The sequence below is a fragment of the Nelumbo nucifera genome, chromosome 7 (genome assembly GCF_055504915.1).
Source record: "Nelumbo nucifera cultivar China Antique chromosome 7, China Antique-T2T, whole genome shotgun sequence".
NCBI classification, from domain to species: Eukaryota; Viridiplantae; Streptophyta; class Magnoliopsida; order Proteales; family Nelumbonaceae; genus Nelumbo; species Nelumbo nucifera.
Genome location: NC_142655.1, coordinates 28,378,315 through 28,450,403, shown reverse-complemented (window position 1 = coordinate 28,450,403; position 72,089 = coordinate 28,378,315). Strand labels below are relative to the sequence as shown.

General features: G+C 36.4%; 4 protein-coding genes, 1 long non-coding RNA gene and 1 pseudogene across 9 annotated transcripts; 2 read left to right on the top strand and 4 right to left on the bottom strand.

Annotated features, from left to right (window-relative positions):
• Nucleotides 1-11,453: 11,453 nt before the first annotated feature.
• On the bottom strand, nt 11,454-12,275 carry LOC104593663 (transcription factor Pur-alpha 1 pseudogene; annotated as a pseudogene).
• Nucleotides 12,276-13,669: 1,394 nt separating this feature from the next.
• LOC104593361 (8-hydroxygeraniol dehydrogenase-like) lies at nt 13,670-15,678 on the top strand. Its single transcript, XM_010253127.3, has 5 exons — nt 13,670-13,917; nt 14,000-14,113; nt 14,236-14,746; nt 14,985-15,138; nt 15,339-15,678. The coding sequence occupies exons 1-5, from the start codon at nt 13,730-13,732 to the stop codon at nt 15,536-15,538; spliced, it is 1,167 nt and encodes a 388-aa protein (XP_010251429.2). The 5' UTR covers nt 13,670-13,729; the 3' UTR covers nt 15,539-15,678.
• Nucleotides 15,679-16,010: 332 nt separating this feature from the next.
• LOC104593362 (anthocyanidin reductase ((2S)-flavan-3-ol-forming)-like) lies at nt 16,011-18,150 on the bottom strand. 2 transcript variants are annotated; one of them, XM_088892078.1, is made up of 6 exons: nt 17,892-18,150; nt 17,593-17,762; nt 17,281-17,478; nt 16,917-17,076; nt 16,580-16,830; nt 16,011-16,496 (listed from the first exon to the last, which is right to left on the bottom strand). In XM_088892078.1, exons 1-6 carry the CDS (start codon nt 18,016-18,018, stop codon nt 16,479-16,481), a joined length of 924 nt encoding a protein of 307 aa, XP_088748204.1. In that variant the 5' UTR covers nt 18,019-18,150; the 3' UTR covers nt 16,011-16,478. The 2 variants fall into 2 exon arrangements, with proteins under 2 accessions (XP_088748204.1, XP_010251431.1); XM_010253129.3 differs by having other exon boundaries at nt 16,617-16,830.
• Nucleotides 18,151-20,037: 1,887 nt separating this feature from the next.
• LOC104593665 (uncharacterized) lies at nt 20,038-20,370 on the bottom strand. Its single transcript, XM_010253631.1, has one exon. It carries the CDS (start codon nt 20,368-20,370, stop codon nt 20,038-20,040), a length of 333 nt encoding a protein of 110 aa, XP_010251933.1.
• Nucleotides 20,371-34,737: 14,367 nt separating this feature from the next.
• LOC104593363 (uncharacterized) lies at nt 34,738-39,043 on the bottom strand. Of its 2 annotated transcripts, none has more exons than XR_734561.2 (7): nt 38,774-39,043; nt 38,248-38,391; nt 37,569-37,676; nt 37,355-37,495; nt 36,890-36,986; nt 36,467-36,601; nt 34,738-36,338 (listed from the first exon to the last, which is right to left on the bottom strand). It is a non-coding gene; the product is annotated as an uncharacterized LOC104593363 (long non-coding RNA). The 2 variants fall into 2 exon arrangements; XR_016078790.1 differs by having other exon boundaries at nt 38,873-39,043.
• A 3,074-nt stretch (nt 39,044-42,117) lies between these two features.
• LOC104593364 (uncharacterized) lies at nt 42,118-71,050 on the top strand. 3 transcript variants are annotated; one of them, XM_019197099.2, is made up of 9 exons: nt 42,120-42,311; nt 42,996-43,077; nt 57,190-57,269; nt 66,616-66,718; nt 66,849-67,005; nt 67,495-67,623; nt 68,509-68,595; nt 69,729-69,773; nt 70,395-71,050. In XM_019197099.2, the coding sequence occupies exons 1-9, from the start codon at nt 42,227-42,229 to the stop codon at nt 70,533-70,535; spliced, it is 909 nt and encodes a 302-aa protein (XP_019052644.2). In that variant the 5' UTR covers nt 42,120-42,226; the 3' UTR covers nt 70,536-71,050. The 3 variants fall into 3 exon arrangements, with proteins under 3 accessions (XP_088748582.1, XP_019052644.2, XP_088748581.1); XM_088892455.1 differs by having other exon boundaries at nt 42,121-42,311; nt 42,987-43,077; XM_088892456.1 differs by lacking the exons at nt 69,729-69,773; nt 70,395-71,050 and adding an exon at nt 68,967-69,720 and having other exon boundaries at nt 42,118-42,311; nt 42,987-43,077.
• Nucleotides 71,051-72,089: the final 1,039 nt, after the last annotated feature.

Below are 72,089 nucleotides of genomic sequence, written 5' to 3'. Positions count from 1 at the left end.
ACCCATGAATATCCAACATCCTTTTGACCTAAATTCATCTTTTGCACCAATCCCTACCTTAGCTAGTAGCGCAAGCCAAACCAAGCCACGCTTGACTTACCTTCAAGTCGCTAGCCAAGGACTTAACCTAGGACTTGGCCGTAGGTTTCCCCTTCACATGAAGCACCCTTCACCAAAACACTTGCCTAGGCCTTGGAAGAGAAGAAGCTCGTGGATCAGTAGAGGAACCCTCCTTCACCACTAGTGGACTCAAGCAACACACCAGAGCTAGTCTTTGAGGATGAAAACCAAATTGAGTGGGGGAGACTGTCACAAGTGACCACTTTTTCACGCCATCAAGTGCCTTTGTCGTGCCATCAGAGTATCATCAAGTGTGTCTTGGGTGGGGTTACACATGTATTTTGTATGGAGGAGATGCCCATGGCATTATTGCAATTATGTAGTATGATTCTTTAATATTTTGATGTAATCTTTTGTCAGAGCACCAAAAGCTTAAGCTACTCTTTGAGGGGAGGTAGGTAGTTGAGTGGTGCCAAGACCGTGTAAAGGTTAAGGATGAGGTCCCCTCAACACAAACTTGTGTGCTTGTGCTTGCCATCTATTATAATACAGAAGTGCCTTACTAATTCGTGTGTCATCTTGTTGCCTTTTTGTGTGTTGTTGCTTTGCTACTTAGGCTTACTTAACACATTCGGGTGTCGCACAAGGCCCCAACAACTAGCCCCGTGACAATGTTGTTCATGGGTGGTTATTTGTTCATTTGTAAATAAATATGGGTAATTGCTGAAACCTCCCCTGAAGTTTTTGACAGTTGTTGAAACCTCTCCTAAAGTTTGATAATTGCAATCACCTTCCTTGAACTTTATGACATAGTTTCAAGTAGACCCCCTTTATTAGAAGCCTCCAATAAAAGGCACAAAATGTCCAAAATACCCAAGCAGTTATTATGGAGGCTGATTTCTACAGGAAAAAAAAAACAATATAAACTTTATGAACAACAAAAAAAAAGAGTTTGAAATTGTAGTTTTACTTTTGAGTGATTGATAAGAACAAAAAATTTGAAAAAAAAAATCAATTTCCGAAAAGAAATTGGAGAGGCTTGGGGTAGTGATTTATATGAAGAAAAATTTTGGAAAATAAACATTTTGATCAAAAGTAACCATAAGGTATTTTAGACATTTTCATACCTCTTGTTAGAGGGTTCTAACAAAGGGGGTCTACTTGCAATGTGTCAGAAATGGTCAAGCAACTCAAGCCCTATGTCAAACTATTAATTAAATCTATCATTTAGTCTTGAAAACCATGGTAGTGTTTGGAACCAATACCGTTTTCCAACAAGCATTTTATTCGAAAAAGGTATTGCATAAGCATGTTGTTTTCTCAAGTTTTCTATTTGGTACCATTGTTGTTGCTTCTATATAGGCATTTTCAATGCCATGTTAGCATATTGTTGGCAGCAATAATGGGAAAATGGGAAAACATAAAAAAGGGCATTTTCTCATAGCACATCTTTCCTGATTTCCAAGGCATGATATGAGAAAACAATTTAAAAAAAAATGACTAACCAAACTACATACATTTTCCAAAAAAAATAGATTTCTGATGTGGAGTCGTTTTCTAAGGAAAAAATATTGATGCCGAACACATACCAAGTAATGGCTTGTGAGAGATGGTGTTTAGGTAGGGCTGCAAATTAGTCGGATCTGATCATTTGATCTGATTTGAATCCAAATTTGATATGGTAAGAGTTGGATTTGGATATCCCCTTAATCTTCACAAATTGAATCGAATCAGAAAAGTTGACCTATTTAATTCACATATTGAGTTTGAATATACCCCTAATTTGATTTACTAAGATATGATCCATCCATTAAAAAAATTACCAGGTTTGTAATTTTATATTTTTATGTCTAAAAATATAAATTGGCTTAATGTTTTAATTATAAGCCTAATCCCTATTCCCTAATCGTTTTGGACCTTTTCCATTTCTTTCTTTTCCCTATTCTTCTTTCATTCAAGACACTGACTTCCAAGTTCTATCCCAAAAACCCTAGCTTTGCTTGTGCCATCGTTGAGAGTGGAGATTGGAGACAGAGCTCCTTCATTCTTCAATTGTTTAACCTCTTGCCTCTTGGTTTTGCATGTAGCCATCATAGTTCCTCCTCGTGTCATTGGCAGCTAGCCACCAATCCACCATTGCTTATTAAGCTTTTCAATTGACTACCAATTCCAACTTGTAAGTAAGTGTTCTCTCTCTTTCTCATGCGCAATAAACCATGAATCGAACTTTTCATGAGCTATTTGAGTTCAGCTTGTGAAAAACTTGATTCGGCTTAGTCTAAATTGAGCTTCGATCCAAGCTTGAGCCCAATATATAGACTTGTTTGCTAATCGAGTCAAGCTGGAGTTCAATAAAGTTCGGCTCATAAGGCTTGCGAGCCTAATCAAGCTTTTACATATATACATATATAATAAAAAATAAAAAAATGCTATATATAATATTTTTATTTTTATACATAGTAATAATAACTAACTTTTATACTTCTTAATTTTTTATGTCAAATAAAAAACTGTATATGTATAATTTTTTTATAAAACATTTGGCTAACAATCGAGCTTGAGTTTATGAGCTTTTGACTCGAGCCAAACTCGAGCTCAAGTCTCTAGCTCGAGCCTCATAGTTTATTGGGGAGCCAAGCTTGAATAACTAGATATTCAGCTCGAGTTGGCTCGAATCCACCCATAACCATAGCCAATAACTTTTATCTCTTTCACTCTCCCCTAACTTATGAAATGTAAATTATCATAGATTCAAATCAGATAAATGTTAAGATGGAATGGATAAAATTTGAATCACATGTTGCAAAATCTGATAGGTTCTTATATATCAAATTCAAATGCCCCTAAATATTTATTATATCGAATCAGGTAGACCCCTTACCGAATTCCATTCCATACCATGATGAATTTATATTTAATTTGAATAAATTCTTATTTTATTTTCCCAACAAGAAACAAGTTATCTGTCTACTAAGGCCCTGTTCATTTTTGGAATTTTGAATGGCGTGGAGACGTGGGGCGGGGGGGTGGAGTTGGTCACTTAGACCTGGAAATTGGATTGAGTGGGTTGGGTTCGGGTTGGGTCAACACACTTTGGGTTGATTTTGGGTTGGGTTATCAAATGCTAGATCCTAACCCTAAATGTTCAGGTTAGGGTTGACCCATGGGTCAATTCAGGTCATCCCAAAAAATAACTGAAATTAAAAAAAAAATAAAGAAAAACTACATGAAAAATTCCAAAATTAAAAGAATTAACTTTTAAAATTCCAAATATAAATAAAAAAACTTGAACATTTAACAATTTAAAGAATAAACAATAAAGAGTAAAGACTAAATAGAAAAACTTACAGAGTGGAAACTTCTAACAATGCATAAATAGTCCCAATTAGAGTTGACAATCGGGTCAGCGGGCTGACCCATGACCCAAACCCAACCCAGTTTTTTTTTTGGGTTGGTTCGGGTCGGGTCAGGGGCAGAGCCAGGGGGACCCAGGGGAGCCATGGCCCCCCCTATGGCCAAAAAATCCTCACTATTTCATGTAAATTCCTCCCTCCCCCATTTCCCACTCCAATGGGTTGGCCCCCCCTTATGATCATCCATATTTGTCCCCCCCTCCCCCCAATCCACCTTAGGTTTTGGTCCCCCTCATGAAAATTTCCTAGCTCTACCCCTGGGTCGGGTCATTCTCACGTTCAGGTAGCTAATATGAGACCCTAAGCCAGTTTTTCGGGTTGGGTTGGGTTCGCGAGTTGGGTCAACTTTTTGCTAGGTCTAGGATTGTGGTTCCTATAGACCAACTTACCCATGTTCTTATTTTAGAAACATGTAGGACCCATGGAAATTTTGATTTTTCCAAGTATCATTTACCCAGGTAAGTGATACCCTTTTCATACTTGGGTAAGTTGAGTTTCCCAAAAAGTGGGTAAATGAAAAAATAAAATTAAATCGTAAAAAATGCCTCTAAAAGATATATTTACCGGGGTAAATTAAACAAAAAAGAACATGGGTAAGTACACTTACCTAGAAAAGTAGGTTCCGAAAGAATAGAGCCTAAAAAGAAGATCATTATAGGAAGTTTATTTTCAAATGGACAAGAAAGAAAATATCCCTTCAAATGCTAAAGTATTTTTATAAAACACTTTTCAAAGAAAAGAAAAAGAAAAAAAAAACTACTTTTAGGAAAATTGAATCCTCTTAGCATTTGAGCATCAGTCGAAACATTACTTTCTTGCAAAGCAAAATAACAAAATTAAAAATATAATCCAAACAAACCTTAATGCCTCTCTCTCTCTCTCTCTCTCTGCACTATGCACCATTGATGCAGGAGAACATTCGGTAGCTTCGAAAACGCACCAATTGCTTTGACAAACGAGGCTCCTTGACGGTTGGCTGGGAGGAAAAGAACCCTCCGGACAATTCTTTGACCGTTTGGCTTCTTAGGTGACCAGTATATTCTTCATTGAGTCCAGCAAACTTCTCCGGCGGTGGCCCCAAATATATGTGACGGTCGGCCTGAAAATCAGCGGCATGGTTATAGCCTTGAGCAGCTCCGGACGAGAGACACTTGTATTTCCGACGAGTGTTGCTTCTCTTGATGGTCTTGTAAACCAGAGGGATGAGACCCTCCATGAAAGCTCTTGCAATTGCAGAAGAACTTGGATGTTGGATGCTTTGAAAATTGAAGAACTTACTGATCTAGTAATCTTCACACATGGTTTTATGGCAGCCTAGACGTTAGTTTGACTCAATCAAAATTGAATGCTACAAGGAACAACCTACGAAGGCTTTTTATTTAGAAAAGGAGAAGAAGTTTGTCTATTACATCTACAAGCGTTTGGTGCAAGTGCTATACTGCCATTCACGTCAACTCTTGGGGCTGCGTTTGGAATCAGTGTAAATCATCATTGGTGTGAAAATACATTGGTAGTATCTTACACTTAATCGTGAAAGTGACCGTTGATTTTTTGAAAAACGTGATGGGTGGAAGAGTGTAAAGTTAAGACTTTATGTTTGATGAGGTTTTACATCAATTATCGACATAAAACTCTACTCCATCCAAACACACACAAAACTGAACCGGTGTGGAATTTTATGTCAATCATAATTACACACTCCTTCCAAACACCCTACAAAACTGACCCGATGTAAATTTTACATCGGTTCTTGGTTTACATCGCTTCCAAATGCAGCCTAAATTAGATTTCAATGTTTTTTCATCATGGGCTTCATGAACTGGCCCATTTAGCTCATGGGTTCAAAGATTTTTCAAAGCCCATTATGAGATAGCCATGGAAAGGAAAGGATTGATTAAAACCAAATGGCTGGGAATCGTTTGTCCAGGCTGAATTTTGGAATATCGGTTGATTAAAACCCACCTCAAACCCCGATCAATGGTAAAAAAACCTGCCTCAGTTGAAGCAGGGCCCCACGGGGATGGGTCAAATAACCATTTCTAAGAAAGACAGAGAGACTTGAGGCCACAGGACCGGAATGGGCCCCATAACTCGCTACTGTTGTTTCATCAGCTCACCAGGGCCTACAGCATTGGATGGATTGCACCAAAAACACTCAAAACAGGGCCTAGACAGCAAAGCTGTTCATCTTTCCATTATTGTTTTTGGTTGGACTACAATATTCCTTGTACACTATCACTTTGATCTAAATCATCCTTGCCATCACAGTAAGCTTTATAAAGCAAAAGACCAAAAGTAGACACAAGAGAAGCTACCTTCGTCTTTTTTGTTCCTTCCCATACTTGTGGCAGTGGTTTCCTTGGAAGAGGGAAGACTTACTTCAAGCACAAGGAATTTGGGTCTAATTAGAACTTGCATTTCCACACTATTCTTCATAACTGACTCAACAGAGTCCTTAAGTGGTGTAACTGGTTCATGAACCTCATAAAGCTGGCTCCATACCATGTATTCCTTTTGATCGTTACCTCAGTTAGCGGTGTAAGTCCGGTTGGGTTAGGTCGCGTTTGAGGTCAACCCTAAGGCTCGGTTTGGAAGGAGTATAAATGCAAATATGTAGAGTGTAAAACCTTATATTTTGCATTATTTTGTATGTATTTGCACAGTATATATTTGTATTTTGACTCTTTCCAGACTCAGCTTAAACAAATCCAAATGATTTATGTTTGGTTGGATTCAGATTGGCTGAATTTTTTAATTTCTCTCTCTTACAAATGTTCTTATCTCAGACTTAAGATTAGCAAATTAAGGTTAACTGATTTTGACATCATTACATGTACAAGGACAAAGCTATAGTGCTTCAAGAATATTTTTAAACTATAAAGTTTTTTGTCTTTAAACTTAAAATTATTGATAGGTATATAGATAAATACATATATATTTATCTAACATTTATTGGGTTTGGGTTGCCCAAATCTTCTATCCTAACCCAATCCAAAGTCAAGTTGGATTCATATTTTTCAACACTGATGACCCTAACCTCACTTTTTGGGTTGGGTTCAGGCTAACCTGGCCCAAATTGCACTCCTCCATCTCAGTGTCCACATCCCATTCCCAATGGGAATGGTCTTTACAATGTCTCACCGTTAACATAACTTTAAAATCAATCATTTAAGCTTGCAAGCTTATATTGAATTTATAGAAATGGTAGATCTTGTGTTTGAGAAAAGAAAAAAAATTGGCACCCTAAAAGTATTAATTTAGGGATTGTTTGGCAAGTCTTTCTAGGTAGATCTTTTAACAGCTTAGTTGATGAGAAGATGTACTGAGCTTTTGGGGATCAAGATTGGTTGATTCACATCGTGGCCTATCGGGCTGTTAAAAACAGCTGGGAAGGTTATTTTCAGTGTGGAAAGACCAAAAGTTTCATTTAAAGCTTTCTAATTTTCAGCTTTTTTTGGTTTTTCCACATGCTTATCTTCAGGTCTTTTGGTCTACGTGACACCAAACAGGAAAAGACCAATCTTCTAGTCTTTTGAACTTCCTGCAGACCCAAAAACACATCAAAAAGATGCACCAAACACCACCTTATAGTTTCTTTTTCTTTTTTTATTTAAGTAGGCAATCCTTAATTGAAATGCATTTTGATTTACTAACAGTAATGTTTTCTGTTTTCATTTAAATCAAAACACGATACATGAACGATACTCCAGGTTTCATGAAGTTTGCTTGTCCATGTTGAGAATTGGGCTTCGAAGTGAAGCAACATCAATATTCAGAGATTTCTTCACCCCTAAAATCACAGCAAATCCCATGATAACTGCACCAGAAATAGAGCTGAACTGAAACCAATTTGGTTGGGACTTGGTCTGTCCCAAAGTCCTCAACTGTAATTTGCCTGGACTGAGCAATCAAATTGCCCGGGGTTGCACTCTGAGCATTCAGTTTTGAATGAAATCTTTTTGGGTTCAGATATTATCTTCATTTAAACATTAAACTATATCTGAGAATAACATGGGATATTATTAATTAATAAAATATACTAGAAATGATTTTATTTTTTATATTATCCCCTAAGGCCCGTTTGGTTCGCAAGAATATAATAGGAGTTTGGAATCAAACGGAATGGGCTATTCCAATTCCAATTGTATAGTTGGGTGCTAAGATATTGAAATGATAATATTAAGGGCCTGCTCATTTTTTGGATTTTGAGAGGGGAAAGTTGGTCAATGGGAAAAGCAAGATACCCATGTTCTTTTTTTCAGATTTAAGTGATACTTATCTTCCACGTGGATAAGTAACTTTCTCATTTGGGGGAATGTTGCCAAAATTTGGATGAGAGAAAATTGTCCATTTTAATAATGAAATTTTATGATTAAAATGGTCATCGTCTTATTTACCTGAGAAATAAAAGAACATTGATAAATGCACCCACCCGGATAAGTATTTTCTAAGAAACACTTATCTGGGTAAGTGCATTTACCTCCAAAAAAAACAAAAGGGGCCTAAGAGGATATTTCTTACGTGGCCAGCTGGTCCAATAGTATGAATTTGACAAGCTAAAGGGTCATTTGGTAATAGCTTATGCGGACATAAATATCACAGCATTTAGGATATTAAGATGTCAGCCTTTCAGGTCAACAAAGATATACTTGATTCAATTAATTCAATTTTCAGGTCAAAATAATTTTGGTTAATGGATTCAGGCACTACTGCACGTATTCTTATAATGATAGACTAAAATAGAAAGAATGATCCTAATGGTCTAGAACATTACAAGTATCCATTTCTCACTTGGTAATAATAAGTAAACCAAGATACTTCTAAAGAAATTAAGCATAAATAGATTCTTCCACTCTTGAGTATAATCATAGCAGAGTATTCTTTAAATTGCATATATATTCTTGCTTTCTTTCTTTTTCTTTTAGGTTATGTTTGGTTTGAAGAAAGATGTAGGGAAAGGAAGAGAAATGCAAGGAAACCTATACAAGGTTTGTAATGATTTCCCTGCCTTTCCCTTCCTTTCTCTACTTTTCCCTTCAAACCAAACACAGCCTTAAGGAATTTTAAGGGAACACTTGGGATTGATATTACCAACCATTTGGTAAGTAGCTTTCCAAAGTAACTTGGTTGATCATGGGTAGGCTTATTAGTTCGTGTTTTGAGAATCTTTCTAGAGGTTTGGGTTAATGAACCATTCATGCTGATACTTGTGGCATGTGAAACCATGACTTGATGCAAAAAGATGATGGTTCTGGTACTTTGAACTGACTTGCAGAAAATCATTTTTGCTTTTGCCACATTATCAAATATATAATGAGTACTAGGGTTGTCAATGGACCGGTTTTGGGTTGGACGGTCCAACTTGGACCCCATCCAAATTAAAATCAATTTGGATGATTAGATGGACCAATAGGACATATCAAATTGGACCAGTCTAGATTTAATGGTCCAAATTATTTATTGGATTGAATTGGGATTCGTCCATCTATAATGAATTTATATTCAATTGGGTTGGACTGAACCAATATCCAGTCCATTGATAGAGGATAAGAATACAGGTGTCAATGGACTAGGCTTGGGTTAAAACCAGACTTGTTCATGGGTCGGGCCAGGCTGGGCTTGGGCTAGGCTTTGCCTCTTTATCAACAGAAAATGTGCAAGCCTAAGCTTGAGCCCGGCCCAACCATCAGGCCTAGATCTTGAGCCCGAGCCCAGCCCTTATATAAAGCCTAAAGCCTAAGCCCGAGCCCAAAGCCCGATCTGTACACAAAATGTCTTATTTTCAATATACTTTTATAAACTAATATTATATTAATTTAGTAATAATTTAATAAATTAATAAACTAATTTTTATTTTCTAGTAGTAAATTAATATTTACTAATAATTTAAGAAACAAATATATATTATATATAACACATGTACTTTTTATTATATGTAATAGTGTCGGGCCGGGCTAGGGCCTGGACAGGGCTTATTTGAGAAAGCCCGAGCCCGAACCCACAGGCTTGAAATTTTGTCCAAGCCCAAAAATAACGGACCATGCTGGGTTGGGCCATTGGGTTACCTAGCTCATGAACAAGTCTAATTAAAACCAATCCAGAGTATATTAGATTAGATTGGACATAGTCCATCTTTAATGGGCTCATATTGAACCAGATCGGACTGAACCAAATCCACACGCACCCCTGCAAAAGTAGCCATTGGTGCTGATAGGAACTCTCCTGGGAAGAGATTAATAATATGTCTTTCTAATCGGTGACCCTCTTTGAGGGTAGATAGTCCAAGAAAACACAGATCAAATGATCTCATACACCCAAACATAGATGCTTAATGGGGACGGATTGGATCACATAATCTTGTCCAGTTTCAAGCTATCTCACATCTAACACAATTTTAAGAGGGAAGAGAGAACCAAATTAATGAATTCCTAAAACTTATTCAAACATAGTTATGGAAGTATAGAAATCTTAGAAAATTAACTAATGCATTCTTATAATTAGGCCCTTTTTTTAGCTATTAGCATTTCTTTCTTCTCCTTTTTGTGTGTGTTTTAGGGCTTGTTTGTTTCCTCTTAATTCTTACCTCTTAAGAGAAATCTTGCAACTTTAAGAGGAACATGGCTCTTTGTTTCCTCTTATTTCTTATCTCATGAAGTGGAATCTTATATTTTTTTGTTTTCCAATTATACCCCTATAACCCAAAATACTTCTCCCTCTTATAGCTCAAGGGCCTCATATGCAATAATAATAATTAATAATTAATAATAATAATAATAATAATAATTATAAGTTAATTAATAATTAATAATTTATTAATACTTATTATTATAATAATTAGTCATTAATCATTAGTTACTATTATTATTATTATTATTATTATTATTATTATTATTATTACTTACTTACTAAATAATAATTATTAATAATTATAAATTTTTTATTTTTAACTAATTATTATAATAATTAGTATTAATAGTAAATTAATTATTAATTAATAAAAATTATTATAACTGATTGTTAACAATTAATAATTAATAATTCACAATTATTAGTTATTAATTATTATAATAATTAGTATTAGTTATAACTTAAATTTTAATTAAATATTAAATATTAGTTGTTAATAATTATTAACTATTATATTAATTAGTATTATTTAATAATTAACAATTATGAAGTAATAAATGTTATTAATTAACACTAATTAATTAGTATAATCTTTATTATTAAATATTAATTAATTATTAATCCTTATAACATTTTTAATATTATTTCTTTATTGAATTACAAAAAATTAATAATTAATTCATAATAATAATAATAATAATTTCTTAATTATAAATTACTATTAATTATGAATTAATAAGAATTAATATAATTAATTAGTAATTATAATAATTAGTATTAGTAATAAATAAACTATTAATTAAATATCAAATATTATTATTGTTATAGTAATTCTTATTAATTTATAATACAATTAATAATGAATATTTAATTAATTATTAGTTGTTAGTTAATTATTAACTATTATATTAATTACTAAATAATAATGGTTATAATTAATTATTAATTAACATAAATTATTTATTAATTAATTATTAATCATTATAATAACTTTTAATATTAGTTTTTATTAAATTACGTAGACAAACAAAAAATCATAAACGTGGTAACCAATCAGGCGTTGTTTATCAAAATTCATAGGTGGATTTTGATTGGTCAAAACTCTTCCCATATCATATCTTTCCAGAATCATAGATTTTCCCTTTCAAAATATATCCTGAAATTTTTACCTCTCTACTTCATGCATCCTCTCCTCTTCCTTTGATCTAACCCAGATTTCTGATTTGTCTTCTCATGGTAAGTGTTTCTACGTGTAATGCCTCACCACGTCTCCATAGATGCAAGAATTACAGAATTTCAGATATGTTCTCCGTTATTCCTTTGTTGGAAGTTTGACAAACTTCAATTTCTTCACTTGCGGCAAGAAAAGGGGAGGGGGGAGAGAAGAACAAGAAAGCACAATCGCAGCCCTGATCAAACAGACAATAATAGATCATCCAATAAAAATGAAAGATTCACAACTTTCACCAAAGCCTTAGCTCGATCTTCAGGTTCATATCTGTGGGGGCTCAACTGTTCGGACATTTGCACCTCTCATACTTCCAATACGATCTCTGTTAATCTCCCAAAATGACCAACCATTTCATGAAACTGCTTTAGCCCAGATAAGATGGAAGAGCGATCAGCCCCCGCCACCTCAGATATCCTCAAGAAGTGTCCCCCATTGTTGCTCCCAAGATCAAATAAGAACCTCTTTTGATCAGCTGAAACTCCCAAGTTACCAATTTCATCTGACGTTGGCACAGATTGACTACTATGGCCAGAAATGAAGCCAGCACCTACATCGAACTAGCGGAGAGACCCACGAGGCGTTCTGAAGGTTCAGAATTTTTGCTGATTGGGTAAGATAAAAAGCCTTGAAGCTTCATTGATCTCTACTAAGATGTTCCTGAATGAAACCCACCCTTCATCACGGGCACTTCCAGTAGAAACAATAATTTTGCTACGATTCCTGCTAATTGAAGCTTCTGAAACCTTCAAAAAGTTATCCCATTTATTCTCCTTACCAATGTCAAATTTAAACACCTTGGTGTCAAGCTGCAGTTCCTTGCTAAAAACGCCCTGTTCGTCGGAATTAACGTAGTAATTGAAGAGATTTAAGAACCAGGAAATGCCACCAACAAGAACAGTAATGGTTGATCTTTTAGCCGAAGTCTTCTCGGAAATCTTCAGTTTTTAGTCAAAACTGAACTGGGTCGATGAATTGGACTTTAGATACCAGGTTGAGCAATGGAGTTTCTTAGTTTTCAATCAAAACTCAAAGCCATCCTCATCCCCACTTCTATCCCCAAATCTGATATGTTAAAAATTAAAAATCTCGTTTTGGTTTAAGACATGATCGAAAGGTTATTTAATGCAAGCACAGAGTTATCTTTCTAGTTCAGATAAGAATTCCAATACCCATCCTCTATATCCTCCTCCAACCTTCTAAGCATGATTCAAGTCTCTCCTCCTACACATGGCCGGAGGTCTGATCCCTTACGTCTACAGCGCAATCAAGAGGCCCAGAACTCGCCTGAAGTATGAGTTTATAACGTTGGGAAGGGTCCAGACTTTACCAGCTTACAACTATGGCGAGTTCCCTACCAGCGGGCACTATTATCTGGGGCCACCGCCGGAGAAGATGGCTGGATACCATGAACACCATGGTCATCGACCATACAGGTCTATGGAAGGTTTTTCCGGTGCCCGTTCTACCCAAAATTAACCATCGTAATTTCTGCTAAGTGCGAATAGAAAACAGAGCCAGAGGAAATAATAGTTGCCTGTAGATTCTGTTCTTGCTCTCTGCCTTCTGAGTTTGACCCATGTGGTTCATTTGATCAGAAAGAGAACATCCAGAGAAAGAGAAGATGTTAGAAGCAGAAGTGGGTCAGTATGTGTTGTTCAAGGATGATACATACCCATGTCGAATTTCTACCGAAAGTAATGAAAAAGAAGACAGGCTAAGGGTAAAATTGGGTGCAATCACATGAGGACGGAATGGGACAATTAGTCAATTTCCATTGCCAAAAACCTAGAAATACTATAAGAGATTTTTCAAATGGGGTGTGTAAGTCCATTTCCTAAAATTTAGGGGTAATTTAAGAGATTTTCCCAAAAAAAAAATAAAAAGAAGGAAGTTCAATATTGATGTGCTATAGTCTTTTTTTAATTAGAACACCAGAGAGTAGAGACAAACAATTTGCTTTCCAACCATTCAATTTCTTTTAGAACCTTTTCATTGTAAAATGAAGAGATTTAGCAAAACATGGAAGTGATTGGGAGCACATCGCATCTTAGTCAAAAGGCAAAAAATAAATGAATTAAATGGCAGTTGATTATTGATTACAAGGTTCAAAATATCGATATGCGTATTGGGCGGTATTGGTAGTTTTTTTTTTTTTTTAATCTGGTTTAGAGGGGCCGGTTTAAGGTCCATCCACCCCTTGAACCGATTGAAACCCTGAAACACTCCTTGGAGGGGGCGTATTGGGAAGCCTCTGATATGATACTTATCAATATTTTGAACCTTGATTGATTATGCTATTCATTTCTTGACAAACGAGCACCAAGCTACCACATACCAAAGGTCTAAAGCCACTCTTATTGACCTTGAATTAAGACATCACCTCTTACCCCATATCTACATGTCCTTCCTTGTATATATGCCAAGCTCAAGTAAGCTGATTTCTGGATGCAATCTCTCTCTTTCTCTCTCTCTCTCTCACACACACATACACATGTCGAACTCTCAAGAAGAGAACACTCAGAAGGCCTTGGGCTGGGCAGCAAGAGACTCTTCAGGAATTCTCTCCCCTTTCCACTTCACTAAAAGGTGTGATTATATATTATGCAATATGTGAAGAACCATATTTCTTAACTGAGAACTGATAAGGGTGTGTTGTTTTGGTTTACAGGACCAATGGAGATGAAGATGTCACTGTGAAGATTATCTACTGTGGAATCTGCCATTCAGACCTACACAGCATTAAGGATGAACTTGGGTTCTCTATCTATCCTGTTGTTCCTGGGTAATCAACACAACAAACATTAATTCTCTGTTATTTTTTCTATTTTCACATGGTGTAGAAGTAGAACCATGTGCTCTCTGCTTGAACTAAAGATTATAACTGGAGTTCAACCGTTACTGTAGGCATGAAATTGCAGGTGTGGTAACACAAATCGGCTGCAAGGTAGGAAAATTCAAGATTGGAGATAGAGTGGGTGTGGGGTGCTTGATTGGATCTTGCCGCAGATGCAGTAACTGTGAGCAGGATTTGGAGAATTACTGTCCCAAGAGAATCAATACTTACACCATCTTCAATGATGGCACAAGAAACTATGGCGGATACTCGGATATTATCGTTGTTAACGAGCACTTTGTTGTCCACTTCCCTGACAATCTCCCCCTGGACCGTGGAGCACCACTGCTGTGTGCTGGGATTACAGTGTACAGCCCCATGAAATATTATGGACTGAATGAATCTGGACAACACTTGGGTGTTGTTGGGCTAGGTGGACTCGGACATGTGGCCGTGAAGTTTGCCAAGGCTTTTGGAATGAAGGTTACTGTGATCAGTAGATCTGAGAGCAAGAAGAAGGAAGCAATTGAACGGCTTGGTGCAGACTTGTTTTTAGTCAGCAGTGACCCTGAACAGATGCAGGTGAGATTGCTAGCTAGGGTCTACTTCTTGATGGGTAATTTGGCTATAGTGTACTAATGTAAAAAGAGTTTTCTTTTTGATGGGCCTACCCTGTGGCCTTGAAGTTGGGTTTAGACTTTGGATTAGCATATGATCTGAGCCCAGTCTTTACATGCTTAACAATTGTGTGCTAGAATGTAGAGTGGTCAGTTAATGGTTATGCCCTTCTTAATAAAGTTATGTGTTTCACATGGTGTAGGCTGCCATGGGCACAATGGATGGCATCATCAGTACATTTGTTACACCAGACCTGATTACATCCCTGATCCATCTCTTGAAGCCACACGGGAAGCTGATATTCTTGAGTGCAACTGATAAGCCAGTCCAGTTGCCATTATTTCCTTTGCTCACAGGTAAGTAGTATCAACTAAACAGCATTACTATCATGGTTCATCTTATAAACAGTACACAGTTTCCATAACTTTTTACGAGGCATGGAAATTGGGTGTAGACACTGTTTTTTTTAACAGTTGATGGTTGTGGAAATTTGATTCTTTATTTCCAAGTGTTGATGAATAATGAAAGCTATGTTGATTTTGATTTTGGATTTCAGAAAGGAAACTTGTTGCAGGAAGTATAATTGGGGGATTGAAGGAGACTCAAGAGATGCTAGATTTTGCAGGGGAGCATAATATAACTTCAGATATTGAAGTTATTTCCATGGACTATGTGAACACAGCAATGGAAAGGCTAGCAAGAGGGGATGTTAGATATCGATTTGTGATCGATATAGCAAACACCTTAACTGTTTAGCCAATTTCTTTTGTTTGAAGCCAATATGCAGGCTTTCCATGGATCATGACTGGTTAATTTTGTTATAGCTTAGTTCAGAATGCAAGAACAAGTGTTGTATGCTAGACTACCATAAAAGCAAAACAATACTGGTTCAATAAGATATACAGGGTTATGGTGCATCTCTCTCCCCTCAAAAGTGAATTATAATAAAAAGCAAAAAGGGCAACCAAAAATTGTTAAGCATCCAACATTGTCGCCAGTAAAAATGAAATAAATACAGGAAAGCTTATTGATCACCTATGTAGTTAGACAATTAGACTTCTTGCATTTAAAATCAAGTAAATTAGAGCATTGATGAAAGGAACAGAATCAAAACAACTTCTTATGAAATGAGACCATGGATAATGATGTTTAAGTGGGGTTCATAATGTTCTATCTTGCCCAAGTTCAAACATCCATAGCTCGCTTGGGTCCAAGACTCTGTCTCAGCAAGAAGAAAAATTTGGGCTTCTAGACATTTAATATGACAAAATGGCATTTATCTTGTACATTATTTGTTCATTTATATCAAATAATCAAAGAGATAAAAGTGGAAATGTCATGTAAAAGTATCCTCAAGAATACAATTAATGTTGGACTCCAATATATGTGTCTGACATGGACACAACATCCATTTAGGAGTGTCTATGCAAGACTGGTTGAAAGTCATCGCAGAGACCCGCATGAAATCCAAAGTGATAAGTTGTTGGCTCAGTAAGGAACCTCTGCTAGGGACATATGCCTGGTTTAAGCAATCTTGGAAGCAACCTGTACACAAAAAGCTTCTTGCCTTTATTTGGGAAGCAATCCTTTAGTCTTGAAATAGTCCACTGCTTGGTCATAAATTTCTTCAATCCCATACTTGAAACGGAAGCCTTCATTAATAAGCTTCTCTGAGGAGTAGATCGCCTTGGCCTTCTCAAAGAAATCTCCGAAGCTGCAATTAGTTAAACATCAATGGATTCCAGTTACTATCTCCCATTTATAAGAGATTTACAATATGATCATATAAGCTATTACGTGGTTAGAATTTTGGGTTCTTATGCTTGGTGCATACTCAGTAGGAACATTATACTCTGGATATCGCCTATTCAGGTAATTTGCTAGTTCCAAAAAAGTGATGTTGACAGCACAACAAATGTATCTGCCCGACACTGATTCCTTCTCAGCAACAAATATATGCGCCTGGCAGACATCTTCCACATGTGATATCGATCTTGAACCGGATAACTTTTGCACATTTTTCATGCTGTTAATTAAGAATTGGTTTCCTGTTGCATAACAAGCCATTAAAGAAGCAAGAAAATGGCATCAAGAATTGCACCAAGTGACTGCTTCTAACAAATCAGTTTCATACTTGTGAGGAAGGCCATGGCAGAGGAGAAACTGGCAGACACCTCCAGTGTAAGAGAAGGACCAACAATGAGAGGAGGGAGGATGGCAATTAGGTCCGTGTTGTTTTCTTTGGCAAAATCCCATGCTGCCTTCTCAGCCAGTGTCTTTGACACTGAATATCCCTGTTAATGCCAATGAGGTCAGTTTAGACTAAGTAGGAAGACTAAGCAAATAATTGTTTTCATTTTAACACTTTACAAATTCATTGAACACCATGTATTTGGAGCATTCTGCTATATCATGTTGGTACTGCACACAACATGTTTGGCTGATGGATATTTGAAAACAAAGAAACCATGGAATGACATGTAGACAGAGGGTCCTACCCAACCAGGTGGCTTCTCAGACGCCAATAACTCAACGTCGGTCCAGCACCCTTCATCAATAACTGTACCAGTTCCACTAATTCGGCCCATGGAAGCAGCTAGGGAAGATGTGTAAATCACGCGCTTCACTGTGTTTGATTTTGCACAAGCTCTTAGAACATTTAATGTCCCTTGAACCGCTGGCTTAATCATGTCTTTCTGCGCGGTTAATGATAAATAGAAGTAGAGTTACGAACTCACATGGGTTTTTTTGCAAACACATAAGGGGTGCCCCTCTCCTTGAAAATCCAATTATATAGGAAGCAAATTTACCTCTGGGTCTTTAGAAGTAAAGTTCATCGGCGTAGCAACGTGGAAGACAAAGTCACAACCAGCCACAGCAGTATCAAAGCTTCCTTCCTGGGTCAGATCGGCTCGAAAAATTCTCAGCTCCTCAAAGGAAGCTTGTAATTCCAACAAGTGAGACATTTTCTTCTGGTTGTCTACACGCAACCCCAAAATGAGATAAACATAAATAGTCGATTTCTCTTACTTCAATTAAAGTCAACCCAGTTTCGTTAGCATGTAATCAGGAGATGAATAATGATGTCAGAAGTGAAGACAAGACGAACCAGGGCATCTGCAAGTAGTGTTAACAGCATAGCCTCTCTCAAGCAACAACTTTACAAGTAGAGATGCCATATAGCCGGTGCCTCCAGTGACGCATGCTCTCTTCTTTCCGTCGATCATGGTCGTCATATCTGGTTCAGCTGCAGCATCACCCTTCTCCCGAATCCTTTTTGCTCGATTAAGTGGCTATCAATGGGTCGGTTTTGGATCGGCTGTCTGTCAATGGGTCCTTCTTGTTCGGTGAATACTGAAGACCGAAGACCACTGTTGTCGTAAGTCTTGGACCGAACTAAAACCATTTTTGTGACGAAAGCAAACAGTCCAACTGCCTCTTGAACTGGATTTGAAGTTTATCCCAATGTCTTTCCAACTCATCTAACACCGCACATCTCATACGTGGCGGGTCCCAGTTTCATGATGTATCATAAGTGATGTCCGATATATTGCATTCAGAAATGCGGTGCAGCTCATCTATGTGTCGTTCGATTGTAGTGTGGTGTGTACAGAACCACAGAATCTCCTGTATCAATCTACACTAGCTCTTGCTCTCACTCTAGCTTGCCACTTAATTCACATTTGTGGGCGCCCCACAGAACATGGAGATGTTCCCAATGCACGCTGAGATGTGCATGTAGGGCGCCATTGTGAATTACTCGAATACTATTAGCCCATCGTTCAAGGTTTTAAAAACCGATCTAGAAACGAACCGTTGTGGCTATCAGTTCTCATATCAGCAATTTGATCGTCTGGGTCAAACGGTTCAGACGGTTTGATTAGATTAGGATAAATATTTGTGATTCTCGGCTCAAATCTAAAGTTCATAAACTCAAATTCGATTTGAGAAAAATGTTTTATAAAAATAAAAAATTTATATATAAAAAATAATTTTATTTGATATTTAAAAAATTAAGAATTATAAAAATTAGTTATTATTATATATAAAAATAAAAATATTATATATAATATATATTATTTTTTATAATTTATTATTATTATTCAAGCTTGACTTGCAAGTCTCATGAACCGAGTTTTATTAAGTTCAAATTCGATTAAAAATGAACCAAACTGAGTTCGAATAACTCGTAAAGAGTTCAGCTTAGAATGATGTTGACATTAATAGAAAGAAACCTTGAGGAATTGGAGTGTAAACCTCTTAGCAAAAAGACATTCAAGTTTGGAACTTTGTCAAACTGGGTAGCAACGGTCCATATTTACCACCTCATAAATCATGAATCATTCAAGGTACAATAGAATCTGTCCTGGTCAATTACAAAAATGCCATCTTATGCCCATGCATGTAATTACAAAGCTGCCATCTCAACAATATGCCGGGCTATGGTGCTACCTAAGTACTAGATTTTTCCCCCATACCCATGTGAACAGGTGATTAATTTGCACCTCCAACGAGTTCGTCTATTCAAATTGCCTCCAATGATTTTAACTCCTAAACTCCGTGTCTCTTTTCAAGCTAGTGGAGTTGCAATTTGAAACCAATTGCATTCTGTTAAAAACATGAGTCTATTTACCTTCAAATTGATTATAACTCCAACAGTTTAACAAGAAGAAGAAGAATGGGAGGGAGAGAGAGAGAGAGATCATGTTCAGAAGATCCATACATAAAATAGTTAATCAAATAAAATGGTTCTAACTGGTGGAGTTGCAATTTGAGTCCATCTACCTTCCATATTGATTATAACCCCAACATTTTAAGAAGAAGAAGAAGAAAAAGAAGGAGAGAGAGAACATGTTCACAAGATCCATACATAAAAAAAAAAAAAATCAAATAAAATGGTCAGTAATTAATCTAAGTGTATGATTAGCCATGTGTTCAACTATTATATATGTTTCACCTTCCATCAAAACTTCAAAATATTGATCATTCTTCTCAATTTCTCGAGAACAAAACAAAGAAAGCATTTACAGAGAAGCATTATATATCTCTTGCTCTTTCCACAGACAACTATTCTTGGCAGGAACTTCTATATGTACACACACACAATCAGTCAATCACCCTTGCAGGCACAAATACATGATTGAAAAACAAGACTACTTTATACAGTTCTAGACACTTAAAGCCAACCCAGTTGACGTTGTTGGCACCATCACTTCATACATACAACGTACTTGAGAAAGAAACCAAATTATATATTATGCACCAGTGATGCAAGAGAGAAAACGATTGCTGCTAAAACGCACCATATCCTTGGATAAACCAGGACCTTTGTCCTCTTTTGGGTAGAACCGGGCACTGGAGAAACCTCCCATAGACCTGTATCGTCGGGGACCAGGCTGTTCATGGAGTCCAGCTTCCATCTTCTCCGGCGGTGGCCCCAGATAGTAGTGTCCGCTGGTAGCAGGGAACTCACCATAGTTATAAGCTGGGAAAGTCTGGACCCTTCCCAACGTTATACACTCATACTTCCGGCGACTCCTGGACCTCTTGATTGCCCTGTAGACGTAAGGGATCAGACCTTCGGCCATTGTTTTCTTGGAGGAGGAGAGATTTGAATGATTAGAAAGGTTGGAGGAGGATAGAAAGATAGATATTAGGTTTGGTGGGGAGACATTTATCTACACAACTTGTTCTTTTAAACGGATCCAAGAGAGTCTAACACGTCATTGTTGACTTTTAGCTGGGGAAATCTTAATGGATTGCCCTTATTAAAACATTTAAATAATCATCAGATGAGGAAGAGAATCTGGCCTTAAAAGTAAGTGTTCTGGTTTCCAGGTGGCAATATATTGTCTTGTACTGATCAAATCAATAATAATCTCACTCATGCACCAATAAATGAAAAAGACTATATTTGGTCATCTTGAGCCGTTTGATTTAAGTGTTTCTCATCATGGGTTTCATCAAATGGCTCATAAAAAGGAGACCCTGTTCATGGGTCCCCAAGACCATTGGATTGGTACTGGTTTAGACGTCAATGTTCAGAAAATTCCAGTCTAAGGGAAGAGATGTAATTAATGTAACCCTTCATGTGGGAACTCCATATTGAATCAAAATCAGCTAAAAGGGGCCTAAATATGGGAATGCATTAGTTAAGTTTCTAAGATTTCTATACTTCTATAACTATACTTTAATAAGTTTTTGAGGAATTCATTAATTTGGTTCTCTCTTCCCTCTTAAAAATGTGTTAGATGTGAGATATATAGCTCAAGATTGGAACAAGATTATGTGATCCAATCCATCCCCATCAAGCATCTGTGTTTGCACGCCTAATTAAGCTAAGGGAACCAAAAGAGAACCGGCCAGAAGACAAATAAAAAAGAGTCTAGTTGGGTGTCTGAGATCATTTTGTCTGTGTTTGTTTTTTTGGACTATCTACCCTCAAAGAGGGTGCCCACCGTTTAGAAAGGCAGATTATTAGTCTCTTCTCAGGAGGGTCGTTCTGATTGCTTCCTTTTTAGGCTGCGTGCTCACTGCTGGTGTCTTGGTGTGGTTGTCGCATTCGGCTTGTCTCGCCCACTAGCCGCTTCTCTCTGCTAGTTTAGAGTTTTGTCATGGCCTAGACTGTAGAGGGGCAGTCCAACAAGAAATTCAAGTGGGCCAGGTTGGTAAAGAACCATTATGGGTAGAGATATTTGGTGGAGTCTGAGATAATTTATATTAAGGGTTTCTTCCCAAAATGGACTCCCTATTTGAATTCAGTGATAAATACCTAGGCCCCATTCGTTTGTAGCTAAATATATATGGAAAAGTTTGTCAGTGGCTAAATTTTTTATATTCTCTTTGCATTAAGCAATAGGCCCTACGGTAAAATTATTTTTATTTTTCTGGGTAAAATTTTCCATCTCCAATATAGGTGGTAAGTAACTTTTTGGCTGGGAGAAATTTTTACAAAAGGACTATTTTATCCATTTTAATAATTACTTTTTGTGGATAGAGATGTCATTTTATTATTTATTTGGGAATCCTGAAATTCAAAAAAACATTGGTAAGTGCATCTACTTTTTGCGGATAGAAATGCCATTTTATTATTTATCTGGGAATCCTGAAAATAAAGAAAAAACATGGATAAATGCATTTACCCAAATGAATGTTTCCTAGGTAATATTTACCTGAGTAAATGCACTTACTCAAATAAATTGCATTATTACAAACGAACAAGGAGGACCTTCTTTTTTCTCTTCATACAACTTGTTGTTTCTAAGTCTGGGAGATAGGATTATGTATTTATATTTCTTTTATATATAATTTTTAAATCTATATTATGACAAGCTAGAGAGAGAGGTTTTGGCCGGGCTAATTTCTGAATAGATTCAGAATTCAATGCTGCATGGTCAACATATGGCATCGTGGAGCCAAGGCCTTCACAATTGGATATAGACTTGAAATACCAGATCAGATTACCATGTTTTTGCTGGAAATCCAGCCTAGCCCTTTCACTGGTTGAGAGCTTTGACCAATAATGATACATAGTCAAAATATTTTACAATTTAGTTACTTTAAACCGCCATTAATACTGTAAATTAGATAATATTAGTTGGTGTTCCTTCATTTATATTCTTTATTTTATTTTGAATAACAAAGAATATCTCCCTGTTTTTGACCCTCTCCAGCTCAGGTCATTTCTACTCATTTTTCTTTTAAGAAACATCTCTTCACGGTTTCAACTTTCTAAGCCTTAATTAATTAAGAATATCTAATTAGTATATCATGGTATTCAAGCCAAAAAGGTTCTTCTCTTCTAGTTGTAGTTATATTCTTGATGAGGATAGGTTTTGATTTCAATCATTTTCAAAGAAAAAATCCATATAGTTTATATATACATCTTTCTTGTTTCTTTTTCTCTTTATGTCATCTGGGTAGGTAGATCATTTGGAATCAAAGTCGTGGGGTTTGATGTTTCTTCTTTACCTAATCCTCTGTGTGATGAGGTCTATATGAGTTAGTGCTCTATTTCATTTATGTCATCAAGATAACTAAGCTCTATGTGTCTGAGAGGAGTCCCAATCTCCCTCTCCACTTGCCTTTCAGTACTGTCTTTGGATGTTTTTCAACAATTGAGGCGATTAAACATTGACCCATTCATCATCTATAGCGATGGCACATCAGGTGAGATCATGGGTAGGTATGTACTAGAAACAAGGTTCAAAATATCGTTATGTATCAGCTCATATCAGTCGATATGTATCATATTGGGGCCTTCTTGATATGTCCTTACAGGATGTATCGGGTTAGGTTATGATTCAGAGGGTAGCTGGAACTTAAACCGACCCCTCTGAACCAGTTTAAAAAAGATAAAATAAAATAAAATATTAAAAAAAAAAACATCAATACAGGCCTTGTTTCAATATTTAGAACCTTGACTAGAAGCCTTTCTTCATGGGTCTTTAGTGAAGAATCAATACTTATCCAACGTGGGTTCTGCTTGAGATAAACACGTTATGTGTTCAACCCATTAATTATTGTGATGAGATTGATGTAAAGCTGCTTGGAATATTAACTTATTATCTTCTTCTAGAAGAGTAGTAATTGGTTGAGTGAAGAAACAAAGCCTACTGCCTAGCCTGTTAGGGTCAACCCCCTAATGAAATTATATTGGATCCACATCCGTTATGCAACTGATTATATTAAGTGCACAAGCAAACCCACAAACCAATATATTAATTTATGTTGTACAAAAAAAGATATATTAATTTATGTCTATATATACAAAAAAATAAAACTTTTAAATTAATTATCTTAATCTCCTATTATAAGGTCTTGATAAATCTCAATGTGCAAAGATGTCTCCTCATAATAACCTTCTTATGTCCTAATTTTTTCTATTAAAATCTATCATTACTCTTCTTTAATAAAATCAAACTTTTAAACCCTCCTCCCTTTCAATAATCAATGTTTATAACATCTCCCCTCTTTCCATTAAACCCCTTATTTTCTATTAAATATCTTTGAAACTCATTTAACCCTCACATGTCTCCCCATAAAAACCCATTTATGTCTAAATTCTCTATTAAAATCCATCATTACTCTTCTCTAATAAAACTATTCTTAATCCTCTCTAGTAAAACATGTGTATGAATTAGATGAATTGAATGGGGTTAAGGGCCAACCTTGAACATGGACCTTGGTTTGTAACCAAATTGATGTCAAAACCTAAATAAATTTCTATTCAACCCCAGGTTAGTTAAAACTGAAATAAGAATCTAGAATAGAATTAACAATTGATAGTTTTGTTTTTTTAAGAGGTAATAAGAAGAGAAAGTTTTGAAAGCATAATTTATCTAAATTTGGTTTTCAGTTTGGACAAGAGGTTGAGGATGTTTAACTGTCAAACCACCCTTAAGCAATGTTTTCATTCCACAATCAGACTGGTCGATCCATCAAGCAGCAAGATTTCTAATCCGTTTTACCCATGAATCGCTCACTTGCAAAAAATAATAAATAAAAGATAAAAGATAAATCAATCACTTGGTCAACAACCTGGTAGACCCGATAGCAAGACATGGGTTAAACATTTATTCTCTTTTTCTTCTTTTTTTTTGTATTTTTATTCATTTTCATCATCAATAACAATAATTCTCATCTATCAAACATATTTTTGTTTAATATGATAAATGTATAATACTACAAGATGCCTAATTATTCTATAATTTATTTTATAATTTTTATGTATTTTAATCTTTTCATTATTTAATCTATGACCCATTGGAACCCAATGGTTAAACCACTAACCCACTGCCATGATAGAGAAGCGCAATTTTATTTTCAAATCAGTTTTCAAAGCATGCCCCTTTTTTTAGTATTTGGTGCTACCACACACCACTTATAACCCCATTTTCCCAAATCGGTGGTTGCATTAATTGATTCCGCTTCAATACTGGAGCGAACCAGTTGGTATAACATACCAACAAGCCACTGCTCAGTTGGTGTTTCAAAAACATGCCCTTGATTTCTTATCATCAGGTGAGGCTTATTGGCTAGAATATGGGTGGATTAGAGGATTAGAAATATATATATATATATATATATATATATATATATATATATATATATTGTGACCAAATAAATCACAGAAATCTCCTCTTCCCACCACTCCCATTTTGCCCATTCAGCACCCTTTATCTATATTTTACCTATAATATCTAACCCTCTCTCTCCCCACAACTATTCACGTCCCTCACTCTCTTTACCCACAACTATTCTCCTTGATTAGCTTAGCTCTCCCTCTCTCTCCCCACAACTATTCACGTCTCTCCCTCTCTCTACCCACAACTATTCACGTCTCTCCCTCTCTCTACCCATGTAGCTCAATTCCCCCCCCCCCTTCTCTCTCTCTTTCATGATGCCATGTCACCACCCTTTTAATATTGGTCATCAATTAACACATTAATTTAATGATCTTACTTAATTTTGTAAATTATTGATTTACTTAATTTCCATAATAATTACTTAATTTACACTAATTAATTTACTGAATTTTTAACACTTTAAACCTTTAATTTATTAGGTTGCTTAATAAAACTTAGTTTGGTTATTTAATTAACAAAATTACTTAGGCGCTTTTTAGGACTGATTTTCAAGAAAAAACGCCCATGCTTCCAAGACTCGTTTTTCACCAAAAAAACACTTCTGCTATGTAGGCAATGAGCAACACTATGCTGTTTGGTAAGGTGATTTTCATCACCGTTTTTCATATATGTGCTGACAGGTAAGCACCACATAAGATACACACCAGTCAACCGTTGGGGGAAATGGTTCACCGATGCATGAATGCATTAGTGGGGTCCCGATTTTTGATACATGCCCAATTTTTTAATAATCGGTTGAACCAAACAATGAGATACATGGATGTTTGTTGAAACGCCTATTTGGATCCAACGTGGCACCGTTTTTTTTTTTTTTGAAAAACAGCCACGGTTCCAAACATCCCCTTAGTGATGTCAATTTTTCCCATTCTTGCCGAGTACTCAACCTTCTTGACCTAATGGGGATTAATAGGGCAGGGAAAGGGTGAGGGTGGGGATGGGGGTTAATAGGAATCCCTAATTGGGAATGGAGAGTGAAGGCCCTACCCTGCCCTGCCCCGGCCCTAATTATATATATATATATATATATATATATATATATATATATATATATATATATATATATCAAAATATTATTTATATTTTAAAATTTTCCTCTATTTTAAGTAAATCTATTTTCTAAAAGTACTTTTAATTAAAAATTTTAATTACATAATTAACAGTAAATTGATTAATTTTGTTATCTTAATTAAGGAATGGAGAGAAAGGGCATTGAATTGGAGTGGTGGGAAGGGGAAAGGAGAGAGAGAGTTAAAGAGGAAGGGAGTTTGGATAAAGGAGAGGGTAGCCTGTTATTCCTTCTGTTTTTTTTTTTTTTTTTACCAAATTCCTTATCACTACCTGGCCTATAATGATAGGGATGTCATGGTTGATTCACTTAGAAGCAACTTCTTAAACCCCTTGTTTTACGTATGTCAAATGAAGGAAGACCATGCCTAAGCCTAAGATTCGTCCTCTCCCTTTGCTTCCAGCTCCTTCAATATTTTGTGTGTGTGTGTGATTTTCTTCTGAATCTTCAGGAAAACAGAAAACACCAAACATGACGCTAGCTATTTAGACCCACCCACAATTAATTCAATTTTCTTTTTATTAAAAAATTAGAGCCTCATTCCCTTTCCGGTAAGTTACTTGTTTAGGTAAATACACTTGGTTGGGTAAATATTCGTAGGAAACACACTTACCTAGGTAAATAAGACACTTAACTATAAAAAGTTATTATTAAAAAGCTAGGAAACACACTTAACTATAAAATGTTATTATTAAAAAGGGGCTATTTTGTCCCATCCTAGTTTTGACAACTTTCCCCTAGGTGAGAAAGTTATTTAACCTCCTAGGAGATGGGTATCACTTATACCTGGGTAGGTGAAGGATTCACATAAGTCTAAAAAAGGAGCATGGATTTCTTGGTCAATGAAAATCAAAATCCCATTAACCAACTTCCCCCCCTCTCAAGATCCAAAAAAGAGCAGAGGCTAAATCTAATTACTCCTTTATAGAACATGGGGATTTTCTAACCAGTATATACATTAAATGGGTCTCTTCTAATGGAACAGTACTTTATTTAAGGGGGCCATCTCCTATCAGCTCCAAATTATATAATAAAAGGTCTTATCAAAAGTTTAGAGGGATTGGTACCTCTCCTTGCAAATGGTCGTTGCCATTAGATCTGTTCACGGGCCGGGCCAGGTTCAGGTCGGGCTTTGCCTCTTTATCAATAGAAACTGTTCAAGCCCAAGCTTGAGCCTTATATAAAGCCCGAAACCCAATCTGCACATAAAATGTCCTATTTTCATTGTAATTTAATAAACTAATATTATATTAGTTTGATAACAAATTAATTCATATTTTCTGAATAATAAATTAATATTTGATAACAATTTAATAAATAAATAAATATATTATATATATATATATTTATTATGTATAACTAGATTATATTTTTATTATATATAATAACATCGGGCTGAATTTATTTGAAAAAGCTTGAACCTGAGCCCGCAAACCTGAAATTTTGACCAAGCCCAAAAAAATAATAAGTCAAACCAAGCTGGGCCGGTCCATCATACTACCCAGCCCATGAACAGGTATAGTTTCCATGCACATCTTCTCTGTAGGCTATTACTCAGTCCACTATAAAACATCAACTAGAGACAGGGATTGGATAATGCCTCAAATTACCAAAGTTGGTGAGCTAATCAAAATTCTTGACTGTTCTTGGGCTTAAAAACATTGGCAATGCTTTTCATAGCTAACTAATTGTGTAAGGCTTATTATTAATTAACATTGATCACTAATTAAAAATAAGTGATCGTAAATTGTTTCAGGTTAGTTTATTCTCAGAGAATCATGTAATTTGTTTCGGGTAAATTTGGGGTTTGGACTTCCAGCCTTAAAGGTAACAAATAAAACTTATTCTACAGTGATGAACTCTTCCTAGTTCATAAAACCAGTATGTCATTTGTTCTTTCTGTTATTTATTTGTGAAACAGGGTTGCATCCAGTTTTTATTAAAACCACATGTATATATCCAGATGGCTACATATATCCTTTTTTTCTAATAAACCATTGAAAAGGATATGGCCGTTAGATGGTTACCATCCAAAATAATGTCAATATTTCAAGGTCAGAAACTATAAAAAGTGGCTAAGATAGTACACTTACTGACATAGTTCTGTTTAAATTCTTGTACGTTCAAGTATAATATTTTTCATTATCATTACCATATCATCATAGTTAATTAGTTACCAAAATTAAAAAAAATATATTTAGATAACTGTTAAAGTTGCTAGATTTAATTGCTTATTGATTTGTCTTTTAGTCGATAAAATTAAGGCTTTAAATAATTAGGGTAAAGTAGTCATATCGACATGACATCCAGCAATTAAAGAAGGGAAAAATACACTGCAACCCACTACAGAGTTTGTCTGTAGATTTAGCATCAATCCATATTCAGGATTCACCCCCATGTACGATGGGGTTAAGAATTCTGAGCTGGGCAGATTAGCCCTACTTAATTTTTTATTCACTGAAAAATGAACTGATGAGCAGTTCAGTTCAGCCAAATTCAGACTTTATCAAATGGTCCCCTATAATAAAAATAGTAATAATAATATGGGTAAAATATAAAAAACCTCCCCAGAGATTTTATTTTTACAAAAACCTCCCTTATAGTACTGAAAAAAACCTGCAGTTATCTCTCTTTTATTATTGTCTTGGATACAAAATGTTAATGCATTAGCTTTTCAAGAGCATTTATTTTACCCTTATATTTATCAATTCATAAAATAATTTACTAAAATACCCAAAAAGAATTTTTCACTTTTAATAAAAAAATCCCCTAATGAGATTCTAAAAGAATAAAGCAATTTTAATCTATAAAAAGTCTAAAAGGGAAAATCTAACATTTTCAATCACATTTAAAGATGCCCTAATAAATTGTAAGGGTAAATTTTGTAACTCCAAAGTCTCCATTACTGGGACAAAGGAGGAGGTAATTGTAGGTTTTTGTGTAAAGTACAGAGAAATACAATTTACTAAGTTGTGCTTGCATTTTTATACCGAGTATTTTAAGTAGTTAAAAATTTAGGCTTCTCAAATAAGTAGTTAGAGGGTGGGTCAGTTGATATGTTAGCTGGCTCGCTCTATTGAGGCTTACATTTGAGACTGTTTTTGCCATTTATGCTGATTTCTAGGAAATTCATGGCAACCCATTCTACATCAAACAAGAAGAAGAATTAAAGGGCAGCCCATCCCAATTTGAGGGCCCTTACACCTTACCGGAAATATATATTTTTTATAATATGAATGTTTTTGTTTTCATCTGTGGTTTTGTTTCAAAGTTCTCAATTGAAACCGTGAAAATGATGGTTTTTAAAACAAAAACAAATTTGAAGTACAGATATTATATGGTTTATGGAACATGATATTAAATAAGCAAATGAAAATATGATCTTTAAACCAAAAATTCAAGAACGCATTTTTTGTTTCAATTTTGAAAACGAAAAAAAAAACAAAGAAAAAGGCATACAACTGAGCGCATGCTTTGTTTGTTTTTATTCCAATAACCAATTTATTTTCAACCACATGATTTTGCTTTGTTTTTGAAACTTAAAACAAGAAAACAATTCACATGAAGGGACGAAAATTTCTACCCTACCCCATGGGTACCCACCCCCACCCATTTTAGGTGTTGAATTTTATGTGAAGCATAATTGATAGTTTATGTATTTTTATATGTCTTAATCAAATAATTGAAAATTTTGTTGTTTATTTATGTTATTTAACATATTTATTGGTTATATGACAAAGAAATAATATGATATTAGATGCAGGTTATAAATCCATCTGCCCCTACCCTTGAATGCGAGGAGGGTAAGGTCGGGGAGAGTTTTACATTTTCATATACGGGAAGGGTTTGATCCGTTTGCATTCTCAAAATTCTACCTGCTACGAGTTTTGGGGCAAGTACAAGTTGGGAGGTTTAGAGAAGAAAATAGAGACTAGAATTTACAAAACGCTTCTCGAATCTGCCCCATTGCCATCTCTACACATGGGAGAGGACCCCTTATACATTTATTTGAAAACCAGGATGGAAAGGGGGACAGTTAGATGTATTTGGTAGCTGGATGTTCCCCTAGGTCAAGCCATGACAGGAACTGAATAACTGAAAAACAATAAACGAAGAAAAGTTCAGCATATTATCTTTTCAAGCAGTTGAACCATTTCTGATCCAAGAAATTGACATGTTCTTCAAGTTCGTACTTGCTTTTCAGTATCTCGCATTGAAGTCCATTTAATTAGTTCAACTGCTGAGAACTAAATCTTCCATGGGTCCTTTTCATTCTTCTACTTTTATATATAAAATAAAACAGAAGAATTGTTGGAATAATATTGGTTAGTAGACAACCTTGAATTGTAGGTATTGATTTCAAATATTTAGGCCCCGTTTGGTTAATGGGAATAGGGGTTTGAAATCGGAATCGGAATGAGCTTTTCAGATTCCAACTATTTGATTGGATGGAATCGAAATCCCATTTTTATTTTTGTTAGAATGGCATTCTCCCATTTGAGGGAATGGTTATTCCCTGTCCCTTCTGTAGAAATGAAATCTCATTACTGCTGATTTCAATTCCCATTCTCATTCCTGTCTGAACCACACAGACTATGGGAATGAGCCATTCCAATTCCGATTCCAATAGATTTCAATTCTAATTTCAATTCCAATTCCCACTGCAAATCAAATGGACCCTTAGCTTTAAACCTTGGTCTGCACTATTTTCATCCTCATCAGCCTGCATTCTGGATTACAAGGTTTCGTTTGGTTTAATTTTCCTCATCCGCCTGCATTGGACAGGCCTCCCCCAGTGAGTATTGACCCTTTTGTATTTGCATTGTAATGTAAATAATCTAGCTACCTTGTGAAATTAATTTGGGTGTAAATTCTGATTTAATTTTGTATCAATTTTTATCTTATTTTGTTTTATTGCAGTAGAAATGAAGTAAAATAAGATCTGAAACAGAATAAAGTAAAACCCAAAATAAAATTAAACCAAAACTTGCACTCTTTTAATTTACATTCCCATGCATTTGTACTAGTGCAAATAAAATTGCTTTACAATCAAATACATGAAAATTTCCTTGCCATTCAAAGACATATAAACAATAAACAGGTTTGAAACCTGTTTTGAAATGCATCTTATATATGTACTAAAGGCTTTGGAAGGACTACAAATACAAATATATAAAGAACAAATACATACAAAATAATACAAAATACAAGGTTTTGCACTCTATATATTTGTATTTATACTCCTTCCAAATAGAGACAAAAGTCCAAAAAATTGAATAATCACACAAAACATAAACGGGGAGTTTAAGGGGTCAATAGGGCTTTTCATCTTGTCCCTTTTGTTAATTAAGAGGCCAATGAGGATCAGGATCTTTAATCTTTTAATCTGATATATAACCTTTTATTTTCCATTTTTTTCAACCTTTTTTCTTGGGTTTTATGAAATTAATTTTGTTTTCATCAATCAAAAGAAAACCCTACAAGTTATGTTGTTGATAAAACCTATCCATGGAGGCATAAATGCATAATATCTTTTAATGGAGGCTCCAATCCTATATATACATGAGAAAATGTCAAAAACTCAGTGCAAAGGAGAGTGATTTTATCATTTATAGCCAGAAGTTCACTAACTTGCAACAAAAAATTCATCATAATCATCTAAGTCTTGTACAATTACAAAGGGTTGGCTATATGAGTTTTTTTTTTTTTTTTTTTGGGGGGGGGGGGCAAAAGAGATATAATAATAATATTACATCATTGCCTAACCTTAAGTTTGTTTCCACTATAATAATAATATTACATTTTGTCATTTTCATGCTAAGTTAGTTGACCGATTTAATTTATAAAGAAAAAAAAAACAATAAAGCAAGATACTATGTACAGATTAATAAATTGTAATTCTTTTAATTAAATTCCATTCTCAAAGTCCTTGTGAAACCACCACTACCCTACACTTTTTTAATGTATAAAGAGATAAGAATTAATTAATAAATCCACAATTGGTGACATGAGCTATGATCAAACTATACCTAATTCTCCCACACGGAGGAATGTGGCCAATCCAAGGCCAAGATGGGGTCCTCTTGATTGGTTTACATGCATTCCGGATCTCTTACTCACAAACTGTTTTCACATTCATATATGGATGTGATAAGATCGGACCTGACAGTCAGACCAGTTGGCTTGGGAATCAGTCAGGTAATCGATTCTGTTTCACTCTAAAATTGTTTTTTGACTTAATGCCGTTGATTTGGTCAATGATCTGCTGATCCAAGCAGTTGAATCGTTAATTTGAACAACTATTTTGACCATTTTTTATTTTATTTATTTTTTAAGTCAGAATGGACCATCCATTTGAACCGGATGGTCGGACTATTTGACCCGGAAACCAGTCCTCATAACAGTTCCGTGTTCGGTTTAGTTTTTAAAACCTTGACAGGGAGATATTCCCAAATCACACGAGTAGTGTCCTGTAGGTATGGATGTCGGAATAGTTTGTGGGTAGGAGATCCGAACTCATTTATATGTTAATCCTACGTGCAGCAGCCCTCTACTATTATTTAATGCCCATTTGGGAGGATTCAAACGCAGTGGCTTCTGGCTTTTCAAGGTGGGTTCCACATGGACAGCCTATAAGCTATGTTTAGTGAAAATCCAAAGAGTCCAAATTGACTTCAGTCATCAGTCATTTGAAGGGCTATTGGCTTAACCATCTTTGAGTATCTGATCGAATCAGTTACACCAGCTTAGCTGAATCTTCAGCTCAGCCCTTCCAAACAGGTTCCTAATGCCCATTATGGAGGGCATTCACGTTGTGGCTTTAGCTTTATGAGGAGAGCCCCGGCCAGAGCCTATTAGCAATGTTTGGTGAAATCATGGAAAGCCCAAATTAGTTGTATTTCAGCCAAAAAATGGGCTTTCACATGAAGCTTCTTTTAGTGGATTCTCCAAAACAGCTCAATCAAAGTTTCAGCCCTCCAAAACAAGCCCTTAGTGCTCATTTGGGAGTGCTTTCACACAGTTGCTCTTGACCTTGCAAGATAGGGACTATTTAGGAAACTTCGAGGTAATGTGTTTGATACGCAAAACAAATAAAAATCCAAAGAACCAAATTTAATCATCATCATCATTTACTTGGACATTTCTCTGGACAAGCCATGCACTTGCAAGAACATCTTCAAAGAAAAGCAGTCGAACCAAACTTAAGCCCTCTCAAATTAGGGCTACAACTTGAGCTGGGTTAGCCTGAATCCAACATCAAAAAGTCAGGTTGGGTTGGGTCACGTTGACAATCAAGTTAGGGTCAGAGTTGACTTTTGCCAACCCAAATTCACTTTAGGGTTGACATCTTAAGCGACCCAACCCAGCCCAAACCCGACTCCACTGCTATTGTATATATATATTATATAGTCCTATTACATACCATCATGTCTATTTATCTTAATTCTTGAGCCCTAACCCTAATGACAAAGTCATTAGTAATTTTTATGTTTTATTATTGCTTATTTCATGATTTTAGATTTTCAACAGGGAAAATTCTAGATTACTATCTTGTACTTTGGGTCTAATGCCACTTTGGTCCCTAAATTTTAAAATGCAATAATTTAGTATCCAAGCTTTCAAAACATGTTAATCTAGTACCTGCCATTAACCTGCTTGTTAACCAACCGTTAAATGCCATTTGAAAAGACACAAATACCCTTCAAGTCTCATCTAATTCTCTTTATCAACCAACATTAACAAAAATGAACAGTCCCAAATCCTTGCCTCTTTTGCTCAAGAAAGTTGGGGTCACTAGAATTCCTAGTAAGATGTAACCCCAACTTTCTTGAATAGAAGAGGCTAAGATTTGAGACTGTTCATTTTTTATCAAGATATGGATGGTTGATAAAGAAAATTAGATGAAACTCAAAAGACATTTGTGTCTTCTCAAATGTCACATAAGGGCTGGTTAACGGATTGGTTGATGACAGGTACTGGATTGACACATTTTGAAAGTTTGGGTGCTAAATTGTCACGTTTTAAAGTTTGGAAACCAAAGTGGCAATAGGCCCAAAGTACACAGTACTAATCGGGAATTTTCCCTTTTCAATATGAGATATATTATAGTTTACAATAGACTCTAATCATTGAAATTCCAATTTTTTACTTTTGTACTAAAAAAAAAACATCAAAACATCATACTAGCAAATATGAAAGAAAAATAGTGTATTTGTACTCTTTCCAAACTGAGCCTCATTTACAAAATCAACAAAAAGGATCCTTTCCAACAGATGTATAAACTCTTCTTTTCTCATACCTTTGAACTCCTTCTGTACACTTGCCCTTTCCATAAAAAATCTTGGGAGAATGACCAATCAACCCAGATCAGAATTTTATAGCCCCAAAGTACAAGGGGAATGCATCCTGACCGTGAATTGATGTCAAATTCACGGGCAGGATGTGGTTTATAGAGGGGAGAGGGCTACTAGTAGGGGGGGGGGGGGGCTAGAATTCAGAATTCTGTATCGTGTGTATCTGTACTTGTCCGAAAAATCTTTCAATCTTTTTTTTTTTATTAAAAAAAATCTTTCGATCTTTCCAATCAGCCACCCAGGTTCTAATACCACTTGATCGAAACCCTACTATTTCACTCCAGATAGATGGCCCAACACAATGCCCCAGGATGCATCTACCATAATCTCCTTCTCCTACTACTAAGGCTGTGTTTGGTTAGAGTACGAATACAAATTTGTAAAGTGCAAAACAAAAATGTTGGTTCATGAGAGTGCAAAGTGGTTCAAGATTTACACACCCACTTTGCACTCGGTTCATTTGTTTTGAAAGATGCAAATAAAAATACAATTTTTGTGGATATTTGGCATTTTTATCAATGCAAATACAATTGTTTCTTGCTACCAGATGATGTTCAGATACTCCCACCATTAAACAAATATAAAAAATAACAAACCATTAAATCAATATAAAAATAATAGATTAATGTTGTAGCTGAAACTGCCTGTGGTTGTAGCAGATGGAAGTTGATCTCTCAGGAGCAATTCTCCTCTTGGAAAGCATGAGTGTCAAGAAAAGAGGAACCAGAGCAGCAAATACAAAGAATGCCAGCTTCCTCCTTACCGGTGACGAAGACTAGACGACAAAACTAAAAAAGAATTTAAAAAAACAAAGGGGGAAAAGAATCTAAGAATTTCAACCACATGAGAACTGTAAATAAAGAATCTGATAAATCACATACAAAGAGAATGTTCAATCCAGGCAGCTTGTCTATAGATTTTCAGAAAGCAACACAAAATTATGTCTGCCTGGCAACAACTTCACTCGTCTCTTCAAAGAATGCAGCTTTCAAGCTCCATCGCAACAGAAACATCCTGAAACCACGACAATAACCATGAATAATCACTGTTGATTATTCTCATGCTGACTGCTGATTCCTGAGCCACCAAACTCTTCAAAAAAATTCTCATCTGTTGATTATTCTCTTTGCTGATTTGATACTGCAGTGTTACTAAAAAGATAAAGCCCAAAACCTCATAAGCCACATGTTCATGATATTCAATGTTTCCTGTGGTTGTTATAACAGCATCTTTTTGTTCCCTGACAATGTTGAACATGAAAACAAGACGATCCTTCTACCAACATTACCCATTGGCAGTACTTTGTGCACAAGACCCCAGGGTACCCTTGGCTACCATGTCTCAGTTGTTCATAGATTCAATCACCTATCAGGTATAACCCAATTTGAATTTTTTTTGCAACCTTCAGTACTCCTTTCACATGTTCCTTCTACACTGAACCTGAACATTGTCAGAATTGTTCTGTACCTGCCTCCATAGTAACCGTTGTGACTGGCACAATGTGACAAGCAAGAGCAACAAAACTTGTCATCCACACAAGATTTGTCTTTTTCAGAAGCAGCGATGTCTCTAAAATTCACAAAGTGACATTGAGAGCATCCACTCAAATTGTTTGCTTTCCATGTGCAAGTACAAAAATCCTTTTGTTAAAGACTTCTTTCTGAAGTTACAAAATCTAGCAAATCTCTTGCTGAGTGCATTTCTGAAGATCCCAACAATGAGCTCTTGGACAACTCAGCAATTGCAGTTCAAACCAAGCATTATAATCAAGGCCTGTATGGAAGTAAATTTAACTCTTCCACATAAGAGGAAATGAACTTTGCACCCAATTTCTTTCATGAATCATCCTTCTAGATGACTTCTAAATGAAGGTAGAGGTTGTTGGTACAGGCAGCTCTTCTCATGCATGTGACAATGAATTTTTTGACCTACCAGCATAAATTTGCCACTTCCCCCTCCATTTGAGAGTTCCTCTAGCATTTGAATGCCTACAGAGCATCAATTTTATTACTCAATTGACAAAATATAGTAAAATTTTCCATCCAGTAACCAAGTCTTCCACATATTTATACAAATTAATGTAAAAGCTCTTTAACAGAATAAAGTTTTTCTGTACCAACTGATGATGAAAGGCATTTCTTTGTGTAATTCAAGAATGCTATATAAGGAATTTTTTCTTTGTATTGCTCCACCTGGAAAGGCTCCAAAGAACCCCAGGTTCTTCCAACCTTCAGTTTGACCTGCAAAGGAACTGAAACAAGGAAAAAGATACTAGTGAATATATTTCCAAAGAACTAAAGCCATAACTTAACAATGGGTTGAAAGGGCCAGAAGAACTAGGGGCAAACCAGAAAGGACATGGATTGAAGTGGTAAGAAATAATTTAAGCGCTCACAATTTAACAATGGATATGGCACTATAAAGAATGGAATGAAGAAACAGGATTTGTGTATCTGACCCAATATTGTTGGGGTAAGGCCTAGATGATGATGATAACGAATTACAAAGCCAGTTTATGTTATGTTGAGTTCATGCATACCTAGAAGCGATTCAGCATTTTCCATGCTTAACTGTAGCAATAATCCAGCCTCCCCTATTACCAAAGGATCAACTTCCAACACTAACTCATCATGTACCTGTAATCATAATACAAAACCATAAACACTTGCAGACATTTTGTTTCACAACCCCAAAACAAAACAAAATGTTCAATCTCACAATGAGAATATATTGCATATTATGATATTTTTGTGCAACCTCAGTGTATATTCAGGGTTAAGGCTGCATACATCTATCCTCCCCAGACCCCACATTGGCAGGAGCCTCATGCACTGGTCTGCCCTTTTATATTTTTGTGCACATATGTATGTGTGCATATGTTCTGGGCCACCCTTTCTATGTATGTAAGCATACGTCTATGTACATCACAAAGAGAGATCGAGAGAGAGAGAGAGAGAGAGAGCTTCTTGTTATCATTGCAACCTTGGAGTTTGAAAGTACTAACCTGCAAAAGAATTCAACAGTGACCTTTAAGCATGGGAAATAGTTTTGCAAATTCAAAGCTTGAATTAGGCTTTTCACATCCCTCGACAATCACAGTGTGAATATTTATCATTGCAATCTTGATTATGTCAGCAGCAGAACCCTAGAAAACAGCTATTAGTACCAGGTGGATTCAACATAACATAGTAAGAATAGTCTCTCTGTTATGGTAATACCTGACAAATTGAATTCACAGCCTGCCTCGAGCTTTAGCTTTTTCTTTGCTATTCCGTAACTTAATTTTTGATAAGAAACATTTCCTTCCCTAAAGGGCCTCCACATAGCTGCACAAATAAGACATCATAGAACATAAAACCTCCAAATAGCCCATTGCAAATAAACAACAATAACTTCACTGCATAATATTTAGTGGGAGAGCCTGTCAAATCTAAAGTCACCTTATTTGCTTCAAAAGTTGTCTATTGATTAGTTCAAAACATGTCAAAGATAACAAGTAGATAATCCAAAACGAAGTAGAAACAAGTAATGGAAAATCAGATGATTTAAACCAAGCTTTCAAAAACCATATTGGACATTGAACAGCTAAAATCCAGTTGAAGCAGGAGGTTCAACCTCAGAACTACCAAAACCACTCTACCATTGAAGCTGAATGGCATCTGGTTACCATATCCAGGTGCTTCAGTTTTCAAAACAATGCTTTAAATGCTACACAAATAACTGTAGTATGGATTGACTTTGAGAAGCAATAGTTTGGATTAAATGGAATTGGAATGACATCTTTGTCTTAAGGTCAACTTCCCAAAAGTTGATAACTACTGTTAGTCTGTCACCATCCAAACCTTTTGAGAACAGGTGATCATTTGCACCAAAGGAAAACAATGAAGATGAGCTCACCCTTTTTGATGGCAAGATGCAACAGCTTCACTCAGCCAGGAAGCAACACCAGGAAAAGAACACTTAAAGCTTTCAATTTTTTTCTGCTGCTTCATCTGCACTGCAGTTCAGTTGTTCTGCAAGGGTTTTGGCCGCCTTAGGATACTGGATTTAAGAAGTATGGATGGAAAATGAGGACTAAATTAGGATACTGGATATCAGAAGCTTTCTAAATCCAACGTATAACTGACATTAGGAAACTGAGTTTGATTGGGAAACTGGATATTAAAAGCTTTCAAAATCCAACATATAACTGAAATTAGGAAGCTGAGTTTGAATATGAATACAAGTAGCATGTAGCTTGTCTATTTAAGCACTAGATCTTCACATGGAAATATAATAAACTATGTTCTAACTATCTCATCAAAAGAAAGAAACTTCAGCTACTGATTGAGTGTATCTAATTCTATGGTGAAAGCGCACAGAAACTCTAGATTAGAAAGCAGTACAGAACTACATTTGTGAAAACAAAGGCAAATCGAATTACCTCTGTGAAAACGAAGAACTCTCTTCTAGCAATGTAGATGACCTGAAAACGGAAAAACAAAAAGAAAAAAAAAAAAGAGCAACAAAATATCAGACTTACCTATCTTGGATTTTCAAGAATATGGGGATTACAGATTCAAGTCGTTCTACTCCGTTTCTACGCAGTTCGCCGTTCTCCTCTGTCTTACAAATTTGTAACGGTTCAGCATTTGCACTCCAACCAAATGCAGCCTAAATATCTTAGAGGCCAAACCATAATAAAAGTATACTCTGGAATGTATTCATAGTTTCCAATATACAATACTCCTTTTTTTATTTTCTTTTTCAGTTAGGCAAGTTTATAAATAAACAAATATAATCAAGATAGATATTAACATTTGGACCTATTAAAATGACCAAAGCTTCAATATTTATACTTTCAACCATGATTGGAAACCAGCTGCAATGATACGATTCCATATTTCCACCACAGTTGCATTTAATAGCACAAGTTCATTATCTGAATGGAGATGTTCTTGATTGTTAATGAAAATGGATTAATTTTGATCCTTAACCAAGATTACTCCATTTTCTCTTACCCAATGCTCGATCGAAACAATTTTTTGGTCAATTTGTTTTCCAAAATCTTATGAAAGCAAAGCCTTGGATTCTTATTTCCTTTTCCTTTTTCTTGGTTGTATCTACAGCTTAATATACATGTTTTAATTGCTTCTTGAGGCCTTGTTCAATCTAACAATTATTGTTGAGTTTCTGCAACTTTTACTATTTAATCGGTTTATTAGAAGGAAACAAAACAAACCATACAAGATTCCATCTGTTGTTATAGATCATCTGAATTCCATCACCAAAATGGATGGAAGGAATATCTGCTGCTACACAAAGGTGAATCAGAAAAAAAAAAAGAATGTCTAATATATATATATATAAACAAAGAGAAACTGATTCTACACAAAATTGACCACCCGCGTCAGCGGGTTGATAACCAAGTCAATAGTTTTTTTACCAAGGAACAACTTTAGGGTGAAATGGAACCAGTTGCCTGGTGGTTTCTAGGCCAAACGATCTGACCATCCATGTCAATGACAGTTATGTGTGTATGTGTGTGTGCGCACGCGTGCGTGTGACAATAGTAGCATTTGTTAACATTTCAATTTGATATTTGAATTATATTTGTTATTTATGCAAGCATGTATGGTTACTTGGGCTTTTTAATTGCATTAAGTCTAATAGAATGACCCAAATCATATTAAAAAACAAATCAAATCAATAGATTATAGTCAGACCAAACCAAACCATTTTAATATAGAAACCAATTACATACGGTTTGATTTTAGATCTTCTCCAAACCAAATCCAATTGACTATGAACGTGATCGGATCAGCTGCCCACAGAATGTGCCGCGCCCCATAGCCCACCCCTTCGTGCATTGGGAACATCTCCCGTGCTTGTGATGGGAAGATAATCCCAATGCACGGAGGGGAATAGGGGATGGGCGATAGGGCACCTATAGGGCATGCTACGTGGGCAGATGATCCCATCTCATTATGAACACCCCTAATTTGCACCATGGCGTTGCATAACCTTTACGTTGTAGGTAAAAACGAGTTCGACTTCAGTCAGTGCAAGGTCATGCTCACACCCTTTGAACAGCCTACTGCAACCTTGCATTGAGAATATATCCCCATGAAATAAAACACGTAAGTATGGAGATATTCCCAATGCAAGGCTGTAAAAACTATTAGAAAGGAAGTTGCACTGACAGAAGCCAATCTCAGTAAAAACTTCTACTCTAGGCACACACCAATATTGTTAAACTTCTAATGGTGAGCTTCCTTGGCACAAAAAAGGGGTGAGATTCCTAAGATTGTTGATACTTGATAAGGCATTTTCAATTGTCTTGCACGTGCTAGATCAGCTTCTCATGGCTACTTTACTCTTATTGCAAAAACATTTATTTGAAATCACAATTTAAGTAGGCATTGCATCACTATTTCAACTAAAAGTAGGTGGAACCAAACATATTTTTCGACCAACACAAATGTGCCAATTTAAAAAAAAATATTTATTTTTATATTTTTAAAAGTTTTAGTATTTTTTTTGGCATAACGGGTTGATCCAATTAACTCGAACTGCTTACCCACCAATTGAAAAAAAAAGGTTTTATTTGTGAGTCTGTTTTAAATATAGGTTTTTATACAATTGAAATTATTGTTTATGGATTTAATTTTAAATAGATAATTCAATGAGAGAATGAGAATTAACATCATAGTTTTTGAACCGCCATTGATTCGGACGGTCAGACCATTTGGCCCAAGAACTGTCTAGGCGACTGGTTCCATTTTACCCTAAACCCAGTCATTGGCCAAAAACCATTGAATCGGTCAACGACCCATTGACACGAATGGTCGAATTATCAACCCATCAACTCGTTCAACGATTTTTAATTTTTTTTTTAATTTTTGTTGTTAGAATAAACCATCCATTTGAACCGAGTGAACAAATCGTTGACCAAAAAACCGATGGACAAGACAATTCTATTTTTGGGTCTTTTTTAAAACCATGATTAATACCGTAAATACAAGTTTAATGAAAAAAGAATAAAATGAACTTAATAATTTGGATTCGCCAACGGGATGGTTCAGTTGGTATATTAACAGTTTCATTCCAGCAAAGTCTGGGATTTGAATCCCGCCATTACCAAAATTTGGGGAGTGGCATATGCTAACTTCATCTAGATAAAGGCATCCCAACCCACGAACCCGATCCAACCCGAAAAGTGGGTTAGGGTCCCGGTCCCCTATTAGCCACCCGAACTAGGTGGCATGACCCAAAAAGAATTTGGGTCAGGTTGGGTCACGAGGTCACCACCATGTTACCTTAAGTTTTCAAATCAATATTGATTTGGATGGTGGAATGGTTAGAATCAGACGGTTAAATCAACTGTATTTTTGGTAAAATGTTATTGACTTAGTCAAAGATCAACTGACCCGGCCAGGTGAACCATAACCCATCTGACCCGTGGGTCAACCCTAACCTAAATGTTTAGGTTAAGTCCAGTCTTTGATGACCCAATCCGATTGTCCGGTCTAGTTTTCAGAGAACATCGTTAACATGAGAATTCACATCTGCGCCCTACAGAGCGCACCCACTAACGACCAACAGCACATCATATTGGGAACATCTCAAATATGAATTGTTTTTATCTACCACGCGGCAATACTTTGGTCACGTATAACTGATCAACTACGAAAGATGTTCTCAATGCACGCCTGCGATGCTGCGATGCGCTATGAGGATGGTGTGAGGCGCGCTTTATCAGGAGCAAATCCGATCTCCTCCTTTATCCGTCAGCAGTCAGCACCTGTATTGGACGAGACGCTTTTCAAGTATACAGCATCTCACTGGCTCGAAAACAGACCAAAGAGAGGAAAGAGGACTGAAGAACCGAGAAGAAATGGCTCTGGAGCTCTTAAGACTCCCCATCTCACGTTCTCCGAACTTGTTCCTGTTCTACAAATCACACAGTCGACTATTTCCCGGTAATATTTCCATTTTCCTCTACTGTCTGTCTATCTGCTTTACATTGACTCATCTCATTTCTCTCACTGTGTTGTCTTCCTTTCCTCAGAGCTGTGCATCTTTCTCTAGTCTAGTATAGTTAAATAAGTAGAATCCCTTTTATCCCTTCAGAGAAATGACACCCCTTTTATTGAATCATCCAATTTATCCTTATCTGGTTCAATGTTTGAAATTTGAATTAAACTTTTGTGTAGTTTTCTGGAAATTTGCAATTATCTGACCAACAATCGTGTCGTCGTCTTCTTTGGTTTTGTATTTCTGGGAATTAGAAAATGGTTTGAGATATCTTAGTTTTTACTCCCTTCGCTTGATTTTTTAGGCATTTTTCATATCCATACTCCCATTTTCCCTCTTTATGTTGCTAATGGAATGAACTTGCTGCTAGGAGACAATTTGACTCGTAACTCATCTCATTCAGTTTGAACAAAAGAAAAACTTCCAGAACTTTTCACGTTTTAGTGCACGAAAAATGCCAAAGGCTAAGTCTTAATCAGTAAGGACAAGTGAAGATTTTACATAATTGTGCATAGCCTTCTTAATTTTTGACTCCACTAGACTAACCCGTTGCATTCTGATTTGGAAACTAATTTTTGTTTAATTTCCTATCGTTTTTTGACATTTTGATATTTTATAAGGTTTTACAGTGACGTGGGTCAGTACCCATATGCGTACTGTAATCAGATCCTATGCTGTTTCAAAGTCTGGAAGCATACAACCACCTAAGAAGTAAGATTTGCATTGCTCACTTTATTGCTTGTTGACTTACTGTTTCAACTTTCAATTCTGTTTTCTTTTCATGGGTTGTTTAAAACTATGTCCACAATCATTACTGTTACTTAGTTGTCATTACAAATTTCTTCTTTTGACCATCATTGATTGTTTATTTCTGTTATATGCTGAAATTTACTTTTTGTTCTTTTGGTTGATGTTGGTTAACATAAGAACTTTCTATTGGCAACAAATGTTATTAACTCTTGTTCTTATTGGCCAAGGAAAAAAGGAGTTAAACTAGTATGGTTTGGCTTATGAGGGTATTCCTTTCTCATTTTCTTCTTTGATGAATAATGTGAAAATGATTACTATTGATGAGAATAAGAGAAGTACCATCATAAACTACATAATTCAAGGGATTTGAGTAATATTGAATATTGATACAAGAAGAATTGCTAAACGGTGTCTACTCTGTTCTGGACACTGTGATCTCCAATACAAATCCAATCTTCCCACCTTTTACTCTAGGCAAACTGTCTGAGTTGGCTGATCTTGTAGAAGACATCTGAACACAAAAGAACTAGCCTCTCTAAGGGACATGGAAGAAGTTAGGTGAATTCACTATCAGATCCCTTTCAAAGAAGCTATCTAATCCAGCAATAGATGCTTTCCAGATAAAGTTGTTCTGTAACCTAGTTGTGCCTCCAAGGATTGCTTTCATGGTCTGAACTGCCTGTTGGAACAAATTTCTTACAAGGAAAAACCTAATCAAGAGGGGTGTGGAGGCCCTTTCACAGGCTGTATATTTTGCAATCAGGAGGTAGATTCACTGATTATACCTTCATGCATTGTGACTGCAGCAGGAGGATCTGGAATTGCTTCCTCAACTCCCATAATACAAGTCGAGTATTTCCAAGGTTTGATATCGAAACCCTTGAAGGATCATCCATTGTTGGTATCAATAGGAGTGGGGTTTCAGCATGGAAATCTATTATAATTTATTGCATAAGCTGTCATTTGGACTTTACTACTGATGGAAAGAAACTCAAAAATTTATGACAGCAACTCTTCTAAAGGGGATGAGTTAATCAGTGAAATGTGTTGATGGTGTTTCATGGTTATTTGCTTCCCAACTATTCAGGGGTGTCACTTTCCAAATTTGTTTTTGCTTGAAACATGAAACTCCATTGGGCTAACTAGTGCACTGCTTTTGTTTTTATTTATTTGGGGGGTAGGGTAGGGTAGGGTGGGGGTGGATAGTCCTTTCTAATATGCACATTTTCTAACTGTATAGTTATGGGGATTCTATTTGGTTTCTCCACTTTTTCTTATTAATGGATCATACCTTACTCTTCTAAAAAATAATGAAAATATACTCTGATGTTGTCTTGGCACCTTTATACATTCTTTATACATTTCTCTTAATACCTTCTTCCATTATCTTCATCATCATCATCTAAGCTTATTTCAACTTATGGGATCAGCTACATGAATCCTGTTTCACCATTCCATTCCATTTAGTGCCATATCCATTTTTAAACCAAGAGCGTTTAAATCATTTCTTACCTACTTCAATCCCTGTCCTTTTTGGTCTGCTCCTAGTCCTTCTACCCCCTTCAACTTGCAACAGGTTATTATAGTGGCAAGGAAGGAGGCTCAGTAGAAGAGGAAAACTTTATTGGCCAGAGTGGTCCATGCTGTAATGTGGGGCCTTTGGGAAGAAAGAAATAAGGAGAATCTTTGACAAGTAAGCCAGACTGGTTGAAGATTCGATCTCCTAACCTACCTTTGCAACCTATGGGCTGTAAATTCTGAGTTGTTCAAAGCAATGTCTATGAATGTTATGCAGAGAAATGTAACCCAATTGCTTCCTTCCTCCCTAATAGTCTGGCCACCCCCAAGGTCCTTTCACTTTTTCGGGAGGGGGTCTTGAAGTTAAACTTTGGCAGTGCTCTAGGGAGCCCGGATGATGCAAGAGTAGGAGGTTTGATAAAGGGAAGGGATGGAAATATTTGTTGGGATTTTAGTGGCCCAATAGGGACTGGTGACTTTTCTAAGTTATAGGTGCTGGTGGCTCTTACTGGGTTTCACAGGGACTCGTTGTATAGTGATAGAATTCTTCCATTGTAATCCTTGTGTGTCTCCTTTCTCTTGATGTACTTCATCTTTCAAAAAAAATAAAAAAGAAAAAAAAAAACTCCACAGGGCGTGGTCAACCCAGTTGCTCATCTTATTGGCATTGGCCAAATCTTCTTCCATAGGCAGAGAAGATAGGCACAACTTATTTAGCAATCTGAGAGCCACTGTGGGAGCTAAAACCTCTATCTTCATGTAGTCTGAATCTCCTATGAAGCCACCCAAACACTGTTGCTTTGGCATTTACTTTGCCTGAATGAAAATTTCCCTGTATATTATTTACTGACTACTGTCTATTATCATTAATTTAGTAGCAAGGGATGGATTTAACTTTTTGCGATGGTACAGTCTTGGTAAAAGAACTTGCACCAAATTTATGCCACTAACAAATAAAAATATTCTACTACAGTGGTACTGAACTGTTTGATCACTTTTTTATAGCAAAAAAGGATGAAGTTTAAGCCACTCTTCAAGGGATGAAATCACAAAAGGATTTATCATAAAGAACTTGTACCAAACTAATGCCACTAGCAAATAAAAATATTCTATTACAGTAATATTGAAATGTTTAATCACTTTTTTTATAGCCAAAAAGGATGAAATTTAAGCCACTCTTCAAGGGATGAAATTGCAAAAGGATTTACCATAGAGGAACTTTTTTGTTGAAGGTGACTCAATGACCATCATGGTCCATGAATTGGAAATGAGGAGATCTTCTGAGTGGCTTTCTTATCTCATGAATCATGCTTAAGAGTTGGTTTTGGAGATGGAATGAACAACCCAATGGCCTATTGGAGGAGAATAAATCAGGCAAAGTATGGAGAAAGCAATTTGAGTTGGGAGCCAGCTGAGACTAATTTGCCTTACGGGTGTGCATTGTGGAGGGGTGTTCAGAAATCTCTAAGTGATTTCAGAAAGGGAATTAAGTATGTGGTGGGAGATGGTTCGAGGATAAAATTTTGGTATGATCCCTGGTGCGGAGACCAACCCCTTAAACAGCTCTTCCCTACACTATTTGAGATCACATCTGTTCCTCCCCAGACCCCATATTGGTGGGAGCCTCGTGTACTGGGCTGCCCTTCTTGATTGCTGAAGCTTTTTTCCAAGGAACAAGTTCAAGTCAGTGGTGTCCGATTTTTAGACGAAATCTAAATGACTGGGAGATAGGGCAGTGGATGGAACTAATGCAAATGATTGGCAATTCCACACCTGATCAGACAAGAAGAGATAAAGGTATGGTTACTGGAAAAGTCATGATTATTTTCAGTCAGATCTTTTTACAACAGTTCAAATGAGAGTGTTGGGGAGTTGGAAAGCTTTCCAGAGGCCATTCTGTAGGCCCTCCCAAAGTAGCCTTTTTGATGTGGGATACAACTTTAGGGAAGTGTTTAACAGCGAATGCCTTAGCAAGAAAAGGTTTGAAGGTGGAATGTAGTAGATGTGTAATGTGTAGGGAGCTTCCAAAGATTTGGATTATCTTTGATAAAATTTAGATAATAGTGTCCGTACGATTTCAGTTAAGAAGGGGAAGAAGAAGAAGGAGAAGAAGAAGAACAGTTTCAGTTGAACCAGAGAGAAAACTCATCTTCTCTAGTCGGCCAGCCTTTATTTATACTTTTCTAAATAAACAAGAATTACTCTTATGCCCTCACTTAAGTGAGAACCACATCAGCTAAACAATTAACATATAACTTAATATAAAAGGTCTATACTACCCTTCTACAGCTGACTCTAACACTCCCCCTCAAGCTGGTGAATATATGTCATATAGTCCTAGCTTGTTACATATGTAGTCCGCTCTTCCCCAATTCAACCCTTTGGTAAACAGATCTGCCCATTGATTTCCTCTGTTCACATATATTGTACTTATCACTCCATTAAGCACCTTCTCACGTACAAAGTGGCAATCAACTTCTATATGTTTCATCCTTTCATGAAACATTGGATTGGAGGAGATATGAACTGCAACTTGATTATCACAATATAGCTTTATAGGAGTATCAATCGAGTATCCCATCTCCTCTAGGAGATGCTTCGTCCACAGTAGTTCACATGTTGTGTGTGCCATGGCTCTATATTCAGTCTTTGTACTGCTTCTTGCTACCACTGTCTGCTTCTCACTTTTCCATGTCACTAAGTTCCCACCACGAAAAGTGCAATACCTTGTAGTGGACCTTCTGTCGGATATGGAACCGTCTCAATCAGCATCCGTGTATCCCTTTATCTCAAGACTTCCTCTAGTCTTATATAACAAACCACGACCTAGAGCTCCCTTCAAATACCACACAATCCTTAGGACCACCTCCCAATGTGGAATTTGAGGATTTTGCATAAACTGACTCACTACATTGACTGCAAATGAGATATCAGGTCGAGTGATGGTTAGGTAATTTAGCTTACCCGCCAACCTTCTGTACCTTCCCGGATCCTCAAACTCCTCACCTACATCACTACTCAACTTAACATTCGGTTCCATGGATGTTTTAGCTGGTCTAGCACCTAACAACCCTGTTTCTTCTAGCAGATCAAGGACATATTTCCTTCGGTACAGATTAATACCATTCTTGGACCTCACTACCTCTATCCCTAGGAAGTATCTTAATTTGCCAAGATCCTTTGTCTGGAAGTGATCATGCAAGTAAGTCTTCAACCTATCAATCCCTAGTTTGTCACTACCTGTAATAACAATATCATCTACATATACCACCAATAGGATCTTCCCAACATTGGATTCATAGTTGAATATGGAATGGTCAACCTGACACTATTTCATTCCAAACTTCTTCACCACTTCACTAAATTTCCCAAACCATGCATGGGGGGATTGTTTAAGTCCATAAATAGCCTTTTAAGTCTACATTACCTTGTCACTCTCCCCCTAAGCAACAAACCCTAGTGGTGTTTGTGTAATCGAACATAGCAGCAAGAGAGAGCAGAACACAAACCAACCCAATTTTGGCAACTGGAGAGAAGGTGTCTGTGTAATCAATACCATATAGCTGTGAATAACCTTTGGCAACTAATTGAGCTTTCAATTGTTCAACACTCCCATCAGGGTAAGTATTTAACCGTGTACACCCACTTACAACCCACAACATGTTTACCAGGCGGAAGAGTGGTGAGGTTCCATGTATGAGTACGAGTCTGGGCCGGTAGTTCTTCTTCCATTGCTTGGTGCCACCCTAGAGAAGTGAGAGCTTCCTGGACATCATTGGGAACAAAGACAGAGGATAACATAGAAACAAACTGGCGATGGGAAGCCGAAAGGTGAGGTACAGAAACATAATTGGAAATGGGGTGAAGAGTGCAACAGCGTTTACCTTTCCGCAAAGCAATAGGGAGATCAATGTCAGAAACGGGGGGTGGGGCTGGGGTGGTAACAACTGCCAGATCTGTCAACAATGATGAAGCTGGAGGAGATGGTGCCTGACGATGTGTATACACTTGCTGGATAGGTGGTCGTTCCGCAGGTAGTTGCATTGGAGGCAAAGACTTGGTCACAACTAGAACAAGGGGAACGAGGTCCTCAACTGGAATTGGAAGTGGAGGTGATAGCAATAGAAGAGAAGAAACATCCGACCCAGAGAAGAAAGGAACAAACTCAAAGAATGTAACATCATGGCACACAAAAGAACGCCGGGAACTAGGATTATAACATTTATACCCTTTTTGTGTCTTGGAATAGCCAAGGAAAATACACTTAGTGGATCTAGCATCTAACTTGTCCATTCCAGGCCCAAGATTATGAACAAAACACACACATCCAAAACCTCTAGGAGTAAGGGGAAAATGAGACAACGTGGGAAACAAAACAGAGAATGGGGACTAACCTTTAAGGATAGACATGGGCATGCGGTTAATAAGGAAACAAGATGTAAGTACAACATCGCTCTAAAAGGGTTTGGGAACATTCATATGATGTAAGAGGGACTGAGCAGTTTCTAAAAGGCGACGGTTCTTTCTCTCAGCCACCCCATTTTGTTGAGGGGTGTAGGTCTACGAGGTTTGATGGATAATCCCATGTTGTTCCAAATATTCTTGAAATGGTGTGTAAAAATATTCATGGCCATTATTAGAAGGGAGAATTTTAATGTGTACACCAAATTGATTACGAATCTTGGCATAAAATTTTTGGAAAATAGAAAACAATTCACTCATTTCTTTCATAAGGTAAAGCCATGTCATCCTTGAATAATTATCAGCAAAAATTACAAAGTACTTGTAACCATTATAAGATACTATTTTGTTTGGACCCCAGATGTCCGAATGAACTAAAGAAAAAGGACTCGATGTACGACTATCAACTCTAGGACGAAAGGGAACACGATGATGTTTCCCAAACAAACATGACTCACAATTCAAAGTAGAAAGACGACTCAACGACGGAACAAGTAACTGAAGAGCTCTGAGAGATGGATGACCAAGTCTGTAGTGTCACTGATGAGGAGAAAGAGATGTCTGAAGGGCTGTTGTCGAACCACCTCCATCAAGATAATACAGTCCACCAGCTTCATGTCCTCCACCAATCTTCATCCCCGTCTTGAGATCCTGAAACACACAAGAGGAAGGGTAAAAAGTTATAGAGCAATTAAGAGACTTAGTCAATTTACTAACAGACATCAGGTTAAAGGGAAACTTGGGAACATATAAAACTGAGGATAGGGATAATAAGTTTGTGTCAACATTACCAACACCACATATGGCAGATGTAGAGCTGTTGGCAAGAGTAACAAATTGTGATGTGGAGGACGGAGAAATGGATAAAAACACACCTAGAGTCCTAGTCATATGATTGGAAGCTCCAGAATCTATAACGCAATGGGAAGGTTTGGATGCTAGACAAGCCATACCTTAGTGTGCAAGGGTAGCCGTGTTCTACCGAGATGTACCTTGAAGGAACCGCTCATACTCATCCCGTGGAACACTCAACATCTCCTTTCTGGAGGCATCTGTAGATGTAGAGGGTATCTGATCAGTATGTTGAGATTCTTGTCTCGAACCACCACTATTTACGGTTGTATGATTTGTCCAGGTTGAAGGTGGGCCATGTAGATCATAGCAGAAGTTGATAGTATGCCCCCCTGAGTCTCGACCTCCAACACGACCACCACCACGACTACACATTCCACCACCACCACGACCATACATGGGTCCACCACCACTACCACGGCTAGGTTGACCTCCTTTACCACCACGGCCTCCCCCTCTCGTAACTGCAAATGCAGACCTATCTGATATAGTGGAATTCTTTGTGGATCCAACTGAGATCCTCCGAAGACGAGCAAACACTTCCTCAAGAAAGGGAAGAGCAGACCCACCTAGTAGCTGTGCCCTTACCGGTTCATATTCAGACTTCAACCCTACTAAAAATCTGGTCACATCCAACTGCTCTCTCAGTTGTTACTGAATTTTGACATCAGGTGTAAGAGGGTGATACACATTCAACTCATTTCGCAGATTTCTCATACTTGCATAATAGTCCTCAAGACTATTGAAATACTCTTGGTACAGTTGGTAAAACCTTAGTAATGTTATCTTGTCTAGAATAAAGCTTCCTTGCATGATCCCAGACCTCCTTGGCTGTATCTAAAAACATGAAGTTCACACTGATTTTGGATTCCATACTGTTCCATAGCCAAGTCATCATATCCCTGAGAATCAATTGGGGGTTTTTCTTCTCTCACATGCTTCACTTTTTTCTTGGCTTTCAGAAAAACTTCAACAGATTTAGCCCAAGACACATAATTCTCACCATTCAGTTTTATAGAAGTCATCTGCATATTCAAATAATCAGAAGGGACCATCACACTTGATTTGCATTCACTGCTGTCTCCCATGACTGCACAAGTAAAATGGGAGAAATTCTACAACTAGGTTGTCACTCTACTGCACTAATTAGTCACCACACTACACACTAACAACTGAATACTACTAGGGTTCCTACTATCATTGGTTTCAGCAACAACACTCACAATTCTTCACCACTGTTAGCAATAACACCACTGCTGCCGTCCACTGTTAGCACCATAAACCCTCACAATACACCTCAGAATAGGACATTCAGTTTTGCAACATATCAATATATATATATTTTTTCTACACAACACAATTTGATTCAGATATCATGTACCTGTTTCACCAAATCTGCACTGTCACCATCCTCACGAAACCAACCCTCTTCGAATTGTCAAGTAGAGGGTTTTCTACCAACCATACAAAACCACAACAACAGCACTCATTGGAGGCATGAAAACCCCTAGAAGGAGAAAACAACCAGTCCTTTTTTTTCTTTCTGAGAAACTCCTGGCTATCAGTGAGAATTCTGCAAAACCCTAGGAAAGAATGCGCAGGATAGAGAGAAAAGAAGGAGACTGATCTGAACTGATTAACCTAGCTCTGATACCATGATAAAATTCGGATATAGTGTCCGTACGATTTCAGATAAGAAGAAGGAGAAGAAGAAGAACAATTTCAGTCGAACTAGAGAGAAAACTCATCTTCTCTAGTTGGCCAGCCTTTATTTATACTTTTCTAAATAAACAAGAATTACTCTTATGCCCTCACTTAAGTGAGAACCATATCAGCTAAACAATTAACATATAACTTAATATAAAACGTCTATACTACCCTTCTACAGCCGACTTTAACAATCTTCTTATCCATTCCCGACTGACTAGAAGTTTATGGGTAAAACTACCTGGTCTTTTTGAAGTTCAGATTTGTTTCCCAAAAACTCTGGCCTATTATGGAGTTGGCAGCTGAAGGGCTTATCTAAAGAAGGTAAGGTGGTATTGGAGAGTAGGACTGGCAACAAAAGATACCCCGCTGAAAGAATTTGGGGGTAAATTGTATTCTTGGGTGGGAACACACAAATACTTTAGGAGTAAACCTTACAATTATTATTATTTTTTTTGAGTATAGCTCTCTTTTGTATCTATGCACACAGGATAGAAATGTATAGAGAATACATGGACCACTGCACAGTGACTTGTGCAGATTGAGTAGAAAGTGGAAAACTGCAATCTGATTTGAAACCTATGATAGACAAGAAATAGAAAAGAAGTTTTGTAGAGAAGAGAAGAAGAGAGAAATTGGAAAGAATGGGAGAGACAAAAATCAGATCTGGCTGCCCCTTTCGTTATCTTATATACTCACAAATAAATCTAATTACACTGTCAAGTATACCCTTAGTAAGTTGGTTACTGCTAATCAATATAAAAAACACTCTTAATAAAACATAAACTAATGGGCTTTGGGCCCAGTAACTCTAACTGGACTTTATAAACAAAAACTCAAGGATTATTAGCCGAATCTCAACACTCCTCCTCAAGTTGGGAATAGATGTCACACATTCCTAACTTGCATAGATCATGCTCAAGATTATTTCTTGCAACCCCTTTTGTGAGAACATCAGCTAGCTATAAGTCAAATGCAATATATGGTAGGCACACTTCTCCAGATGTCACCCTTTCTCTTATGAAATGTCTATCCACTTCTATATGCTTCGTCCTATCATGTTGAACACTTGATTATCACAGTATAGCATCATAGGTTTTTTGCCTCAACTTGAATCCCTCATAACATGGGGTGGACCTAGAGGAGCTTTGAAACACCATGTGCCATAGCTCTGTATTCAGCTTCTGCACTTGACCTTGCTACAACTGATTGTTAATTACTCTTCCATGAAACTAGATTACCTCCAATAAGAGTGCAAACTCCTGATGTAGATCTCCTGTCATCTAGGAACCCTGCCCAAACAACACATGTGTAACTTCTAATTTCAATTGTTCATGGTCAACAAACAATATGCCTCTACCTGGGTGTCCCTTCAAATAGGCAAATATCCTGTCAATAGCCTCCTAGTGCTGAACTTGTGGGGCATGCATGTACTGACTTACCACACTAACTGCATAAGAGATACCTAGTCCTGTCATGCATAAGTGTAGCAACCGACCCACCAATTTCTAATACCTTCCAACATCCTTCACTAACTCACCATCTAAAGCATTAATTCTATGGTTCTGAACAATAAGTGTATTAATTGGCCTTGCCCTAAGTTTTCCTGTCTCCTGTAGTAGGGCCAAAGCATACTTCCTCTAAGCAATGAAAATCCCATGCTTGGACCTTGCCACCTCAATGCCCAGAAAATACTTCAACCCCCCAAGCTCCTTAATCTCAAACTCCTAGTGTAGATTCCTCTTCAAGTTGTCAATCTCACTCAACTCATTTCCTATGACTACAATGTCATCTACATATACTGTCAACACTAACATCAATGATCCCCTTCTCTTCACAAACAGGGTATGATCAGATTGGGTTTGAGTATAGCCAAATACAATCATTTTTTTTTTGATAATTTAGCCAAATACAATCAATGCACTCCCTAAATCTATCAAACCAAGCTTTGGGTGATTTTTTCAAACCATATAAAGACTTTTTTTAATCTACATACCTTTCCTTTGACCACATCACTATAAAAGCTAGCTAGAAGGTCCATGTACACCTCCTCCGGCAAGCCTCCGTTAAGAAAAACATTCTTCATAGCAAGTTAGAAGAGGGGCCAAGAGTAGGTAGCTGTTTGAGATAAGAGGATCTAGGCTGAACTCATCTTGGCCACCGGTGCAAAGGTCTCTAGGTAGTCCATCTCATAGGTCTGAGTGTACCTTTATGCAACCAGCCTCGCCTTGTACCTCTCTATACTTCCATCAGCCCGGTACTTCATTGTATAAATCCATCTACAGCCTAATGTCTCATTGCCATCAGGTAAATCCACAATCTCACATGTAGGATTTTTAATCAATGCTTCCATTTTCTCTCTATCTTCAACTCAGGTTTGAGAGGGCCTCACTAACACTCCTGGGTATAGACACAGAGTCAAGGGAGGAAAGGAAGGCTTGATAAGAGGGAGATAAATCCCTTGTAGGAAAGGCGATGTGAAATGTAATGGGTTGTAGACTTATTCTTCCCCTTCCAGAGTGCAATAGGGAGGTCTAGGTCATCTACAATGGTGTTAGGAACAGGGGTGGTAGTATCAATAGGAACTAAAACATCAAATTGAGCAAAAGGCATACCTGGGTCTATGTCAACCGGAATCTCTGATCAGCCAATAGGGAGTGGTGTGGGTTCCTCTACTGTGGAATCAACCTCCTTGTGCTATCATAGGCGTTGTCATGTAAAAAACTGAGAAGTAGGACGTAGCGGAGCCAACATAGGAGCTAGAGCAGGTGGGTTAGACACTCGAGTTACGAAGGAGCTGGAACGGAACGTGGTGTAGATTGCTCATTTCCTTCTGCAAAACACTTCCTTTGAGAAAGACTTCTTGAGAGAATGGGTGTGAACCCAAAGAAAGTGACATCCATAATGACATACCAAATCCTTGAGACCGGATCATTACAAAAGTACCTCTTTTGATTTCCTACATACCCAAGGAAAACACACTTCTTCGCCTTAGGGTTCAACTTTGAGTAGTGAGGACCCAGAATATGGACAAAGCGTACACATCCAAATACCCTCAAAGGAATATGGAACATCTCCCCCTCATGAAAAAGAAGGTTGAACAGAGTAGCGTATCCAAGAACATGAGAGGGTACCCGATTAATCAAGAAGATTGTTGTAAGGACTGCATCACCCCAAAACCAAATTGGAACTAAAGTGCTCACCATCATACTTTTTGCTACTTTCACAATGCCAGGTTTTTCTCAAAGTATTCCCGAGCATTATCTGATCTGAACACCTTCACTCATACTCCAAGCTGTGGTAACACCATCTCATGGAATTGTTGTACCAAAGAAGGTACCTCATCACGGGATCTCATCAAGTATATCCAAGAGTACCAAGAATAATCATTGACAAACAGGAGAAAATAACAGTAGCCACCCATAGAAGGAATATGATATGGTCTCCACACGTTAGTATGAACAATGTCAAAAATCGAAGATCTTTTTATTGCTTGCTTTAAAAGAATGTCTACAATATTTTCTAAGTTGACAACCTTCACACTCTAAATTGGAGAACTTAACAGACTCAAACAACTTTGGAAACAAAAAACACAAAGAAGTAAAAGACAAGTGCCTTTACCGATTATGCCCAAGCATAACCTGACCCACTGACTCTGACTCATTATCCCAATTGACATGATGACTTTGATGACTGGGAAGCACATCAAGAAAATAGATTCCATTCACCTCACAACCACACCCAATCTCCTCTTTGATTCCAGATCCTGCAAAACACAATGATCAAGAGAAAAAATTATTGAACAATTCAAATTCCGTGTCAAACTACTAATAAATAAAAGGTTAGTACTCAATCTAGGAACATGGAATACAGAAGGCAGGGTAATGGTGTTGGTTACCTTGACAGACCCCTTCCTAGCAATCGGAGCATGGGATCCATTAGTTGTGGAAACTCTATCTCTATCAGAGCAAAGGTGGTACGAGGAGAAAATGGTGGAAATATTGATCATATGTTCTGAGGCTCTTTAGTCTATAATCCAAGGAGGTCCCCCCTTACCTATGGTGGAGGCATAGTTTGTAGTGGTATGTGAACTACCTATATGTGCAAACTAGGGCTGGCCATGAGCTGAGGATGAGGGACAAAATCATTATTTCGAGCCGGCCCACGAGCTAAGCTTTTCATGAGCTATCCAAGAACCCTCTATTTGCTAATGTTCATTCACTCATCCAAATAAAGTATCTTCTTAAAAGGCAATTAAAGTTATAAAATCATTATTTTTTATGTGAGAATTAAGAATTTAAGACCCTAACATGGACTTATTTGGTCTTGCCTTGAGGGGCGTGGTACAAAGGCGACTCGTAGAATCAGGAGTGCATTATGTTTTACGTGACATTAGCTATTTGAAGTAATGCAATTGAGGAAAAAAAGAGATTGTGGGTTTTACATGCTTGAAAATGCTTTATATGTTTGATTTTATTTTTAAATTTTCATTTGAATACGTTTTACATGTTATGTTTATGTATTCTAATTTTAGATAATAGGTTTTCTAAAACATTTATTTTAAAATTTAAGTTTATATTTTTTAGGGTAAATTACAGATAGGTACCTTGTAAGGTACCCTGAACTTTCAATTGCAATACTTGAGTACCATGAACTCTCAAAAGTAGACACTTAGGTCCATCCATTAGTTAAACATTACATAATGCCAAAAATACCCTCGTGTATTTCTGAGATCATTCTCAACTAATCGAATGTCTCCCCATGATGATGTTCTCACATGGACAGCAAATAACATATTCAAAATTTCTAATGATGGCATTCTATAGAATGATCTAAAAAATACACAAGAAGGGTATTTTTTGACATTTTAACTAATGGAATACTAACAAATGGACCCAAGTGTCTATTTTTGAAAGTTCAGGGAACCTATCTGTCACTACCCCCAATGTACAGTGTACCTATCTGTAATTTACCCTATTTTTTATTAGTATTATGTTTAATATTTATATTTTTTTTGCATTTTGTTTTAACTTTTTTGGCAATTTTTTGACATTTTTTTATTTTTAGCATTTTTTTTTAATTTTTGCACCTTGCTTTAAAAAGGTGTGTGCCTCGCCTTGCACCTTGCGTCTGTGGCGCAAATTGCCCCTGCATTTTTAAAACACTAGGAATAATGCAACTGATGGCTTTCTACAGAGTACAGACATTAGAGGTTCACTTCCTGGGGTTAAGATTCATCCATAAGATGTCCTTTGGTTCTTTCTGAACCCAAATGCTGGTCTAGCATTATTGGCCCAATAGATGATCATTCTCAGCAAATGTGAATAAACTCAGCAGAAAAAATATAAAACTCGACTATTGATTCATGAAAACAGACTACAAAACTTTACTTGATGAAATCCTCTTAATCTCTTCCCTCTCCCAGTCAGAAATGAGAATACATTAAATTAAAATTTCTTCTTAAAAAAATTCTCTTAATTTTTATCATTGACTTTATTAATAATTAACATTTCCTGTTACTAATGAAATTTTCAGGAAAAGGAGATTGGATGAGATTTGTCTTGAAAGGTTTCAGCAATACAGCCGAACCTTCATACAATCATGGATCTTGCAAGGTAAGTGACACTTTTGAGTTGGAAGTCAAGTTAATTGCCCTGTGAATATTGAGGAGCATGCTAAGCTAAATGGTATTTTTTTAATCAAGAACCAAAGAAGCTTGTTAATGAAAAATGGAATACAAGAAAAAATGAAGATGCCTAAGAGAGAAGGATTTCAGGTGCAGGTATCAGGTGTGGATGCTTGAGAAAGTAAACATGAGAAACAAAATACAACCCAAGCTGCTCTGGGACTGTGTAATGCTTTCCAAATTTAGATGAAATAGTGTCAATTTAAAACTTTCGTTTTCCTGGTGAATTTGGTTTAGATATCACTATGGGTGATCATGGGCCCAGCCGGGCTTTGGGCCTATGTCTCTATACGCATGATACTTAATATATATAGTATTTTTATATCATATGAAAAATCTTATGACAATGTTAAATTATCTATAAAAATAAATGAGCAGTCAGCAGTTTTTTTTTTTCAAAAGTTCAAAGGGAATTTGGCAGGGATAACCTCTCTCCCCATTATTATTTATTTGTGTGTGTGGAGGTCTTGGCCCAATTTATTAAGAGAGTGGCTAGTGGGGGCAGTTTGGATGGTTTTACTATTGCTCCTTCAGCGGGCAAGGTCCAGGTTCTTCATTTTGCTGATGATGCCATTTTCTTTTTGGGGTCAGATCACTCTCTGATCCTTCTGCTGTGGGGTGTTCTAATGTGGTTTGAGGTGGTCACCAGATTAAAGGTGAATCTAGCGAAAAGTTCTTTAGTCCCTGTTGGCCAGGTGGAGGATGTGGATGGCCTAGCTGAAGTTGTTGCTTGTTGGGTGGACTTTCTTCCCATAAAATATCTCAGCCTCCCTTTTGGGGCCAAATGTTCTGCCTCTTCCATTTCGAATCAGGTGCTTGAAAGGATGGAGAAAAGGCTATCTTCCTGGAAAGTTATATCTAACTGCAGAAGGAAGAAAGTTACCTTGATAAAGAGCACTTTAAGTAGTCTTCCAACCTACTTTTTGTCCCTCATCCTCATCCCTGCAAAAGTGGCAAAAAGAATTGAAAAGATGCAGAGAGACTTCCTTTGGAGGGGTTGGCAGGGCGACAAAGATTCATGTTGTGAGCTGGGATCTTGGCATAAAAAATATTAGAAACTTCAACGTGGCTCTTCTCTGTAGTCTGTAAATGGTTATGGAGGTTTGGTGTAGAGAGAGAAAGATAGAGAGGTGGTGGGGGAGGTTAATTGTTGCTAAATTTGAGGCATCTAATGGTGATTGGAGGTCTTATGTTCCCCTTCCCTCCTATGGTAGCTGTGTGGAAAGACATCATGCAAATTATAATGTTTTTCTGCAAAGTACTTCATACAAAGTTGGTGATAGTGGAAGATTGAATTTGGAAAGATGATGCATGGTGTACAAGTGAACCCCTGTTCCATCACATTTACCAGATTGCAACTGACAAAGATGCCCCTGGTTGCTAATTCATATGAGTGGCAGGATGAGGTGGTGGTGTGGTCCCCTAGCCTAAGGAGAAATCCTCAAGATTGGGTGTCAGGTGTTGTTTTGGAGTTTCTTCAAGTGATCAGCAATTTAAGCATCAGAAGGGGGAGGGACGGTGAGTGGGTCTAGAAGTGGGAAAAGAATGGGAATTGGAAGAGACAGAAGTGGAGTTTACAAAAGTAGACAAGTCTAGATAAGTACAATTCCCTCAAAGATTTGCTTCCTACTCTGGGCTGTATCTCTTGGAAGGATCTAGCAAAAGACAGTCTGATTAGAAGAGGGGTTTGAATTCAAGACCCTGCCTGCCCTCTGTGTAATCATTTTATGAGTGCATAGATCATCTGTTCATCCACTGCCCAAAGGTGTATAAGATCTGGCTTCATTTCATAAAAGCTGCAAACCTTTCCTGTGTTTGTCCAAAAAGTCAGAGAGTGCTTACTGGTTGGTTCCCACAGGGTTTAAGTGCAGATGGCAGATTATTTTGGAGCCTAATCCCTGCAGCTCTGGTGTGGTTTGGAGAGTTTGGTTGGAGAAAAATAAAAGAGTTTTGAAGGGGCTTTATTTGCAGATTGAGGAGTTGATGAATTCTGCAGTGGGGATGTTGAGTTCTTGAATTGTGGCTGTCAGGGACCCTTCCCATCAGCCTAGTTGTAATGTTTTGCATTCCATATCTTTGTGGTGTATGTGATTGTTAGTGGTCCTGGGGATGTGGGGTCAGATGTTTGAACTCCCCCCCCCCCCTCTTTCTGTATTTGGCTATATATATATCTATCTGCGCTAGAAATGACCACCCCTAGATATTGTATATTTGTTTCTGTGTGGGGTTTATTCTGGGTGAATTTAAGGTAAAATATAGGGTTTATGTCATTGTTTTGTAATATCTTATTTCTCAAATACTTGTAGGAGTCTATGATATCCAGATACCTATGCATGCCTACTGCCTAGTGTACCATTGTTGAATATGATAGCAGATATTGCATGGATACTTCTAGATGTACTTTATAGCATTAACACTTCTAAAATATATAAAATGTTGTGTTTTAACAAATTATACTATAAAATAATATGGACCTGTATAAGTACATGGAAATTACATTGGATACCCTTACCAGTATGCATGTCATGGATTTTAGGAAATGGAGAGTTGTATCCCTATTTTCTTTTTCCATGTTAGTATCCATATCCCTATCCAGACATCATACATCGGAGTACCTCTGCCCACCATTCTGATAATGATAATGTCACATGACTTCTTTAGCTGTCTAGTGTATTAATGTTACAAAGTTTGATGGACATATCAAAGTTTTTGGCTGTCTAGTGTATTTCTTAGTTTCCTAAAATAATGATTTTAGGATGATCAAATTTAGATTCACCATCTCTCATGTCATAAAAGTGCCACATTTGATGCTTGGTGCTTTTTGCCAGATAAAAAGTTAAAAACCACAAAAAATTCTTTGTTTTTATTGTTGAGGTATAAGGGTATAATTGGATTGAGTAAATGAGGGGGAAATACATAAGTACTTCTACGAGGCATATAAATCATATGTAATTTTATGTATTTGAGAGGGGTTTTAGGTCTTGTTGCCTCCTTTTCTTAACCCAACAAAATATTACTAGTTGGTCACAATCAACCAATCCATTCTCATCTCTTTCTCTCTCTCTCTCTCTCTCTCTTTCCATAAGTCATAACACACTCAAGCACCACAGAATAATCAACAATAATTCAACTTGGTATTAGAACTTCATGCTTGAAACCTGAGGAAGTTTCTTCTCCACTTGTGACCTTTTGGCGTCATTAGCCATGTGGATGACATCATTGGACATTTTAGACACCAACTTTTCTTACAAGTTTCATATTCATTGGATGAAGGCCAACATTTTTCTGATTTTTTTTTAATGAAATTTGTAGAAATCAGTTTTGCCATTGATGGGCCATAGCTTCTTCTTAAGACTGAATGAGTGTATGAGGCATGGTATTTGATCTCTGACATATTTTGTGATCAAAGGAACCTTATTTGATTTGATTTGGAGCAGTGTTGATTTTTGGGAAAATTTTCTCTTCCTATTTTACTGCCAAGCTTGTTTCCCCCCCTTCTTAGACTGTTTTATCTTAGAGGCAGTCAGCTGCCTGCTACTAGTTATGACAGTAGAGAGACTTGGGTGGGAAAGGTTGTTTGATTTTGCTTCTATATTCTGTATTGCATTTTCCTAATTTGCCTACTAATTTGTGATCTTGGAAACAGCCTCTCTGTATCTGCAGGGGTAAGGTTGCATATATCTGTCCCTCCCTAGACCCCGCATTGGCAGGAGCCTCATGCACTGGGCTGCCCTAGTAGGATTAAGAAAGTTATTGAATTCTAGCTTCACTTTTTTCCTCATTATTGTATTCTTCAAGGCTTTGGTTCAAAGAAAGAATTTAAGAGTGGTAGTGAGACTGTTAGCTTCTATGATCTATCTCATAGATTGTGGAACACTGCAACTACCTCTACATCTTACCTGTCTAAAGGATATAGTAGTACTACTAGTAATTAAAGACAAAACAATGCATTGGCATTGGAGACTTGGTCGTCATTCTTTTTCTCATCTGAAACCGGGGCTTCCTTTGTGTGTTTGATTCTTGTCTCTTGGAAGTTGGAACATTATTGTATAGTCTATGACTTCAAGAAAACATTGTTGAGTTTCATATCCTTTGAATAATATGAAAGTTCTATTCCATTTGCAATTGTTCACTCTGATTTGTGGAGTCTTATCTTTACTATTTCAATGTTTGGACACCATTGTTTTGTTACTTTTGTTCTTTTTATTTAATAGTTGAATGATATTTTCATTAATGATGAGGAAGAAAGAGTATAATCAGCCTAAGAAGTGGCTCAAGATGCTACCTCCCCTTTAAGAATGATTACAGTTTTGTTACTTTTCTTGATGATTATACTTAGTGTACTTGGATTTATTTAATGAAATCTAGGAATTACTTGTTCAAAATTTCCACACAATGGTGGGTGCACAATTTGAAAGACCTATGAAGTTTCTTTGTTTTGACAATGAGGGAGAGTACATGTACTCAAAGCTTCGAATTTTTTTTTTCTAAGCATGAAATAGAACACCAAACAAAACTTGGGTTGGAACTCCTTGAAAGAATGGAGTAGTTGAGAGGAAGAACTGTCATCTCTTGGGGAAATCAAGAATCAATTTGATCCTAACCCTGAGCCTTGGGGTCTATGAATTGAAGCCACCAAGGGCTTGACTAGTCAATATAGGCATGACTTGCACTAGGCATGTAGGAGTACAGCAAACACTTTACCAGTTAGCCAGTTGGAGAAGAGATGACCTGACCACATATTTTTTTGATCGGTAACTATTAGAAATTTATTGCTTGAAAAAAGGGTTATAATTACAAATCTATACTATATATAAAAGTGCAGATGCAGAGTGAAAGTTTTTTTGAACTAAAATTGCCCTCTATTTTTTTTGTTTGAGAAAGGGTATAAAAGTCATTTTATTACAACTTCAATGTCAGCTTTATTGGCTACAAAAATGCCCATATTTGTGTATTTAGTCTATCTTTAATTGTAAGTGTTGAAAATGTAATTTCAATTATTACTTTCTACATCATTTAATCCCTACTCATTAAGTCTTATATTTAAGGTATTAACTTCTTATTAAATCCTATATTTAAGTTATTTTTCACCAATAAATGTTACTAATTTTTTAATTTTAACAATATAAATCCATATATTTTAAAACTGACCCAAAAACAAAACCATTATTTATCCAAGTGGTGGGTAAGAAATTCAACTATTTGAATAAAATTGATCAACCTATGAAGTCATAGTTAGATAATAAAATTTTAAAGTAGAAATAAATATAGAAATTTACAAAAATGTAGAAAAAATTAAACACTTTTATGATATTTTTGTCAATCAAATTAAAAAAAAATAATTGTAATAAACAAGAATTATTTTTATTGATAATGAAAATGAAATACATAATTTAGAATTGATAAAAAATGAAATTATTTCACCGTTTGGCAAAGATCAATAGTTCAACTTTTGGGTCAAATGTGTTAACCTTTAATATCATAAATAAATAGTAAAATTAATAAAATATAAAAATACAAAAATGAAAAAAAAAACATAAATTTTGCAAAAAACATTCAAGCACATGTATAGTATCATATATTTGTCATATTTAAACAAAAAGTAAGTGTGACATATCAGAATTATTTTTTACACACAGAAATATAAAAAAAAACATTATAGAAAAAATTGAACACATCTATAATTCTATATTTGCACTACTATTAAAAATAGGAATAAGATTGTGGAACTTTCTTTGGACTAAAATACTCGTTTTTGAATTAATCCCTGCTTAATTGTGAGGTTTAAACTGTAAATTGAACTACTATTTTTAGCCTCATTCAATTCAGTCTATTTAAATCTTACATTTTTTGATAAATGAACAAAAAAAGATTCACCAAAAAGATAAAACATTACAAAAAGAAGAATCTAGCCAAGCAGGTAGGCCTATCAATGATATTGAAACTTCACAACTTGATATGATTATCACATATTTGGCTAAGATGTATATGTAATCAGATTTAGATTTTGCAATTTGCATCTGATTAATAATAAACAAATAAAATAAAATAAAAAATACATAAAGTTTATAGAAAATTTTGGATACATTATTACTATCATTATCATCATCTAGGTTTGCCTTACTAGTGAAGTAAGGTAGCTAGTCTCAGCTATCCACCTTAGAGATTCCTCAGATACAAATCTCCTTTTAGGGTACCAGACCCCAATACAATTGATCTCTTTGAACCCCTTGTTTTTCCAAGCCATCAGCTAGGTTGTTTGCTGATCTAAACCCATGCAACCTTTCTGCCCAATTCTTGCATGAGAGCTCTAATTTCCCAAAGAAATTGCCTATTAACAAAGAGATTTCTTTCTTAACAGCAATTTGTGAAAGAACAAACTTGATATATTTGAATGTTAAAACCTTAATCATGTCCAATCGTGAAATTAATCAGTTCATTCATGCAATGATTGATAAAAGCTCATCCGTAAGCTTCTTGCCCTCCCTATCTTTCAAATTTATAGATGATTTCGTCACCAAATCTTAATTTTCAGGGCCATTATAAGGCAAAGCACATTTTAGTTAAGATGGCATCTATTCTGAACTATGAGTAACTTACTCATTTTAAATCTCATGGTGTAAGGTTCAAACAACATAACTTATTGAACAAAAGAGAAAATTTAGCTAGTGTTTTCTTAATTTATTTTTTAATCAACGATAGGGGATCCTGTGTTTGTTTGAGGTGGTTTTAGTGTTAATACTAATCTTAGAAAAAGTTCCATTATCCTGGTCAGACGGATTGTGGAAGTGAAGGTTTAGAATTGGTGATGGGATGTAAGGTTGCAAAACTTCCTACCAAATATTTGGGCCTTTCATATGGTGTCAAGTGCAATTCTAGCACCATCTAGGGTCTAGTGATTGAGAGATTTGATAGAAGACTTTCCTTGGAAAGTTATTTATCCAAAGGTGGCAAAGTGACTTCAATCAAAAGTATCTTGGCAAATATTCCTTCTTATTGTCTCTTTCCTTGTTCCCCCATCCTAGCAAAGATGGCAAATAAACTTGAGAAATTGCACAATGTCTTCCTTTAGAAAGGATGGAAGGATGAAAAGAAGATTCACTTGGTGGACTGGGTATTGATTTGTTCTAGAAGGCTGCATGACGGTTGAGGATTAGAAGATTAAAAGTGGTGAGCTTTGTACTTGTAGAAATTAGGCATTGGCACTATAGCATTGAATCTGTAAGTTGGTGGAGGCAACTAGTGGAGGCTAAGTTTAGATCAAGGAACTGGGGATGGGATTCTGGCCTTGCATACTCATCTTATGACTGCTCGGTTTTCAAAGGCATGGACATGTCATTTAATTCTTTCATAATTGGGATCTCTTATAGGGTATGTGATGGATCAAATGTAAGGTTTTTGATGGAGACGTGATAGGACCTCAACCCCCTGGCATCTCTATTCCTAAATCTTTTCAAAGTGGCTGACAAGAAGGAATGGCTAGTTTCTGAGTATTATTAAATGGTGAAGAACAAGGTGGTTTAAGCCCCTTAATTCCATAGAGATCTCCAGGACCAGAAGATGGGCGAGGTGGCTGATCTGTTACTGAAAACCCAAATTCCAAAATCTGGTGTTCCCAATGAATGCCTTACCAAAGACAAACTGATTAAAAGAGGTTTGGAAGTTCCTTGCGTTTTTTTATCAATAACTGTATCACCTTATTAGAAATTCAAAACATAGTACAATGAACAATGACAAGGGAGAGATAAGCTCTCTTAGCTCTCCCAGTGAATTCTCAAAGCAGTTACAATTGATCCCAAAACAAAGATTCTCTATCTACCCCTTGTTTTGCTAATACATCAGCAAAGGAATTTTCACTTCTTTTAACCCAATGCAATTTTACTTCAATGTCCTGTGTTAGCCACTTCAACTTCTTCCTTTCATTGCTATAGATCCGAAGCCCATTCTTCTCCTCCTAAAGCTAACCCATCACCGACTTGGAGTCTCCTTCAATAATCAACTTTCTAATGCTCATACTCCTCTCTGTACTTCTATTACTGCCAACAACTCAGCCCTTAAGGAGTCACCTACTCCAATTGGTCCTGGAAAAAAGTGAGTCTCCATTCCTAGAAACACTTCCGATGCCTGAAGTCCCTGGATTTCCCACACTACTTCCATCAAAGTTCAGCTTGATAAAACCACTGTTTGGGGGAGACCAAATAGGAGTTACAACATCCTTAACAGGGGCTGAACCAGCTATTTCCTTCCAGCTTCTAAAAAGGTTATCCATTGGGATATCATCAAAAGGTTCCAAAGACTTAACCCAATATGCCACTTTGATGTTGACTGGAAGTTCCTTACTTGGGCAGTATATTCTGCAATCTTGATCTGGAGACACAGAAGATCACTTTGTTATTCCTTGCCCCAGAAGCACAAAGGTTTGACATCTTTTTTTTTTAATTTTTTTGCATCCCTTAATGTGAGTTGGTGCCTTCCCAAGTCAGTAAAGGAGGTCCTAGAAAGGTGGTACATCCAAGGTCTGAGTAGAAAAAAAATAAAACTGCCTAGAACTCCATTTTGGCAGCTGTCATTTGGTCAATATGGATGGAAAGAAATGCCAAGATTTTTGAGGGCTGAGTGATTTGAAGACTTGTTCAAGGATATACCCTTACAGGACATTTATAGAGATGCTTTCTTGGGAAAAGACTGTTAATCTGTTATCTCTTTTTCTTTCTGGACAATCTTGCATTCTACAGTCTTTCACAGTTTTTCTCTGTATTTGGAAAACAGGAATACCTCCTTTCTATTTATGTTGCTAATCTTTTTAGTAATGGATTATACTTTATCTTTCTCAAAATAAATAATTAAATGAACAAAAGTGAATAATTGACAGATAATTTTATCCGCAATGTGATGTTGTCTCAGCATTCTTAATCTATCAGTCATCTACTCTAGTCATTGATAAAAATAATATAGTGTATGGTTTCCTTAAACTACAATTTCTTATTAGATTTTTTCATTTACCACCTTGATGTGGATATATTTGTAAAATTGTATGTCTTCTTGACTGCTATTTTGAGATTTTTTGCCTAATATTTATTTATTCATATTGAATATGTATTATGTATTGCATCTATTTATATGTCCCATAGTGTTAAAATGTTCCTCCAAGCCAGTTTTATTTTTTGTTTTTGATTTTTTTTTTGAAGATTTTCAGTGTTACTATCTTTTTTGGTTCCTTAACAATATTCCTTGTATATGTTCTTTTGGTTCCTTAATCCAGTTCCCTGTTTCAGGCAAAGTGCTTGTGGATGGTAAAGTGGTAAACAAAGCAGGAACACCTGTATCTGATAAAGCTATTGTAGAGATAATGGCTGTAGTTCCAAAATATGTATGTAGGTGATTATTCTCTATAAGCAACCCCTGTCTAATAAATTGGATTGTGTTTTCACATATAGCCATTTAAATTTTTCAAGTTTTTCTTCGAATAAAAAAAAAATTATTTATATCTTATTGTGTTTTAATTCAGAGCGGGATACAAGTTGGAGGCTGCCATTGAACAGCTAGGTGTAGATGTTGCTGGAAAAGTAGTTCTTGATTCAGGGTTATCCACTGGGGGATTTACTGATTGCTTACTTCAGAATGGTGCTTCATTTGTTTATGGAGTTGATGTGGGATATGGACAGGTATGCCTTCATAAAAATTCAATTGGATGAGTTATTTTGAGAAAGCTTACGAAGTATCTGGTCTGGTTTTTTCCAATACTCATTTCTTCTATCTTTTCTTTCTACTGCTAATGGTGTTGCTTGGAAATTCTAAATTATGTGTGAATAGTATTCTTACTCTACATCATCCCAGCACATTTTTTCCACAACTTCTATTTGCCTGTTACTTTCTTTTTGTGTTATTAAGCAGTGTAGATGTGTTAATGATAACCTTTTTCAATGAAAACCTGTAAAGCTTCCTAAACTTCAGATATAAAAGCATGCATCTCATTTTTCTTTCTGTTTTTTCTCCTTGGAGTTTCGGACTTATAGTGTCTTAACAAGTATGATTTCATAGTGCTGTTTCTATCTCCTTGGGTTTTACTTGTAGTTGTCCTTTGTTTTTTCTTTTCCTTTCTTTTCCTTTCTTTTCCTTCATTTCTTTGTAACAGATATTAAATTCTTCATCAGGTGGCTGATAAGATACGTCGAGATGAACGTGTCTGTGTTATAGAAAGGACAAATTTAAGATACCTTTCTGGACTCCCACAAAAAGTCGATTTGGTGACCCTTGACCTTTCCTTTATCTCTATACTCCTGGTATGCTGCAACACATTAGAAATACGGAAGCTTAGTACATTCTCATATTTTTTTAATCATGAGTTGACTCCTAATTGTTTCTGGTTTCTTATCTGAAAAAAATGCTTCTAATATCTTTAAGATTGTGTTTATTTGAAAGGTGATGATGTAGAAATCGGGACTTATAACCATTGGGGATTAAAAACAAATTGGAATTATAACCATTGGGAGTAAAAACACATTGGAATTATCTTGGAATAGGCCATGTAATTAATCTTTTGAACATTTTCTCTATGGTAGAGAGATACTAGTGGTTAATTAATCTTTTCATGGGTATACCTATCAAAAAGAAAAGAATCCCAATAGAAAAATACCTAGTCATTGTTTGGGTATTTGCCAGAGATTTGCTCATTTATCTTGTCTCTGCACACCTGATAGTTCAATTTGAGAGATCATCTAGCCATTCAATTATCTGGATTCTCCATTTGGTGGTCTGATAAGAAATATCATCTAATCTAACTTCCAATATGCCCTGATCTGATGATACTACCCCATAATAAATTATGCTAGATCTATCCATTTTTATGATAATTTTCTTCTCTTGGATTGTCAAAGACGGTATGGGAAACTTTTGAGAAACAAAATTTACATGTTTTATTATTAGGTTTATTTAAGTGATCTGAATTCGGTTTTAGGACACCTAGTTGGAGACTGGAGCTTAGTTCACAGATGATGTAGCTTCTTTCCATAATGAGGCCTTGTTTTAAAATTTTAAGGTAGAGACAGTGTTATGTTTTAGGCTTACCGTACAGCAGCAGCATCCCACTGTTCTAACTTATCTATGACAAATGTATTTTCTGTTAATTTGTAGGCCATTCATATGCACCTTAATTTTTTTTAATGCAGGTAATGCCTGCTGTCATCAATGTCATGAAGGATGAGGCAACATTAGTTACACTTGTTAAACCTCAGTTTGAGGCCCGCAGATCACAGGTTTGTAATTCTGTTGTACTTGCTTCTCTTTTTCTTTTCAATATTTTTTCCAAAGTCATAGATGTATTTTCCTTATATCTCCTCCCCCCACCCCCCTTTTAAGTCCTCCAGTGGGTTTTGTAATGTAGCTTCAACGATTTAGGATGATTTGAGGAAAGGTTAATCCAAAGCACAGAATACACATCAAAACTAGTCCGTCATAAATGACTGCTAACTGAACCAAAACTATTATCAGGTGTACCTTGGTAAAGCCTGTGCACAATCCAGTTTGTGCAACAATCCAGTTGTACTTGTTAAGATTATGTCCTTTTATTTAACTTGCAAATCTTGAGACTCGCTAACTGATCTTTGATGAACTACACTGACTGCAGTCCCTTGACGGTTCGAGCTTGGGATTTTCCCCAATCCCCAGGTTACATGCTATTGTGCCCTACCTCAACAGATGACTTAGCTAAGATTTTACCACCTTTTCACATGCAAACATCCTCATCATTTTCCTTTTTAGTTCATTGCATTTGCATATCATTATGCTGTTGAAATGCAAATCTCTTTGATGCTTGGGTGATCACACTAACAAGAAGTGCATGCTGAGACAAGTGTTACTAGAACAGGACATATTCGAGGGCAAATTTTTGAAATACGGAGGCATGACACAAGGCATTCCACTACCCGGATGTGTGAGGCATAGTTTAGAATGTAAGAGGTGTAAGCCTCCTGGGCGCAAGGAAGCATACGCCTCCTCAAGAGGAGTTCTTCTTCTTCTGGTTGACAGCCAGCATAAAAACATTTAACCAATCCAATATGAATATGAATCATGAATCGTTTTGGCATGGCTCTTGATAGAGTACAATAGTGGGATGATTCATCTAGCTAACCCCAAATAATTGGGATTAGGTTTGAGTTGAGTTGAGTATGTAGTATGCATATCTGGATGATGGGTTTTATAAGCTTCAATTTCCTTCTCAGCTAGAACCTAGAAACTATTTGTTATTTTTTTCCTTAAATCTTTTCTTGTGATCTAGTTCTCATCATTTTCAGTTTAATGGGTATGAATTTCCTAATTTACAATGAGTCGCAGCCAAGAAAAGATATTTATCTACTCATTTATATTCTGGAGTTTGTTTCCTTCGCAGGTGGGAGGAGGTGGAATTGTAAGAGATCCCCTAGTCCATCAAGAAGTATGTATACATCCCCTGAACTTGTTATTTGATTGATTTATTGTAATATAGAAGCCTCAGAAACCCAATTTTTAAAAGTATAGAATTTACTTCAGCTCACACTACCAATTAACTGATTGCTTGAGTTCTTAAAAGCCCCATCAGAGATTGTGTTTAGCTCTTGGTGCCAGTAAAGCTGTTTGGTCAGTTGAATTCTGAAATTATTAGCTAACATGAAGCCTATGAGACTATGCAATTGTAGGATGAGCCTTCATGTCACTCCATTTTGGCTTTATCATGAATTGTTTTTGGTTATTGGAGCTTTTGTCTGTGGGTGTGGGTGTGGTTGTGGTTGTGTTTGAGCACGTGTTTGTATGTGTATGCATACGTCTATATGGACCATCCAACCTTAAAAACAAAAATTCCTTATTCTTGCATCAAGATATATCATCTCAGTGCCTTGCCCTGTGGTCTGTCCACCAATTTTCTTTTTTGTCCTGGGTAGTGCCCACCACAAATTTACATGCACACGCAGACACTCTTACACTTGTCCTAAAACAGTGAAGCATAATTGTTGGTTAACTTCATTGGTTTTTTAGGTATGCAAATGTGAAATTTCATTGATTTGGTTGTATTATTTAGGTTCTTGAAAGGATCATAAAGGGTGTTGAAAACTTTGGATTCTCCAGCAGTGGGTGGATTGAATCTCCAATAAAGGGTGCTGAGGGTAATAAAGAGTTCCTAGTTTGCTTTCATCGAACAGCTGAGAGAACCACATGCTAGTTTCTTGTACAGAGAATATTCCAATTTTCATCTTGTCAATTTCTAGAAATTGCAAAATTTTGACTTAGAGATGAAGATCAGCTTTGTCTTCAAAGAACATGGAGAATCCTTGCTTCTCTAGAAATGAAAGCGTGCTTGCATTACCGTCTGGATCTTGAATGCAAAAGTAGATGATGCCTACTGCCTCCAACAATACAATGAAATGCCAAAAGGCCGGAGGTGCATTCCTGTTCATTTTTGAAACCCTTCTGATGGTACAAGACTACAAGCAACAGTTTTTAAAGGGTAACCAAATGATATAACCAATACTCTTCATGTGAGAAGAATACTTTTATTTACAAAAATAATTGAAGATAGCCTTCTTTATTCAATTATATGGTTCAATGCCTTTCCCTAGTTTTTTTAAGAAATAATTGTATAAAGCCTTCCTTGATAAAATGACATTTCTTCATTTTGCCACCTGAATGTGTCAGAATTTTAATAGGCGAATATGTAAATCGGAATTGTCAACGGAAGTCAGTTATACCAAAGTTGGAATTGCAAGATGTATTTGATTCGTTTATATCCATTGGATTTGAATCAACTACGGACCAATAGTATAAATAAATTAAAATATTATATAATGAACTATAAAAAACTGTGATGTATTTCATGAACAAAATGAATTGAAAATAATTTTGTAGAACTTCGAACCTATGGCTGTATTAAACACTACAAACTAACCTCATTAATGAATAATTGGATACAATGTAAATTTTAACTATATACGAGCATTTATTTTTAAAACAAAATGGATTTTATTGGATGGGAGATGGGTGGATTGGCATTTGATCCAATTATAAACGGATTGAATTCGGATCACTTCGATGAAATCGAGTTCAAATTTGGACAAAGCATTTTGCAGGGAATGAGTCCGGACATTCTGCCAACAAAACACATTCCAATACCTTGTCAACATGATCAGGCACCACACATCTTGTATATGGCAAGGTCTCACTCTTATGGTGGGTCCCAGTCTTTTATTGGCAGGAGATCTATAAGAGGACGTTACTACATAACAGCAGAGTTATAAATCTAACATTTACAATTTCCAAGATTTCCATCTTATTTGACTACAAGTTGGTGTTGGATCTTTTCATTAAAATACAAGGTGACTATTGTTTTAGTTCTTGGGCACAAAGAAAAAGCTTCCTCCTTTGATGACTCTTTAGTAGCAAGTTCGGAATTGGATGAAAAATGTCGCAGCTAAAGCGCGGCTATCACCTAAGTTATTACATTCAAAACCAGATCGGACCAAACCAGGATTGATCGATTCCATTTCACCCCAAAACTGTTTTTTAGCTAAAATCATTGATTTGATCAGTGAATTGCTGATCCGGGTGGTCGAACCATCGATCCGAACGACGGTTTTTGGCCATTTTTTGTTTTGTTTTGTTTTGCTTTTATTTTTTATTTTTCTGTTAGAGCAGGTTAGACCGTTCGACCTAGGAACTGAACTCTAGAATAATTCCTTGTTTGGTCCAGTTTTAAATACCTTAAGAAAACAATTTTAGG

Coding starts and splice junctions, on each gene's coding strand:
- LOC104593361 (XM_010253127.3), top strand. CDS start 13,730: ATGTCCTTCCTTGTATATATGCCAAGCTCAAGTAAGCTGATTTCTGGA. Junction 14,747..14,984: donor GTGACCCTGAACAGATGCAG/GTGAGATTGCTA, acceptor CACATGGTGTAG/GCTGCCATGGGCACAATGGA. Junction 15,139..15,338: donor ATTATTTCCTTTGCTCACAG/GTAAGTAGTATC, acceptor TTTGGATTTCAG/AAAGGAAACTTGTTGCAGGA.
- LOC104593362 (XM_010253129.3), bottom strand. CDS start 18,018: ATGACGACCATGATCGACGGAAAGAAGAGAGCATGCGTCACTGGAGGC. Junction 17,763..17,891: donor CACTACTTGCAGATGCCCTG/GTTCGTCTTGTC, acceptor GGTTGCGTGTAG/ACAACCAGAAGAAAATGTCT. Junction 17,077..17,280: donor CTGAGAAGCCACCTGGTTGG/GTAGGACCCTCT, acceptor TGGCATTAACAG/GGATATTCAGTGTCAAAGAC.
- LOC104593665 (XM_010253631.1), bottom strand. CDS start 20,370: ATGGCCGAAGGTCTGATCCCTTACGTCTACAGGGCAATCAAGAGGTCC.
- LOC104593364 (XM_088892455.1), top strand. CDS start 42,227: ATGGCTCTGGAGCTCTTAAGACTCCCCATCTCACGTTCTCCGAACTTG. Junction 42,312..42,986: donor ACACAGTCGACTATTTCCCG/GTAATATTTCCA, acceptor ATATTTTATAAG/GTTTTACAGTGACGTGGGTC. Junction 67,624..68,508: donor CCTTTATCTCTATACTCCTG/GTATGCTGCAAC, acceptor TTTTTAATGCAG/GTAATGCCTGCTGTCATCAA.